At 42.6% G+C, this 72,089-nt stretch overlaps 1 protein-coding gene and 1 long non-coding RNA gene across 2 annotated transcripts in view; both read left to right on the top strand.

The window, feature by feature from the left end:
- The first annotated feature begins 22,540 nt into the window (after positions 1-22,540).
- On the top strand, positions 22,541-30,458 carry LOC140739024 (uncharacterized). The gene is made up of 3 exons (XR_012101543.1): positions 22,541-22,646; positions 22,879-23,019; positions 30,292-30,458. It is a non-coding gene; the product is annotated as an uncharacterized lncRNA (long non-coding RNA).
- Positions 30,459-70,302: 39,844 nt separating this feature from the next.
- Positions 70,303-72,089, top strand: part of LOC140739023 (C-type lectin mannose-binding isoform-like) — a 15,971-nt gene continuing 14,184 nt past the window's right edge. The window contains exon 1 of the mRNA XM_073066995.1: positions 70,303-70,341. The gene's annotated coding sequence lies outside the window, so the exon portion shown is untranslated. The remainder of the gene's footprint in view (positions 70,342-72,089) is intronic.

The raw sequence follows: 72,089 nt of genomic DNA, 5'->3' as shown, positions 1-72,089 counted from the left end.
TAAGCCATTAAAGCTCATGGACCACATGTGCCTCTCCTGGGAAATCACCATCCTTGTTTTATTTTTAAAGAACTCTTCATGCAGCAAATTCCTAATCAAGTTTATATTGCCCTTGCTAATGCACCATGAAGGATTATAGGGAGCTTGCTAAAATGGCTGATAGTCTACACTCCGCCAGGCAGCAGTGAATCATTTCTCTTCCTCCCGATTGTTATCCAGTTCCACACATCCAAGACTTTTTGGCAATTTTGCAGGAAAGTTAAGTTTTTCCAAAGTCGACTTTGTTAGGGGCCACCATCAGGTGCCTGTGTGATCAGAGGGCATTCTCAAAACAGCAGTGATAACCCTGTTTGACCTCTTTGAATTTCTGTGCATGCTGTTTGGGCTGAAAATGCAGAGTAGACTTTCCAGCGGCTGATCAACACTGTATTAAAAGACTTAGACTTTATTTTTGTTTACATGGACGATATTCTTGTAACTAGTGCATTGGAATCTGAGCATGTATCACAAATCCGCACACTTTTCCAGCGCTTAAACCATCATGGGTTGATTAATGACCCTGCTAAATGCCAGTTTGGGTTGTCAATCATTGACCTTCTCAGTCATTGCATCTCTGCAGAAGGTGAAAAACCCCTGCCATCTGCTATTAAGGATTCCCTACCACCCCGCACTACAATAAAACTACAGGAGTTTTATGGTATGGTGAATTTCTATCACCGTTTCATTCTGCAAGTTGCTGAGCTTATGCTCCCCTGTGTAGTGCACTTAAAGACAATACCCCTAATCACGTGTTTGGTCAACATACACGACAGGAGTATTTGATGTTACCAAACAAGCTCCTCCCAACACGACCCTATTGGTGCATCCGCTCCCCAGCGCACCTATATGCATTACTGATGCTGTGGGTGCTGTGCATGGACAGTCGGTCGGAGGTGTGTAGCAGCCGCTCGCCGTCTTCAGCCAGCAGCTCCGCACCCCCCCCCCCCCCACCGAAAGGAAGTAGAGCACGTTGGGCCATGAACTTTTCAGTCTCTGTCTGACCGCCCACCATTTTCATTTTCTTCTAGCGGGTCGCCATTTCACAGTGTTTGTTGACCACAAACCCCTCGTGCATGAGATGGCCAAAATATCAGATCCCTGGTCTCCATGACAGCAATGCCACCTGGCCTGCGTATCAGAGATCACACTGATATAAAGCATATTTACTGTGTGATGTCTCAACCGGTTGCTCTCACCCCACAGTTCCCACAAACTGGAGGCAGGCTGTTATTAACTCCATACATGGCCTCTCACATCCAGGCTAGAAGGCCTCAAAGAAACTGGTTACACTAGAGTTTGTGTGGCATAGTCTTAGAAAGGACATGTGTGTGATTGGACAACAGACTATGTGAAATGCTAGCGGGGAAAAATTAGCTGCCATACTCAGTCATCATTGACACCTTTTGAGGGCCCTGAGCGACCATTTGACCATGTCAATGTGGAGTCTGTTGGTCCTCTTTCACCCCCCCACCCCCCGCCGTGGATTCACGCTACTCCTTGCAATAGTGGACCATACCAAGTGGCTAGCGGTCATCCCTCTAGTGTCAACGATGTCTGCGGACGTGGCTCGGGCATTCATCAGCACCCAGGTTGCTCGGTTTGGCTCCCCAATGGTCCAGAACCTTTGCATTTGGCTACATCACACTAAGGCTTATCACCCACAGTCCAATGGACTATCACTGCTCCTTAAAATATTTTCCAAGATGGTGGCGCGACGCAGCTTGCAGCGGCCACTCCGGAGCTGATTATCTGTTATTTGTGAAGTGAGGTGCCGTGCGCAATCATAATCGATTGAAAACGGATGTGGGAGCATGGAGGAACATCGGGAAATCTCCAGAAAGACCTTCTTCATTGCTGCTGCTGCTGTGAGGTCTGGGTCTCTGCTGGGAAGAACAGGCCCCCAGTCCTCGGGGTCGCGTTGCCAATGGCCGTTGGCGGGGCTGTCTTAATACGCTCGGCAGAGGATGGTGCTCGGAGAAGCTGTGCCAGAGGGGATGGTCATCAGCTCGGAGGTTCGACGGACTCAGAGTCCGCTGCGGTCAGGTCACTTTCACTGTGTGCTGCGTCTGCGAGGCTGGGTTCAACGGAGCTTTCACTGTGTGCTGCGTCTGCGAGGCTGAGTCGGGTGGCGCCTTGGGAGTCCATACCAGGAGTATTCCCTTCTGCCGCTGGCGTGGGATGGCGAGTCTGTCGGGACCCTGGGGACTTGTGGAAACTGTGTGGTGATTTCTTTTGAACTTATAGTCCTTTAACATCTTTGGACTATTTTTACTGTGTCCATGGTCTGTTTTTTATCAATTATGCTATTGTTTGCACTATTGCAACTATATGTTGTAACTATGTGGTTTTGTGCAGGTCTTGTAGCTTTAGTTTTTGGTCTTGTTTTGTCTGGTGGGATTGGAGCTCCTTTCTGGGGAACGCGCTAAGATGGTAGCGCGATATTAATACGCAGCAGCCTCTCCGGACTCTGGATTGGGGATTGCCAAACATTATGTGGATTTTCTGGTGTTGTCTGTTTTATCATATGCTTTTGTGATATCATTCTGGAGGAACGTTGTCTCATTTTTTAACTGCATTGCATTTGTGGTTTCTAAATGACAAAAAACTGAATCTGAATCTGAATCTAAAAGCGGCTCTGAGGGCTTCCCTAATGGATGAGTGTTGGCGTGATCATCTCCTGTGGGTACTCCTGGGGCTCAGAACAGCTCCAAAAGAGGAATTGTAGTCGTCCATGGCTGAGTAAGTATATGGGCTGCCATTACAAGTGCCAAGTAAGTTATTCCTAACACCATGACTGCCTGGTCAGCCTTTCAACATCATTTCACCCTCCTCCTTAAGTTCAATTCCTTTGCACCTATTCCAATCTCCCATCATGGTGTACAACACTTTTGGGTTCCAGTTGACCTACATTCCGCCTCGTTTGTTTTCATCTTGCGTAAGCACACCAACGTTCCCTTAGGCCTCCTTATGACGGCCCCTTCTGCATTTGGGAACAGAGAGAAAAGACTTTTATCATAGATAAGAGGGGTAAACCGGAATGTATTTTGGTGGATCACCTTAAACCAGCCCACAAAGACTTGGAAGATTCTGCTACCATGTCCCTGCCGTCATGACATGAACTTAAGGGTATCAACACATCTCTGGATGATCCAGAGGCATCTGCTGTATCTCCACCCATTGAACAAAGGCCGTGAGCTCCAGACAGGCTCCTGGTACCGGTTTTAGTGAATTCTGGGAGGGGCCTCTGTAGGGGAATGTAATTGGTGAAAATATACATAATACACAAACACCAATATTGACTTGGGGTTCACTTTAAGAAGCTGGTCTGACGTGAAGTTCTGTTACCACACTTTTTGTTCTCAGTGTTTGGAGTACAATCATTGAGTTGTCACGATTTTTCTTTAACATAAAATGCTTCACATCATTTTATTTCTGAAACCTTCACACTCACAATTAGGAGGCCCCCTCAGCAGATTATAAATGCTAAGTATGTCCCCAGTCTCATGTTTTACAGTACCTGCTGTTCTAATACACAGATATAATGTATATCCTTTAAGCCTTCAAATCTCTTTTAATGGCCTGAAGCTACAAAGAACTTTAACGTGATGGCATGAATTTCAATTTTTCCTTCTGGTTAAAAATGTTTCCCTCCCCCTCCTCTTTTTTTACTATTCCCCACTCCAGCCCTTTACCTCTTCTCATCTGCCTTTCCCTTTGTCTTCTGGCCCACTCTCTTTTCCTAACCCTTCCTTCTCCAGCCCTTTACCTTTCCTACCCACCTGGCTTCACCTATCACCTTCTAGCTATCTTGTCCCCTGGCCCCAGTGTTTTATTCTGTTGTCTTCCTCCTTCCTTTCCAGTTGTAAAGAAGAGTCTTGGCACAAACTGTTGACTCTTTATTCATTTCCAGAGATGCTGCCTGACCTGTTGCGTTCCTCCAGTATTTTGTGTGTGTTCCTAAGGATTTCAGGTGTTTGATATTAGATTGTTGGCCTCTGTGCAACAGTAACAGCACACCCAGTCTTTACAACTTGAAGTTATAAATTGTTTGATTTTAGGAGGATTCATTAAAGAAAGCACACAGAATTCCAAAGGTTTTGTTGATTTCAGATGTTTTGAGAGCATCAGCAATGTAGTTTACACAGAACCGTGCAGGTTTGACTCTGTTTTGCAGCTGTCTAAAGTTGTTCATTTACAGTTGGAGAGCTTAATTTGTCATCAGCTGCACTGAACTGCTTTAATAGACAAGTGTTTTCAGGAGATCATAACTGGATTGTTAGCTGCCAGAGGTTTGATTTATGCTTGTGTCAGGTGAAGTTGGGTTAATATTTGCTGAACAAGATTTGTTTTATTCTCTGGCTAGTAAAGCAAGAAGTTGAGATAAAAACCTTTAGGTGAGATAAAAATAAAACACGAGATAAAGAAGAGACAGAGAGAGATAGAGAAAGAGAGATACAGAGATAAAAAGAGAGAGAAATAGCAAGAATCATAGACAGAAAGATGGAAAGAGAGAGAAACAGAGACAGAGAGAGGGAGGGAGACAGAGAAACAGAGATAGAAACAGAGAGAGAGGTAGACAGTGTGGGATACAAAGAGAAACAGAGAGGACAAGTGAGACAGGCGGAAAACAAAAAATCTGTTAATACATAGGATACAGGAAGGGGTTGAGAGTGGAAGCATTTTGAACTGTAAGTATTCATTATCCCAAATAAACAGTCTGTGTAACACACACTGAGTAGTGTAGGAACTCAGCAGGTCAGGCAGCATTCAGGAAGTGAATAAACAGTTGCATTTCGGGCCAAGGCCCTTCTTCAGGGCTGGAAAGGATAAAAAGGTGAGCGGAGAGGAAGGAGTGCAAACTAGAGGGTGATAGGTGGAGCCAGGTGGGTGGGGGATTGAAGTAAAAAGCTTGAAGGTGATAGGTGAAAAACGTAAGGAGCTGGAGAAGAAAGAAATTGATAGGAGAAGAGAGTGGACTTTCTAGTCCTGAAAAGGGTTTCAGTCTGATACGTTGACTGTTTATTCTCTCCCATAAATACTGAGTTCCTCCAGCAGTTTGTGTTCATTGCATTGTAATTCCAGCATCTACAGAATCTCCTGTATTCAACTTTGGACAAAGAGACCTTCTACTCCCCCTCCCATCGTTCAGACAATTTGTACAGTGACTGAAAGAGATCATTCCCAGTATGGCTGGTGCTTTCAAAACATTTTTCCAAGATTTCTTTATAAAATTTCCTGATATAGGTGGTCTCTGCAATGTCAAGACAAAGTCATGATCTTGGCTGTCAGTCCTATTCAGGACTAAGGATGTACTCATGTACTGTGAGTGCAAAGGATGCTGATCTGAGGATCCTCTGGCCAATTCAAGTGAAAATATAGATTCCAATGTAATACTTGATTATGTTTCATGGCAAGAAAATAGAGTGATCTGTACAATCATTATAACATTTTAACTGAGTAGCATGAAATATATTTGGTCACATAAAGGGAAACCTACATTCATACAGCCCAGAGATTTGAGGAATGAAGTAATATTTTCATTGTTAAAGAAAGCCTGCAAGACAGTTTAAATCAGTGTCCTATAATCTAAACCAAATATTGAGGATGCCCAATATTTTAAAAATGATATAATAATGATGTTTGTTTCTACAGCTGTTCACAACTAGACATTAATTTATTTGCAAGTGCTAGAAATCACATTTACTTCACTAAAATCTAGCATTGCTCCTGGGACAATCAATGCATATTTTACTAATTTTATTATCATCATTTATTATCTAACATCTGTTTTTCCTATTAATGTACAGTTCCATCTGGAATTACCAAAGAGAACAGAAAGTTCAGTGTCAAGGAAATGGGACTCATTGTAGGAGTCGTTGTGATATCACTTCTCTTCCTCATCTTTGCACTGGTTCTATTAATACATCATAAGAAGAGAATGGAACCGGCATCGCAGACATAGGGACATAGTCGCCATTGAACAAAATGCCAATGTGGTGAAATATCTAAATTAAGTATTTCTATGGGTGTTGATTTAAGTAATGGCAACACTTAAAATCTGAATAAAGAAGGGATGGAAAATTAGGGAAAACAATCAACCTTGTCTCCAAGGGTCCCTTGTGCCTTCATCTTGTGGATCAGCCAACCATGAAAGAGCTTGTTGAATGCTTTACTAAAGTCAATACTGACATCATCCACAGCCCTGCCATCACCAGTCACCTTCATCACCTTCTCATAATACCCAATCAAATTCATAAGGCATGACTTCCGTAACACAAATGCTGCAATTTTCCAGAAGTAAATAATTCTATCGCTAAGAATCTTCTCCAGTAATTTCCTGACCATTAATGTAAGGTTCATTGGCCTGTATCTTCCTGGTTTGTTCCTGTTGCCCTTTTTAAGCAAAGGAACACCACTGGCTGTTCTCCAGTCGTCCAGAGCCTCACCTGTGGCCCTGGCTAGGAGAAAGGGGCAAAAAGGACAGGAGAAAATCAAAAGCAACAGAACAAGAAATAACTTGTCATTGGGCAAGGCCAGAACACAAGTACAAGAAGATGAAAGTTTGAAGTAAATTTTATTATCAAAGTACATATATGTTACAATGTACAACCCTGAGATTCATTTACTTGCTGGTATATTCAATGAATCCATAATTGATTCAGCCTACAATAATGATGTCATCAGCAAAGTTGAATATGGATTTGAGCTGAGTTTAGCCATACGTGTAAAGTGAGTAGAGCAGGGGGCTAAGCACACAGCCTATGTGCACCTGTGCTGCTGGAGATCGTGAAGATGTTGTGGCCAGTTCAATCTGACTGGAGTCTGCAAGTGAGGAAATCCAGGAGCCAGCTGCACAATGTTTTGATTTTTTTTATAATCTTCATCTTTATCATTCACTTTGCCAATCCCATTATATTCCAGGGTCCGATTGCACCAGGAGGTTTTGAGGCCAAGGTCTTGAAACTTATTGATTAGTTTTGAGGGAATGATGGTATTAAATGTGGAACTGTATTCGATAAAGAGCATTCTGATGTATGCATTTTTGCTATCCAGATGTTCCAGGGTTAAATGAAGAGCCAATGAAATGGTCTGCAATGAAGTGGACCTGTTGCTCTGATAATTAGAGCAAATCCATGAGTTCAGTCAGGAGTTGACATGTTTCATCAGCAACCTTTCAAAACACTTCACTGTTGATGTAGGTGCTACTAGACAATAGCCATTGAAACAGGTTGCCAAGTTCTTCTTAAGCTTCAGTATGATTGAATCCAGCTTGAAGCAAGTGGGTACCTCAGACTGCTAAAGTGAGAAGATAATGATCTCAGTGAACACTCCAGCCATTTGATCAGCACATGGTCCTTAGTTTTTGATTGGGTACCCTGTGTGGGCCGGATGCTTTTCCTGGGTTCACCCTCCTGAAGGCTGCTGGCATGTTCATCTCAGAGACTGAAGTTACAAGATCATCAGGGGCTGTGGGAGTTTGTGATGGTTCCTCCATGCTTTATGGTCAAAACAAACATAGAAGACATTTAGCTTATCTGGAAGTGAAGTCTATGTCCCCTGATTTAACTTTAAAAGAAGGAGAGTATTTAAGCCCTGCCACAACTGTTGAGCGTCTGTCACTGATTCATGTTTAGTCTGGATTTAACACTTCATCCAATAGATCGCTTTTTGGAGATCATACCTGGAACTCTTGTAGCTCTTTCGATCACTAAACTTGAGTGCCTCTTACCTGGCTCCCAGCAGATTGCAGATCTCATTGTTCATCCAAGGCTTCCGGTTGGCAAAGACTGAATGATTTTGTGGAGACACAGTCGGCCATAACTGTTTCAGATCCATACACAAGCCCTTGAACACAGCCCAGTCCACTGGCTCAAGGCACCAGTGTTGATTGTCAGCAAGGAGGAGATGTTATTTTCAGTAACATCTCCTGGTGAAATAATAGTTGAAAGTAACAGATTGGGCACTTGTACAGAATGATCAAGGGGGTAATTTAGTGAGGATTTTACTTTAGTTTAGGATGAAGGTTAGAGAGACTGTGGGCTGCCCCAAGAACATCCTTAGGTTGTGTTAGTTGTAAACACAAGCAACACATTTCACTGTACGCTTTGATGTAAGTGTAAGAAATAAATGGCTCTGAATCTACATTGTGTTGAACAAGAACAGCTGAACTGTAGGATCTGAAGACTACCAGACTCAGTGGATTAAAGAGCATCCACTGCCCCTCTGGACTCACAGGTATCAGACACGGTCTGTGGGGTTAATTCTACCTTGCTCTTCAGCTTTAGGGAAGTTCTGATTCAGATGAAGTCCTGGAGAACTCTGATGCAACCTTGGTCCAGAAAATGCATGTCCCCTTCTCCTGTCTCTATCCACGTTCACACCAGTCAACCCTGAGCTCGACTGAACATCCCCCTTTCCCCAAATACACTTGCCAGCTTCATTCTGTTGTATCTTTCCCACTGAGATCTTTCCTTGAGCTTTGCTGACAAAGAACTCCTCACCTCCCTCGTGATCTCCATCTCCCAGGAATGTTTACTGTTACGAATTGCAGCAGCAATGAATATGACACTGAGACAGGGTTTAAAACAAATCCCGAGATTTATTAACCTCTGCTCAAAACTTAGAAAGGTAAACAAACAACTAACTTAACAGGAAGTTAACAGTTAGGTGGGAATATCTAACAAACAGTCAAATGTAGAAACTTTTCTTAACGAGTTCTCATCCAAGCACAGACTTAAAGTGATAAATTCAAAAAGTCCATGTGATTTATACAGTCAATAAGGAGAGACTTCCCCAAAACAAATTATTCCTTCAAAGTAACGACGAATCTGCTGATCCCACAGCTAGTAGATGCATTGTTCAAAGAAATCACAAGGAATTAAAAGGAACTGACCTTTTGACTGGAGGGTGGTCTGTCCATCATTCTCCAAAACGCTGAACGACATTAACCTTATCCAATCCTTTGAACTCGGATAACTCCGGTTATGCCTTCACTCTCCGATACTGGAAAAATAAACGTGCAACAAACAAAGCCGGTAGCGTTTCCACACATCCAACCGTCAACAACGTTGCACAAAAATAAAAATGAGAAACTGTGACGGGCTTTGTTTAAATACCATTTGGAACATGCCATCACGTGACATAACATCACCCCACAGTCATGAGATAATTACATCATCCCACTGTCCCATGTTCAAACTGTAAGCATGTAACACCTCCCTCCAAAAACGGGAAATTTTGGTCTATTATGAGCAAAATTTTAACAACCACTTACAAAAAAAAATATACAGGTGTATAAAACCCACAAAATATACAATAATTATTACACAGCACCTTAGAAACTAATATACAGTAGGAGTGTTACAAATATTAAAATTCCCCTCCATAAACAAAAATTGTGTAAATTCAACATCTGGACAATTACCAATCACATTACCTTTGCCTTTATATGCATTATTAAAATATCATATCACTATAAAATTAAGTTTTTTCCGAATGTTAAATTGAAGTTTCCATTTCCATTTTAACCAGGTGGAATGAAAACATCAGGAATTACCTGAATTTTTGCCACATTAAATGGAGGAACCAATTTAACTCCCTGACTAGCAATAAACAGTTCCCTAGAACCAGAAGACTGATTCTCGGACCTTAACTTTGCTATCACTGGCTCAAAATCCCTTTGTTTTTCTGCAGCTTCTAATGGACTTCGTTCCAAGTCAGCTTCTAACTGTTTCTCGAATGCTACCTGTTCCAGGTGTAACTGGATCGCTTCTTTATTTACAGGGAACCGATCTAACTCCACTTCAGCAAAATCTCCCAAATTTGTATAGTGTTCCGCAATTGTTCTCTGAATTACTGGTTTAGTCGTAACTGTCAGTATTCCTTTAAGCTTCAGGTCTTTAGCAACCTCACCCGTTACTGCATACATTAATGCCACAGGGGTTGGTGATTCCAGAAAATTATTAATATCCATCACAGTTAACCCACACACAAACCCATCAAACAAAAAAGAATTTCCCCTTTTCCAAATCAGATTGATAATTAAACAAGCAATTAAGCTCAGAATGGGTTCAAATCCCAGTCGAGACCCCACATTTGTTATGAATGCAGCAGCAATGAATACGAAACTGATACAGGGTTTAAAACAAATCCCGAGATTTATTAACCTCTGCTCAAAACTTTGAAAAGTAAACAAATGACTAACTTAGCTGGAAGTTAACATTTAGGCGGCAATATCTAACAGTCAAACTTAGAAACTGTTCTTAATGAATTCTCATCCAAGCACAGACTTAAAGTGATAAATTCAAAAGTCTATGTGATTTATACAGTCAGTAAGGAGGAACTTCCCCAAAACAAACGATTCCTTCAAAGTAATGATGAATCTGCCAATCCTACAGCTGGGAGATGCCGTGTTCGCAGAAATCACGAGGAAATAAAAGGAACTGACCTTTTGACTGGAGGGTGGTCACTGCACAAACCTTTCTGACTTTGCAGGGGTTTGTCTCAAATGTGCCTGCCACAATTTCTGAACGAAGTCACAAAGGTCTATCATTCCCCAAAACGCTGAATGACATTAACTTCATCCAATCCTTTGAACTGGGATAACTCCGGTAATGCCTTCACTCTCTAATACTGGACTGTGGGGGAAAAATAAATGTGCAACAAACAAAACCGGTGGAGTCTCCATACCCCCGACCGGCAACAACAACATTGCACAAAAATAAAAACGAGAACTGTGTCACGGTCCCAGGATTTGGTTTAAATACTGTTTGGAACATGCCATCACATGACAAAACAACACATACAAAATGCTGGTGGAACGCAGCAGGCCAGGCAGCATCTATAGGAAGAAGTACAGTCAACATCTCGGGTCGAGACCCTTCCTCAGGACTAACTGAAAGAAGAGATTTGAAAGTGGGAGGGGGAGGGAGAGATCCGAAATGATAGGAGAAGACAGGAGGGGGAGGGATGAAGCTAAGAGCTGGAACTTTCCTGGGTATTTGGAAGTATCACTGCCTGGAGGAAGAAGCTGTTACTCAGCCTGACAGTCCTTGTTCTTGTACTGCAGTAGCTTCAGCCTGATGGTGGGAGGTAAAAGAGACTGTGGAATGAGTAGCCTCTTTCTTTGATTTTCCCTCATTCCCTGACCCCACCACCAATCCCAACCCCTTCTCCCCAAACTGTGCCTAAGGAGACTATAGAACTGTGAACCTGGGTTTGTGTATTTGTCATCTAAGTTGTTCTCTAGTCCCGTGGAACACTGTACAGTTTTATGTCTCTGTCTTCAAGGAGTTTGACTAGAATTGGCCAGACTGATAATGCCCTTTGCATTCTGTGCCATGTCAAATGACGGAGGCAATCATGCCTTCTTCTGGGCAGTGCCTTTACACAATTGGTAACCCCAACCATTATCAACAGTTTTCAGAGATTGTCTACCTGGCGTAACCAGGACTTCTGATATGCACCAGCTGCTCACATGACCGCCACCTGCTCCCATGGCTTCATGTGACCCTGATCAGTGGGGAAAGGGCTGCACCTTGCCCAAGGGTGACCTGCAGGTGAACAGAGGAAAAGCACATCTTACAACTCCTTTGGTGGAGATGTATCTCTACCCTGCCACCCAGCAGATGGAGAGAGTCAACATTAACCCCTTGCTGGGACAGATATCAAGCCAGAACCCAGGGATAAATTTCCTGAGTTAAACAGTGTACTATCACTGAGGAGATGTTGTTCTATTATTTGGAGAAGGAAGTCTGAGAATCAGAACAGGAGAATCAGTGCAGTGGGAGCCATTTTGATTTTTTCTTCTTCTCATTGGGGTTAAGAAAGGCGGGACTGCGCAGGCGTGTGATGTCAGGCAGTGAAGCACGTAAGATTTAAAAGGAAAACAGCCACTTTAACAGTGGGCAGCGTCACTTGCAAGCAGTGGAGGGAGCCAGGAGCAGAGTGAAGGCTTAAGGGCTTTGGCTCAACGGGCTTAGGCGGAAACGGGCGAGGCAAGGAAGGTTTAATTTTCAATTTTTCCTGTTATTTGAGGAAAGGAGGAATTATGAGTGTGAGGGCAGCTTGTTGTTCTCGGTGTCGGATGTGGGAGGTCCTGGAGTCTCCTAGCCTCCCGGACATCCACATCTGCTGCAGCTCCTAAGGGACCGTGTTAGGGAACTGGAGCTGGAGCTCGATGACCTTCATCTGGTCAGAGAGAGTGAGGAGTTCATAGAGAGGAGTTACAGGCAGGTGGCCAGACCAGGGCCACGGGAGGCAGACAAGTGGGTCACAGTTAGGAGAGGGAAGGAGAAGAGTCAGGTACTAGGGAGTACCCCAGTGGCTGTACCCCTTGACAATAAGTACTCCTGTTTGAGTACTGTTGGGGGGGACAGCCTACCTGGGGGAAGCAACAGTGGCCGTGCCTCCAGCACAGAGTCTGGCCCTGTAGCTCAGAAGGGTAGGGAAAGGAAGAGGAAGGCAGTAGTAATAGGGGACTCAATTGTTAGGGGGTCAGATAGGTGATTCTGTGGACGCGATCAGGAGACCCAGATGGTAGTTTGCCTCCCTGGTGCCAGGGTCTGGGATGTTTCTGATCGTGTCCAAGATATCCTGAAGTGGGAGGGTGAGGAGCCAGAGGTCATGGTACATATAGGTACCAATGACATAGGTAGGAAAAGGGAAGAGGTCCTGAAAGGAGAATATAAGGAGTTAGGAAGGGAGTTGAGAAGAAGGACTGCAAAGGTAGTAATCTCAGGATTACTGCCTGTGCCACAGGACAGTGAGAGCAGGAATGGAATGAGGTGGAGGATAAATGCATGGCTGAGGGATTGGAGCAGTGGGCAGGGATTCAAGTTTCTGGATCATTGGGACCTCTTTTGGGGCAGGTGTGACCTGTACAAAAAGGACAGGTTGCACTTGAATCCTAGGGGGCCAATATCCTGGCGGGGAGATTTGCTAAGGCTACTGTGGAAACTTTAAATTAGAATGGTTGGGGGGTGGGAATCAAATTGAAGAGAGTAGGAGAGAGGAGGTTAGTTCACAAATAGAGAAAGCTAGTAGACAGTGTGTGAGGGAGGATAGGCAAGTGATAGAGAAGGGGAGCGCACAGACCGAAGATGTAGGGGAAAAGGAAGAAAAAGATAATAAACTTGTTTGCACCGTTAGGGATAAACAGAGAGTAAGAGGTGGAGAATTTCTTAAATGCATCTATTTTAATGCTAGGAGCATTGTAAGAAAGGTGGATGAGCTTAGAGCATGGATTGATACCTGGAAATATGATGGTGTAGCTATTAATGAAACATGGTTGCAGGAGGGGTGTGATTGGCAACTAAATATTCCTGGATTTCATTGCTTCAGATGTGATAGAATCGGAGGGGCAAGAGAGGGAGGTGTTGCATTGCTTGTCAGAGAAAATATTACAGCGGTGTTTTGGCAGGATAGATTAGAGGGCTCATCTAGGGAGTCTATTTGGGTGGAATTGAGGAATGGGAAAGGTGTAGTAACACTTATAGGGGTGTATTATAGACCACCTAATCGGGAGCGAAAATTGGAGGAGCAAATTTGTAAGGAGATAGCAGATATTTGTAGTAAGCACAAGGTTGTGATTGTGGGAGATTTTAATTTTCCACACATAGACTGGGAAGCCCATACTGTAAAAGGGCTGGATGGTTTGGAGTTTGTAAAATGTGTGCAGGATCATCTTTTGCAGTAATACATAGAGGTACCAACTAGAGAAGGGGCAGTGTTGGATCTCCTGTTAGGGAATGAGATAGGTCAGGTGACGGAGGTATGTGTTGGGGAGCACTTTAGGTCCAGTGATCACAATGCCATTAATTTCAATATAATTATGGAGAAGGATAGGACTGGACCCAGGGTTGAGATATTTGATTGGAGAAAGGCTAACTTTGAGGAGATGAAAAAGGATTTAGAAGGAGTGGATTGGGACAATTTTTTAAATGGGAAGGATGTAATAGAGAAATGGACATCATTTAAAGGTGAAATTTTGAGGGTACAGAATCTTTATGTTCCTGTTAGGTTGAAAGGAAAGGTTAAAGGTTTGGGAGAGGATGGTTTTCAAGGGATACTGGAAACTTGGTTCAGAAAAAGAGAGAGATCTACAATAAATATAGGCGGCATGGAGTAAATGCAGTGCTCGAGGAATATAGAAAATGTAAAAAGAATCTTAAGAAATAAATTAGAAAAGCTAAAAGAAGTTACAAGGTTGCTTTGGCAAGTAAGGTGAAAATAAATCCAAAGGGTTTCTACAGTTATATTAATAGTAAAAGGATAGTGAGGGATAAAATTGGTCCTTTAGAGAATCAGAGTGGACAGTTATGTGTGGAGCCAAAAGAGATGGGGGAGATTTTGAACAATTTATTTTCTTCGGTATTCACTAAGGAGAAGGATATTGAATTGTGTAAGGTAAGGGAAACAAGTAGGGTAGTTATAGAAACTATGATAATTAAAGAAGAGGAAGTACTGGCGCTTTTAAGGAATATAAAAGTGAATATGTCTCCGGTTCCTGACAGGTTATTCCCTAGGACCTTGAGGGAAGTTAGTGCAGAAATAGCAGGGGCTCTGACAGAAATATTTCAATTGTCGTTAGAAATGGTGATGGTGCTGGAGGATTGGCATATTGCTCATGTTGTTCCATTGTTTAAAAAGTGTTCTAAGAGTAAACCTAGTAATTATGTCCTTTAAGTTTGACATCAGTGGCGGGTAAATTAATGGGAAGTATTCTTAGAGATGGTATATATAATTATGGTATATAGTGGTTTGCCAGGTTGGAGGCCGGTGACTAGCGGTGTGCCTCAGGGATCTGTACTGGGTTCAATGTTGTTTGTCATATACATTAATGATCTGGATGATGGTGTGGTAAATTGGATTAGTGAGTATGCAGATGATACTGAGATAGGTGGTGTTGTGGATAATGAATTCGGTTTTCAAAGCTTGCAGAGAGATTTAGTCCAATTAGAAGAGTGGGCTGAAAGATGGCAGATGGAGTTTAATGCTGATAAGTGTGAGGTGCTACATTTTGGTAGGACTAATCAAAATAGGACATACATGGTAAATGGTAGGGCATTGAGGAATGCAGTAGAACAGAGTGAACTAGGAATAATGGTTCATAGTTCCCTGAACGTGAAATCTCATGTGGATAGGGTGGTGAAGAAAGCTTTTGATATGCTGGCCATTATAAATCAGAGTACTCCTCTGTACTCCTGTATTGAGTACAGGAGTTGGGATGTAATGTTAAAATTGAACAAGGCATTGGTGAGGCCAAATTTGGAGTATTGTGTACAGTTCTGGTCACTAAATTATAGGAAAGATGTCAACAAAATAGAGAGTACAGTGGAGATTTATTAGAATGTTACCTGGGTTTCAGCACCTAAGTTACAGAGAAAGGTTGAGCAAGTTAGGTCTTTATTCTTCGGAGCGTAGAGGGTTGAGGGGGAACTTGATAGAGGTATTTCAAATTATGAGGGGGATAGATAGAGTTGACGTGGATAGGCTTTTTCCATTGAGAGTAGGGGAGATTCAAACAAGAGGACATGAGTTGAGAGTTAGGGGCAAAAGTTTAGGGGTAACACGAGGGGGAACTTCTTTACTCAGAGAGTGGTAGCTGTGTAAAACGAGCTTCCAGTAGAAGTGGTAGAGGCAGGTTCAATATTATCTTTTTTTTTTAATTGGATAGTTATATGGACAGGAAAGGAATGCATGGTTATGGGCTGAGTGCAGGTCGGTGGGACTAAGTGAGAGTAAGCGTTCGGCACAAACTGGAAGGGCTGAGATGGCCTGTTTCCATGCTGTAATTGTTGTATGGTTATATGGTTATTAATAAACAAAACCTTGTCACACCCTACTGAAAGGATCTTCATTTTACCCATATTTAGATAGACTCAGTAACAAGTTTCATCTCAACATTGCTCTGACCTTGAATATTTCTGAAGAAGTTACAGATGAATCTAGAAGCTTCTGTTGTGAGGTTGCTCAGACTCAGATTTCTTTATCACATGTGCATGCACCCTACAGTCAAATGTATCATTTGCACTAACAACCAACACACCAAAGGATGTGCTGGGGGCAGCCCACAAGTGCCAACAGAGCATGCCCAGCAGAACAAAATAGAGCACAACAGGTAACAAAACAACAACAGAACAAGCCCCTTTCCTTCCTCACACCCACACACACTTCAACTTGTCCAACTCAGGGACAGGACTGGACTGGACTCTGGACCTCCAGTCTCTGGTCTCCAGGCTTCAGCCATCAGGTTTCAATTTGTGGACTTCTAATCAAACCTCAGTATCAATCCCTGGACACCAAACACCAGACTCACCAACTGACTGGCTCTCATGCCTCCTACACCCACAGACATCTACTACCAGGATCTACTGACCTGGGACAGCCTGACATTATGGATGTCCTCCAACACCCATCCACATCATTGGCCTTTGAGCATGGAGCAGAGTCCAACATTCCTGATGTCCTTCATCATCTGTTCACATCACTGGCCTTCGTGCACAGAGCACGGAGAAATTCAAACCCATAAATGCTCTGAGCAGAAAGGGGTTAGGATCTTTCAGCAGTTCCCTTTTGGCCCTCCTGCCTTCTTCCTCTCTTTCTCATAGAGAAAGTCTCCCACTGGAATCAGCACCATCTCACAATGTATAACACACCCCAATACCAGGGAACAAACAATTTAATGGGCATATTTAAAACAGAGGTGATCGGTTCTTAATCAGTAAGAGTGTTGAAGGTTACAGGGAGAAACAGGAAAAAGAGTTTGAGGGGGATATTAAATCAGACATGATGGAATGGCAGAGCAAACCTAACAGGATAAATGGCCTAATTCTGTTCTTTTGTCTCGTAGCCTTTTGGTCTTGTATCTCATTTTCACAGGTTTAAGTAAATATTTTTAATAGAGAAATGTTTTGAATGGGAAATGTACAGTAAAATCAGATGAAAAGCATCTCGTGATTTAAAGGATTATTGCAGCTGACCCTTCAGTTACACTGGAAATGCAGCCATCACTGATTTACATAACATTTTCCTGTGCAAGGGTGATAACATTTTTTTCCTTCCTTGGACAGATTTAAATTATTTTACTGTTAAAGTTATTTTTCCATTAAATCTTGTGTACTGTTGCTTTTTGCATTTTGGTATCTGGCTAGATCAGAGTTTATTTCCCATCGTTCCTCTGTGTTGTTGCTGCAGTTGTGCGCCTTCCCAGGCCAGATCTACGGGAATATGGACCAATCCTGCTAGTTTACCAGTGAAAGGGAATAGTGCTGGGAGTCCCAAACATTGACTCCCAACTCCATGAAATCTCAAGGCATCAGGTCAAACATGGACAAGGAAATCTGCTCCTGATGAGGAACTATTCTCCTCCCTCAAAGTTTGATGAGATTGTAAAAGACAAAAGAAGCACTAAGAGGGAATGGAATGTACTCTGGGAGAGGGCTTCAATGTTCATTATCAACAACAGACCAGAAACACCACCAATGACAGAGCTTGAGACCTAAAGGAAACAGCTGCCAGTGGTGTCCATCACAGGTGATGACAACTCCAACGTAGGGAGAACTCTGTGTGACTTTGTCCTCACCACCCTACCGAACGGCAGATACATGCATCCATAGCAGTGTTAGTAGGAGTGGCCATCACACAGTTCTTGTAGAGGCAAAGTCCTGTCTTCACACCAAGGACAACCCCTGTTGTGTTACTGGGGCACAATTCTGCTCGAGAGGATGGACTGAGAACAGATCTGACAGATCAGCTCTGCATCCATGAGACCCAGTGGATGATGAGAAACAGAAGTGTGGTCGACCACCACAGGTTTCCCCACAGCCGGGCATCTCCCTCACTCGGCCATTTCAGTTAAGTTGAGTGAAACCTGTATCATTGAGGAATCTCGAGACCAGTATGATTTCACAGTGTTTCTGAGAGTATTCCACAGATCGATCGAATGGAGATTGTGGAATAAATTGCAAACAGTTCCATAGAATAAAGTCAAGAAGTGAAACCTTCCTCAAGTCAACTAGTGAACGCAATCCCAACCAGACCAGTTTCCCTGAGTAGATCAAAGAGACCCAGTAAATCCATGGACAGATGAAATCTCTGAATGATAGGAATGTATGAAGCAAAACTACTTTTCAATATGTGTAAAGCAATACAGAAAATGTAAACACATGTACAGTGTGGGAGGTTGAGTCAGCAGAACACGTGGAGCTCCTGATACCTCCTTGTGATTCAGTCTAGACTCTGCATTGACCGAATATTAAAACCATCAGACCATAAAACATAGGAGCAGAATTAGGCCATTCAGCCCATTTAGCATGTTCCCTCATTCCATCATTTCTGATTCATTATCCCTCTCAACCACTTTCTCCTGCCTTCTCCCTGTAACCTTTAATGCCCTTACTTATCAAGAAACTATCGATCTCCACATTAAATATACCCCAATGACTTGGTCTCCACGGATATCAGAGGCAATGAATTCCATAAATTCACTACCCTCAAACTAAAGAAATTTCTCCTTATCTCTGTTCTAAAGCAATGTCCTTCTATTCTGAGACTGTGTCCTTTCATTCTAGTCTCTCTCACTATTAGGTATCCTTACCACAGCTACTCTAAGTAGGTCTTTTAATATTCAGTAGGATTCAAGGAGAATCCCACCCCCCACTTCTAAACTCTAGCGAGCACAGGCCCAGAGCCATCAAATGCTGCTCACATGTTAAACTTCATTTCCTGGATCTTTCTCACAAGTCTCCTCGGTGAAGGAATGTGTGTGGAGAATTTGGGAAAGACACAGTGCTCCGGATTTGCGGATTCCTGCATCAATCCCGCTGCCTTGCAATACACACCAGGAGAATATGTGGAGTTCATTGTGTGCTTCCTGCTGCTGAACCAATCCAATCAAACACAGAAACTGGAAGAAGGGCAACAACTCAGAGACCTGGAAGTTGTGGGTCACAGAAATGGAGTTGGGATCTCCACCCCAGTAACATGGTCATCACAATATTCTCTCTGATAATATTCATTGATCCCGGTACTACATATTCCCCACAGGCTGGCCAATACGTTATGAAGTCAGTTGCACCTCACGATGTCCTGTCTGACAAAGAGCTCACAAACTGTTCCCTGGTTTCTGCTCCATCCCAGTCTCAGTTGGCACTAACAGCAAATGTTTTGCATAGTTATTGGTATGGCTGAAGAGATCAAATTTCCATATTACCAATGTCTCCACCATCTGGGTTCTATGCACATATATGTATATATATCAGGCACACCTCTTCGGACAGCTCAGTGAGAGAGAGGAGGGACGGCAGCAGAATCCCTTTGGAACCTTCACTCTGATTTTGAATGTTTTGTGCTTCAAGCCGGAGGAACGGAACTCCACTGTGGAGATGATGTTGCTGCTGTTTCTGTTGCTAAGCACGTTGGCCAACAGTGACGGTGAAGGTAGGCTCGGGTGATGCTTCTCTGGTTTTCAAATATAAATAACTATTTGAATCAGACTACGGCTGTGGCATGGATGACAGAATCTGGGAATTTGTGGATGCTGCAGCAGGGAATGTCTTTTGTCTGACACTGTCTCTGAGTTATTGAATTGGAGAGTGAGATAGAGACAGTCGAGGACACAAGTCAGGTAGAGATGTCCTGACGGGGACACATCAGAGGAATCACACAGCTCCCACTGAGCTCTGAGCCCTCCCTGTCTCCTCCACTCTGTCATGACCACACCAAACTCACAACAGATCTCTTCCTCTTCTTCGTGCATGAATGGGTGTGCAACAGGAGACACCCACACAGCACAGGTGTCCACAGGGTCCACATCACAGGAGGCAACAAACGGCTGGCCCACGGGCTGAGCCCTCTTCTGCCCTTGTCATATGTGTCCCTCTGAGACAGACACAGACAGGAACACAAGAACAATGCATCTTTGACATAACACGATTCCAGATATACTATGTGTATTATCATGTCCCCCAGAATAGAAACTTGGCAAATGTTAGTGTAATTTCTAATGTCTGTAAGTTATAATGTTAGGAAATGTTGCCCTGACACCTGCCCTATATAAAGTTGCACTATATTGTGTATCGATCTTCAGAATAAAAGGCAAAGAAATACAAGACAAGATAGAGAGACAAGGCTCGAATGGAGTGAGGAAGTGCTCACTGTCACTCAGATTAAAGCACCCCACAATCTAATAGGATTAAAGAGCCACACATCTCCCGGTCCTCGTTGACTGGGAGCTTTTGAGAGATTTCTCGGGCCTGTGTCCTTGGCTGCTGAAGACACAGACACCAATATTGGAGCCATGGAGATCTGGGATGATGAGAGTAGTCGGAGAGTGTAACTCAGCTCCACAAGGTGTGAGGGAGGCAAATGACCAAACTTTGTCTGAAAGGAAAGGTGGGGAACCAGATGAAGGGGAAAGTAAGGGAAGTGTGCATTCAAATTCACATTCACCTTCCTCATGAAGGGTAGGAGGCCATTTGGTCCATTGATCCTGTGTCAGCTCTCAGAACACTTATCAGTCCCACCCTGCACCTGTTTTCCATAAGAACACAAGACCACAAGTCATTGGAGCAGAATTGGGCATTCAGCTCATTGAACCTGGTCCACCATTCAACTGTGCCTAACTTATTATCCCTCTCAATCCCATTCTCCTGCTTTCTCTCCATAATATTTGATGTTCTGCATAATCAAGAACCTATCAACCTCTGTTTTAAATATTCCCAAAAACTTGGCCTCTGCAGCTGTCTGTGGTGCTAAATTCCACAGATTCACCGCCCTCTGGCTAGAGAAATTCCTCATTATCTCTGGTCTAAAGCAGAATCTTACTATTCTGAGGCTGTGTCTCCTAGACCCAGACTCCCGCAATTTAGGAAACATCATCTCCATATCCAGTCTATCTAGAGCTTCTAATATTCCAGTCTGTACTGGCCCAGAGACATCAAACATGTGTTAACCCTTTCATTCCTGAGATAATTTTCATCAACTTCCTCTGGGCTCTCTCCAATCCCAGCACATCCTTTCTCAGAGAAAGAGCCCAAAGCTGCTCACAATACTTGAAGTGCAATCTGAATAATGCCTTCTAAAGCCCCAAACTTGCATCCTTGGTTTTATATTCTAGTCCTCTCACAATAAATGTTAACTTTGGATTTGGCTTCTTTGCCGTAGATTCAACCTGTAAGTTATTGTTTAGGGAATCCTGCATGAGGACTCCCAAGTCCCCTTGCACCTCTGACTTCTGACTTTTATCCCCATTTAGAAAATCATCTGTGCCTTTATTCCTTCTCCCAAAGTGCATGAGCATACACCGTGATGACACTCTACTTCATCTACGGCTTCTTTACGCATGTCCAAATTTGTCTAAGTCTTTCTGCCCTGATTGCTCAACATCCCTTGCTCCTTCCTCTATCCTCATATCATCCACAAACTTGACCACAAAGCCTCCAGTCTCTCTACAGTCCATCCTCTCTCTGACTCCCCTGCACCCTCCCACACTGGGGGTCATTTACTGCAGCCAGTGAGCCGGTCAACCAGGGATTACAGGGGGAATGTAAGGAGCCACAGGAAGGAGTTGTGCCCACAAGGCTCTTTCAGCTCTGTAATTTCTACAAAATTTCACCTTTGTAAACAAGGGGTGAGGAGAGAGATGCAGCCTGTGTCACCCAGCTCTGAGCACCTCTCCACAGTATAACACCCTCACACACAGACCCACGCATAATTGTCAGCAGCCCTGAGGCTGCCTTTATACTGCATGTCTCAGATCTCCACACATCTTCCCTGGACACATGGCCTCAGTGAGCTGCTCCGTCAATAAAACCAATCCAGTGCCTTGAGCTGTGTTCCCTCCTGCACCGCCCACAAACTGACTGATCTCCCTCTTTGCCCTCTCTCTGTATCACCTTTGAGCTCCTGCAGTTTTTGATTTTATTTTTGATTTCCTGCATCTGCAGTATTTTGCTTTATAATCGAACATCTCACTCTGTTGGATCCTATGGTTTTCATTATCCTGAATGTAAAGCTTTGTGGACTTTGGACAATATTTCTGAAGATCCAGTTGAAATGCAGTAATCAGCATAGCACATGGACAACTGCCTGTTCATACATTAGTCAAATACAACCTTCCTTTCACATCTCTGTGTGACTGACCTCGATTAACTACACCGCTCTAAATGACGAGTTGTGCTATCACTCAGATCATTTCCCAACACCTTGTCCACTCCCTGTGTCAGGCCGATCAGCCTGCAGATCCTCCATCTGTCCTTTTCCCCTTTTACAAGAGATGGACTGGGGGAGATCACATTAGGTCTGTATTAAACACTAGAGGGGCCACAGCTATAGCTGGTGCTCCTTCCTCCCCTCGAACACTGACTGTAAAACAGCAAAATCTGTGACTGTTTGTAACTGGTACTTTGGTTATTGTAGTTGATTTAAATTCTAATTCTCTTTGACTGAAAGGGACAAACAATTCCTTGGTTCTGAAGAGGACTCAGCAGAAACTTGAAAGCTATAGACTATCCAGAGGACCCTGTGATGAAAACTGGTTTTACTTTCCTCCTTTAAACTCCTGTTACCGGTTTTTCAGTGACAAAAGGGCATGGACGGCAGCTGAGGTAAGTCCCTGAAACCAGTGATTTCTCTGGAGTCTTTGGATTTTAGAGGAACTCCACTTCCAGGAGTTAACACAGTGTGTTTAACAACAAAGTGTTTGAAGAACAAGAACTTTGTTTCATGTAACAAGGTTGTTGAATTTCCAACATCACGTCGGATAATTTACAGAGGGATGTCAGGAAAATGAAGAATAGTGATTCTCAACAACAGGAAAATTATTTCTTTTGTTTAAAGGAATTCTGTAATCAGCTCCCACATTCTGGACATCTGGCATCCGTGTTCTCAAGCATCCATGACAACTTCATTTCTGACATGGTCAGTGCTGTGGATGAAAGCAAGCCACGGGCATGGATTGGCTTGAATGACAGATTGCAGGTAAAGTTAATGATGACGTGTTATATTGCCACCACAGACAGAATTACACCTGACATAATGCAGAGTAACAGGGGTATGGCAGTGTGGGGGTTAAGTTACTGTCTGTACCCTAATGATCCAGGAACATGAGTTTGATTCCCATCCCAGCAGCTGGGAATTTGGATCAAAGTAAATAAAATGCAATAAATCCGGAGTAAAACATTACTATCAGAAATGGTCAGAATCAGGTTTATTATCACTGGCAGGTGTCATGATTTTTGTTAACTCAGCAGCAGCAGTTCAATGCAATACATAATATAGAAGAAGAAAAATAAATAAGATAATAATAAATAAATAAGCAAATCAATTACTGTATATGTATATTAAATAAATTAAAAATCATGCACAGACAGAAATAATATATATTTAAAAAGTGAGGTAGTGTTCACAGGTTCAATCTCCATTTAAAAATTGGATAGCAGAGAGGAAGAAGCTGTTCCTGAAATGCAGAGTGTGTGCCTTCAGGCTTCTGTACCACCTACCTGATGGTAACAGTGAGAAAAGGGCATGCCCTGGGTGCTGGAGTTACTTAAAAATGGACTCTGCCCTTCTGCATCACCGCTCCTTGAAGATGTCCAGGGTTCTCTGTGGGCTAGTACCCAAGATGGAGACAACTAAATTTACAACCCTCTGCAGTTTCTTTTGGTCCCCTGCAGTAGCCCCTCCATACCAGACAGTGATGCAGCCTATCAGAATGCTCTCCACGGTACATCTACAGAAGTTTTTGAGTGTATTTATTGACATACCAAATCTCTTCAAACTCCTAATAAAGTATAGCCACTGTCTTGCCTTCTTTATAACTGCATCAATATGTTGTGACCAGGTTAGATCCTCAGAAATCTTGACATCCAGGAACTTGAAACTGCTCAATCTTTCCACTTCTGATCCCCCTGTGAGGATTGGTATGTCTAACCCTTTCTGAAGTCCACATTCAGCTCTTTCATCTTACTGATGTTGAGTGCAAGCTTGTTTCTGTAACACCACTCCACTAGTTGGCATATCTCGCTCCTGTACACCCTCTCGTCTCAATCGGAGATTCTACCAACAATGGTTGTATCATCGGCAAACTTATAGATGGTATTTGAGCTATGCCTATAGCTATGACTATGCCTATAGTCATGGGTATAGAGAGAGTAGAGCAGTGGGCCAAGGACACACCCCTGAGGTGCACCAGTGTTGATCGTCAGTAAGGAGGAGATGTTATCACCAGTCCGCATAGATGGTGGTCTTCTGGTTAGGAAGTCAAGGATCCAATTGCAGAGGGAGGTACAGAGGCCAGGTTCTATTACTTCTCAATCGGGATTGTGGGAATGATGGTATTAAATGCTGAGCTATAGTCGAAGAACAGCATCCTGACAAAGGTGTTTATGTTGTCTTGGTGGTCTAAGGTCGTTGTATGAAGAGCCATTCAGATTGAATCTGCCATTGACCTATTGTGGCAATAGGCAAATTGCAATGGGTCCAGGTCCTTGCTGAGGCAGGAGTTCAGTCTAGTCATGACCAACCTCTCAAAGCATTTCATCGCTGTAGATGTGAGTGCTACTGGGCGATAGTCATTAAGGCAGCTCACATTCTTCTTCTTAGGCATTGGTATAATTGTTGCCCCTTTTGAAGCAAGTGGGAGCTTTCACCTGTAGCAGTGAGAGGTTGAAAGTGTCCTTGAATACTCCCGCCAGTTGGTTGGCACAGGTTTTCAGAGCCTTACCAGGTACTCCATCGGTACCTTCCACCTTGCAAGGGTTCACCCTCTTTAAGGACAGCCTAACGTTGGCCTCTGAGACAGAGATTACAGGGTCATCAGGTGCAGCAGGGATCTTCACAGCTGTAGTTATATTCACCTTTTCAACACAGGCATAGAAGGCGTTGAGTTCATCTGGTAGTGAAATATCGTGCCATTCATGCTACGGGGTTTCGCTTTGTAGGAAATAATGTTTTTCAGACCCTGCCAGAGTTGCTGTGCATCCAACATCACTTCCAACCTCATTCAAAATTGCTGCTTCACCCTTGAAATAGCCCTTCGTAAATCATACCTGGATTTATGGTACAGACCTGGGTCACCAGACTTGAATGCCACAGATCTAGCCTTCAGCAGACAACGTACTTCCTGGTTCATCTATGGCTTTCGGTTTGGGAAAGTACTGTAAGTCTTTGTGGGCACACACTCATCCATACAGGTCCTCTGAATTTGATAACAACTGCAGCATACTCATCCAGGTTTGAAGATGAATCCCTGAATACAGTCCAGTCCACCGATTCAAAGCAGTCCCGTAGACGGTCCTGTGCTTCCCTTGTCCATACCTTCTTGGTCCTCACTACTGGTGCTGCAGTCTTCAGTCTCTGCCTGTACTCAGGGAGTAGAAGTACAGCCAGGTGATCAGACTTCCTGAAGTGAGGGCATGGAATAGCATGGTAGGCACTCTTGATGGTGGTGTAGCAATGATCCAGTGTGTTGTTTCCTCTGGTATTGCAAATGATCTGTTGATGTTAGTTGCTTAGTGATTTTTTCAGACTGGCCTGGTTAAAATCCCTGGTTCTAACATCCTAATATTAATTGTAGTTGTGGCTCTGTAGTTACTGTAATGAGTGATTCTGAGATTCACTGTTCTGGATGTTGGTAACTTATTTTAGAGTTAGGATGTGTTCCCAGGCTGAAGTGGCTGGGCTCACTCTGGGCTGGAACTCTCTGTGTGGACTGGGCAACATGCTTGTCCCATCAGAGATAAACTAAACCTTTCCCATTCCATGACCTCACACAATGGGGACAGAGTCCGGAATTTCTGGGGCTGGAACTTCGAAAACTGTTTTAATTCCGGAACCTGGGAATTTTACACCGGTGTGTATTCTGATATCTGTAGCATTTCACCCAGCACTTAACCACGGGATCCATGGTAATGTTCCTGCTCCTCAGGAGCCTCCCCCACCCTTCATCCAAACCCATCAACACTTCCATCTGTTCCTTTCTCTATCTATCTCTCTCTTCAATGCATCTGTGCTCTCTGTTTTAGTTACTTGTGGTCCAGAGCTCCACCTGCCCATCAAACCCAAGCCAAGAAGATTTACATCTGTTCTCTCTTTGATTTATTGGTGACTATTTTACATTTATCACCAGTAAACCTGGTTTCACACACAAGAGAAAATATCCTCTTCACATCCACCCTATTAATCCTTCATAGTGAGGATGTCCAGGGCTTCTCACCCCTCAATCTTCTCTCTTGTGGAGAAAAAGCCTCAGCCTGTTGGATTTTCCTTGTCTTCCGTGTTTTGTGATCAGTTCACTGATCCAGTGCCTCTCAGTCCTTTATGTAACAGTGAAATGGAACAGTTCACAGTACAGCAGGTCTGGTCTGACCAGCATTATAGAGGCAATGCTTGAGAGAACAATACTGCAAGGATTCAGGCTCTACAACTCAACTAGTCCATGTCGACAATGATGCCCACCCAGTTGGTCCCAATTTCCTGCCCCATTTCCTCTAAGTTTCATCCCTCCCTGTACCTGTCCAAGTTCTTCTTAAAAGACACTATCATACCTTCCTCAACTACTTCCTCTGACAGCTAGTTCCACATACTTTTGTGTGAATATGTTGTCTCTCTGCTCCCTTTTAACGTCCCATCTCCAATTCCCATTTGGTTTTGGAGTCTGAGTCCATTCATGTGCAGTCATTTTCAGCTCGACTGTCATTTGTCCCTCTGGTGTTTATGAGATCAGTCTGTGTATTTGTGCTCAATGATTCATTGTCCGAGTTGTCATTATTCCTTCTCCCTGACTTTTACTCTCAGATCCGGTTTCTTTTGTTCCAAGGATTCTGTTACTTCCATGAGATTTCCCCACCCTGACAGTCCGTCATTTAAAATCTCATTCACTGCCCTGGTTGTCCTGGTTGCTCAATCCTCTAATCCACCTCTTATTTTCTTTGAAGTCCATTTCAGACGCAGTATTGAAGAGGTCTGTCACAACAGAAGGAATGAACCAGCCCCATGCTCAGCAGAACTGGACTCATTGCCCAGTTAGAGCAGGATAAATGGGATGTAATGCAGGGACAGGGGAACAGACAGTGTATGAAGATGAAACAAAACAGACAACACTGGGAATCTGAGATAAAACCATCAATTTCACAAACATTCAGCAGGTCAGGCAGCATCTACAGAGAGAACAATAGAGTTAATATTTCACATTGAAAACACTTAGGTTCAACTCAGTGTGAGCATGCAGGTGGAGCATGTACAAGGGATGTAATATCAAGTTTGTATCGCTGCAGATAAAGAAACTCAAAGTAAAAAGTTCAAAGTAAATTTATGTCAAAATACATATATGTTACGATAAACTACCCTGAGATTCATTTGCTTGGGCATTCACAGTAAATACAAATAAAGCCAATAGCATCAATGAAAACTACCCACAAAGACAGACCAAGAACCAATGTGCAAGAGACAATGACTTGTGTAAATACAAAAGAAACAAAGAACCAAATAAAATGGGAGGTAAATTAGTAATAAATAATATTGGAACACGAATTGTAGAGTCATTGAAAGTAATTTTATGGGTTCTGGCATCAGTTCAGTGTTGGGGTGAATGAAGGTTCAGGAGCCTGATGGTTGAGGACTAATAACTTTTCCCAATAGTGCGAGGCCTAAGGCACCTGTATCTCTTTCCTGATGGCAGAAGCAAGAAGAGAGCATGACCTGGATGTCAGGAGTCAGTAATAATGGAAACTGTCTTCCTGCAACAGCACTCCTTGTAAATCTGCACAGTGGTGGAGAGAACATTATGTGTGATAGACTGGGCTGTATCCATTACCTTTTGTAGGCTTTTTCATTCAAGGGCGCTAGTGTTTCCATTCCAGACAACCAGTCAGTATGCTTTCTATTATGAACCTACAGAAATTTGTCAAAATTTTAGATAACATGCTGAATCCTCACAAACTTCTAAGAAAGTAGAGGTGTTGCCACGTAAAGGAAATATAAAACTTTTCTGAGTGAAACTGAAGCCAGGAATATAATATTCATCTTCTGCGTTCCAGAGATTCCTCATTCTGCTCCCATTTGGAGGTCCATGAAATGGTAAGGGTTCAGTTTTTCTCTGATGGGGCCAAGTTATTGTCCAGTTTACACAAAGAGTTCCAACCCAGGGTGAGCCCAGCCACTTCAAACTGGAACAATCCAAATGCCCAGTGAATATAGTGAGGTGTCAGGTTTTAGCAACACACTCTGACTGCACATAGACCACAACAGGAAGTAGCTTGCACATTACAGCCTACATGCACTGAACTTCCTCTGTAACTGGAATTGGTTTATCAAGATACACTGAAAAGTTTGTCTCGTACTGCTGTTCATATCAATCAAATCATTACACACTGCATTGAAGAGGAACGAAGTAAAACAGTAACAATGCAGAATAAAGTGTAAAAGCTACAGAGAAAGTGCAGTGTCAGTAAACAATAAAGTGAAAGTTCATAACAAAGTAGATGTGAGTTCAGGAATACAAGAGGTCCATTCAGGAGTCTGATAACAGTGGGATAGAAACTGACCTTGAACCTGGTGGTCTGTGCTTTCAGGCTTTTATATCTTCTGCCAAACAGGAGAGGAGAGAAGAGTTGTGTGGGACGGGTGAGGTCTTTGATTATGCTCACTCTTTACTGAGGCTGCAAGTAGTGTAGACAGAGTCCACAGAGGGGAGGCTGGTTTCTGTGATGTACTGAGCTGTGTACACAACTCTCTCCAGTTCCTTGTGGACACATACAGAGCAGTTACCAATATGCATCCTGATAGAATGCTTTTGGTAAAAATTGGTGAGGGTTGTTGGAGACATGTCAAAAATGTGTCTCCAAAGGAAGTAGAGGCAATAGTGAGCTTTATTGTCCGTGACATCAACGTGTTTGGACCAGGATAGGTTAATGATGATGTTCACTCACAGGAACATAAAGCTCACAACCCTCTCAATCTCAACACCGGTGATGTGGACAGGAGCATGTGCACTGCCCACCTCTTCAAATCAATGACCAGCTCTTCTGTTTTGCTGACATTGGGGAAAGGTTGTTGTCATGACAACATGTCACTGAGCTTTCTATCTCCTTCCCACACCCCGAAGCATTGTTACTTGAGATACAGCACACTACAGTGGGATTATCAGTGAACATCTAGATGGAGTTGGTGCAGAATCTGGTAACGCTCGTCATGAGTGTAAAGAGAGGAGTGTAGGGGACTGAGGACTCAAACTTCCTTGGGTGCCTGTGTTTAGAATCATTTTGATGGAGTTGTTGCTGCTATCCTTACTCATAAAACCACATTACATAAGAGCAAAATTAGGCCATTCAGCCCATTGAGCCTGTGCTGCCATTAGAACATAGAACTATTGCACATTACAGGCCCTTCAGCCCACAATGTCGTGCTGCCCATGTAACCTACTCTAGAAACTGCCTCAAATTTTCCATCATGCCTGATTTATTATATCTCTCAACACCATTCTCCTGCTTTCTTCCTGTAACCTTTGACACCCTGACTAATCAAGAACCTATCAATCTCCACTTTAAATATACCTGCTGACTTGACCTCCATAGCCATCTGTGGCAATGAATTGCACTGACTCACTACCCACTGGCTGAATAAATTCCTCCTCTTCTCTGTTCTAACTGGATGCCCCTCTATTCTGAGTCTGTATGTTCTGGTCCTAGACTTTTCCACCATAGGAAACATCTTCACATCTACTCTATCTTGGCCTTTCAAAACTTAAGAGGTTTTAATGAGATCCCCCTCATTCTTCTAAACTCCAGTGAGTACAGACATAGATCTATCAAACACTTTTCATATGCTAACCTTTCATTCCCAAAATCATTCTCCCACAACGGACCCTCCTCAATGCCAGCATATCTGTTCTTAGATAAGGGCCCAAAACTGCTCAACGATCCTAGCACTCTCCCCTGTGGCACGCCCATAGTCACCAGCAGCCAACCAGAAAAGGCTCATTTTATTCAAATATTCATGGCCTACAGACACTGACTCAAAAAGAGAAAACATTTAGATTAAACAAAAAACAGAAAATGCTAGAAATGCTCATCAGATCAAGTAGCATCTGTGGAGAGAGAATTAATGTTTCCTTGCATGACCTTCCTGTTTCTCTCTCTTCACATGCTGCCTGACCTCCTGAGTGTTTCCAGAATTATTTTCAGATTTTCAGCATCTGCACATTATGCTTGTGGATGAACAGGTCAATGTTAGATTCTTTTTCTCTACTTCAAGGTGAGAAACGTTGGAATGATAAGCGCTGTGAAGAACACACAAATTTTGTTTGTGCCTACAAACTACACTGTATTTAGAAGACTCCAGAACCGTCCACTCATTATTTCCAGTGATTGATTCAGTACCTCGATTCCTTCGTTGCCACTGCCTATGGTGACTGTACTCTCTCAGTTTCTCAGCCAATAATAAAGAGAATTGCATCTTGAGCTGTGTGTGTTGTTGTTGTGTGAGTCCAGTTTCCAGCAGCCTTCCTGTCCCACTGTTGCTTCCTCCCCACCTCGACACTCAGTGCTGAACTGAGGAGAAGGCAGCACAGACTTTGCAAAATTAACTCTTTCCCTTCATCCGCACTTGGTGTGTTGGGTCCAGGTCACTGCACACGGAAGGTTCTGAAGAAGACACAGAGGGGATTTACTGGAATAGTTGCAGGGAATGAGATTTTACAACACATTGACTGGGCTGCAGAAGATGAAATGGGCCCATAAATACCTTTGCACAATTGCATGAAAACCTCTGTTGTCTGTTTAAAAATCAGCCAACTGTTTGTCAATTTTGCAAATAATTCCTGGTCTTTCGTATTTGTCTAGATACAGTAAAATCTGATAGAACACAGATCTGTCTAGAAACAGTAAAATCTGATAGAACACAGATCTTGTCCAAGTGTCTCATCAGTCTGATGAGGATGGCATCAGAGAGGTGAGGAATTGACTAAACTGACAATGAGAGTGAGAGAGACAGTGGGAATAACTCAACATTAAACCCCTCTAACCCACATAGTTCCTATTTAGTTACTGAACTGACATTCAGCCCTTTAAAGTCAGTCAGTTAGCTACATGCCACTGTCTTCTACATACTGACTCCAGGTCAAGTTTATTGTCAGATGCATAAGTACGGTGAATTACAGATTCACAGGCATCAAACTTGCAGCAGCATCACAGGCATGTAGATTCACACAACACACAGAATGTATATTATTCATAACTCATGTAGAAATTAGAAATAAACTAAACCTCAATTATACAAAACAGTGAAGAGGCTGTGCAAGACAAGATATTAGTGAAACAATCACAATTAGAAACAGGTCCATAGTGCCATCGTGTCCCATTGCTGAGGTCGTATTAGGGTAGTGGAGACTAGTTCCAGACTCTGATGGTTGTAGGACAGTAGCTGTTCTGGAACATGGTGGTGTGGCATTTCAGACTTTTGCATCTCCTGCTTGACTTTACCAGCAAACAGAGGGGATGGCCCAGATGGTGAGGATATTTAAGGATAGATGCTGCTTTCCTGAAGCAGTGCCTCATGTAGATGCTCTTGATGATAAGGACAGCCGTGTCCATGGTGGACTGGGCTGTGTCCACTGCTCTCTGCAGTGAGTTGTGGACATAGCTCAGCACATCAGGGAAACCAACCTCCTCTCCACGGAGCCTGTCTACACTTTTCACTGCCTCAGTAAAGCAGCCAGCGTAATCAAAGCCACCACCCACCTCACACATTCTCTCTTCTTCCTTCTTCCATTGAGCAGAAGATACCCAGCCTGAAACACGTCCCACCAGGATCAAGGACAGCTTCTACTCCACTGTTATAGTATTATCAAATGTTTCCCTGAGTACAATATGCTGGAATCTGGAGCTGACAATCTACCTTGTTATGATCTTGCACTGTATTGTTTATCTGTTCTGACCTTCCACTGGAGCCATTACACGTTATTCTGCATTCTGTTATTTAGAAATACAGACACAGCACAATCTACCTCATTGTAGCCTTGCACCTTATGGCCTGTCTGCACTGAACTTTCTTTATAACTGGAATTGGTTTATCAAGATACACTGAAAAGTTTGTCTCGTACTGCTGTTCATATCAATCAAATCATTACACACTGCATTGAGGAGGAACGAAGTAAAACAGTAACAATGCAGAATAAAGTGTAAAAGCTACAGAGAAAGTGCAGTGTCAGTAAACAATAAAGTGAAAGTTCATAACAAAGTATATGCGAGTTCAGGAATACAAGATGTCCATTCAGGAGATTGATAACAGTGGGATAGAAACTGTCCTTGAGCCTGGTGGTATGTGCTTTCAGGCTTTTATATCTTCTGCCAAATAGGAGAGGAGAGAAGAGAGAATGTGTGGGACGGGTGGGGTCTTTGATCCTCACAGTTGCACACACACTGTGTCTTCTTGTACACCAACTGCCCCATCCTTAGCCCTATCACTCCAGTTTTGATCATCCTGCCAAATCAGTTTAAACCCTCTCCAGCAGCTCTAGCAAACCTGTCTGCAAGGATATCATTCCTGTTTGGTTCAGGTGCAACCTCTTCTTTTTGTACAAGTCATATCTTCTGCAGAAGATATTCCAATGATCCAGAAATTTGAAACATTTCCCTCTGCACTAGTTCCTGAGCCACACACTCATCTGTCAAATCACCCTTTTCTTAGCTCACTGGCATGTGACTCCAGTTCTATCTGATTCACCCAAGACATCCCTGACACTGGCAACTAGGAGGCAAAATCAGAGATGTCCTCCTTCCAAGAAACAGGTTTCCCTTCCTCCACCATTGATGCTGCCCTCACCAGCACCTCCTCCATTTCCAAACATCCGTGCTCACCCCATCTTCCCACTGCCTTAACAGTGACAAGAGTTCCTCTCGTCCTTACCAACGACCCAATGAACCTCCGCATCCAGCACATCATTATCTGAAACTTCTGCCACCTCCAAAGGGTTCCTACCACCAAACATAAATTTACCTGCTCACTTCTCTCCACTTTCTGCAGGGATCATTCCTTCCATGATTCCCTTGTTGATTGTCCCTCCAAAATTCTACATCTGACCATTCACCTCCTCCCTCACTTCCCTTCAGGGCCACAGGCAGACCTTTCAGGTGAGGATCACTTTACCTGCAAATCTGCTGGGATTGTCTATTGCCTCTGGTGCTGCCAGTGCAGCCTCCACTACAATGGAGAGACACGTCATAAATTGGGGGAACACTTCCTCAAGCGGAACTTCCTTGTGGCCAAATATTTTTGTTCTGATTCCGATTCCCATTCCAACATGTTGGTCCATGGCCTCCTCTTGTGCTACAATGAGGCCACCTTCAGGGTGGAGGAGTAACAACTTATATTCCATCTGGGTGGCCTTCAACCTGATGGCATGAATATCGATTTCTACTTCCGATTTAAAAAATCCCTCTTTCTCCCCTCTTCTTCTACTCCTTATTCTGACCTCTTACCTCTTCTCACCTGCCTATCACACCCCCTCCCCCGGTGCCCTGCTTCTTCCCTTTCTCCTGTGATCCACCCTCTCCAGACTTCTACCATTCCTACTCACCTGGCTCATCTATCAACTTCTAGCTATCCTCCTCCTCCTCCCCACGCCCATTTATTCTGGAATCTTCCCCCTTCCATTCCAGTCCTGATGAAGGATATCGGCCCAAAATGTCAACTTCTTATTCATTTCCATGGAGGCTGCCTGACCTGCTGAGTTCCTCCACCATTTTGTGTATTTGCTTTGGATTTCCAGTTTCTGCAGAATTTCTTGTGTTTATGATGCCACTACATTGCCTGGCATCACCACTGCTTGAACTGTGCAATAAGAAAGGAAGAAGGAATTTTTTTAAAAACTTTTGTACAGTATTCACCATGTCTCGCCAAAATGGTTATGAGCTCTCTCCCCATTCTAACACTAGCCCACTCACACTATGGTGCTCACATGATGGCCACTCTGCTTTATCCTATATTCTTTTTATTGGCCTTTGCCAAGAGCCTAATTATGCACAATCCAATGCCACCTTGAAAGTGTGATGCAGAATGTCCTGACTGCCCCCACCCGCTTCTTTTGAACTCTCTTTCCAGCTCAGTAAGGGAAGGATCAAACAAAAAGGTTTAAGTCAAAATAACAGGTATGATGCGTTGGATGGTTTGAAATGTGTACATTTTAATGCTAGGAGCATTATGGGTAAGGTGTCATGCTGTGCTCTCAAAGAACTGGACCCAGGTGCAAATGAACGGCAGGATCCCCAGGAACAGACAAAATCACAAAGTCATACATTGGAATCAGAGCCATGGAGGGACAAATGAGCAACACCAGGCAAATTCATCCTCTGCAACACAATGACCCCACTCTCACTAACTGAGAGTCCTCTTTAAATACTCATAGAATGTGGGCAGGATGTGACAGCCAGAATTAACTTAACAAGATTAAACTGAAAGCACAAGGGCTTAACAACTCCAGTTCAGATATTGATTAGTAAATACAGGTGCTCAAAGACCCTGGAATCTCAGCACTCCACAGCAAGCCACAGGGCTCTTGACATCAGGGTGATGAACTCAGAGCATGGATCAGTACATGGAACTATGATGCTGTAGCCATTACTTAAACTTCGTTAGGAGAGGGGCAGGAATGGGTGATTAATGTTCCAGGTTTTTGAAGCTTCAGAAAAGATAGAGGAGGAGGTAAAGGGTGGGGTAGGGAGATGCACTGATAATCAGGGACAATATCACAGCCGCACTCAGAGGAGACATAATGGAGGTGCCAGACACTGAGTCCATTTGGGTGGAGCTCAGGAACAGGAACAGTGTGATCACACTGATAGGATTGTACTAGGGACCTTGATCTGTATCTTTGTGTCCTCTCTAGCCATAGGTGAGATCCCGGATAAATGGTGAGTGGCTAATATTGTACATCTAGTTAAAAAGAGAACAAGGGAAAATCCTGGTAAATATCGACTAGTGAGTCACACGTCAGTTGCAGGGAAATTGTTGGAGAAATTTCTTTGGGATGGGATATCTGAGCATTTGGAAACCCATGGCCTAATTAAGGAGAGCCAGCATAGCTTTGTGCTTGGCAGATGGTGTCTTACCAACTTGATTCTGTTTTTTGACATAGTGACATGAGAGTTTGATGAGGTTAGGGCAGTGGATGTTTTCTACGTAGATTTTAGGAAGGCACTTGACGAAGTCCCTCACAGAAGGCTAACCAGAAAATTAAGATGCATGGGATCCAGAGTGAATTGGCTGTATGGATTCAAAAATGGTTTACACATAGAAGACAGAGTAATGGTTGAAAGGGCTTATTTGAGCTGGAGGTCTGTAATTAATGGTGTTTCACAGAAATCTGTACTGGGACCTCTGCTGTTTGTGATGTGTGTAAATGACTTGGATGAAAATATGGATGGGTGGGTCAGTAAATTTGCAGATAACCAAGATTGGTGGAGTTGAGGATAGTGTAGAAGACTGGCAAAGAATACAGCACAATATAGACTAATTGCAGATATGGACTGAGAAATGGAAGAAGGAGTTTAACCCAGACAAATATGAGGTGTTGCACCTCGGTGGGGCAAAAGCAAGGAAACAGTGCATTGTTAAGGGCAAGGTTGCTAAGAAGAGAGATCTTGGGATCCAAGTCCATAGCTCCTTGGAAGAGGTGACATGGGTCAATAAGGTGATTAAGAAGGCTTATGGAATGCTTTTATTAGTCAAAAGGTTATGTTGCAACTTTATAAAACTTTGGTTAGGTCACATCTGGAGTATTGCGTACAGTTCTAGTCACCCCAATACAGGAAGTATATCGAGGCTTTGGGGAGGATGCAAAAGAGGTTTACCAAGGTGCTGCCTGGTTTAGAGGGCATAAGCTATCATGAGAGGCTTGATAAATGGTTTTTTTTCTCAGAAGCATCAGGGCTGAGGGGAGATCTAATAGAGGTTTATAGGATTATGAGAGGCATAGACAGAGTGAATATAGAGTAAGGTTGAAATATCTAACACCAGGGATCCTACACTGAAAGTGAGAAGAGGTAGGTTCAAGGGGGATGTGAGGGGGTAGTTTTTTTACTCAGAGAGTCATGAACGCCTGGAATGTGCTGTCTGGTTTGGTGGTAGAGGCAAATGCGTCAGAGGCTTTTAAAAGAATTAGGATAGGCACATAGATATACAGAGAATGGAGGGATATGGACAGGGTGTAGGTTAGAGGGATTACTATTTGGGTGTTTTTGGTTTGCTTTTTATCTGGTTAGGCAACACATTGTGGGCTGAATGGCCTGTTCCTATGCTGTACTCTTCTATGTTACGTGTTCTATGGGGCCCAAAACTGCTCATAATACTCCGTGAAACCTCACCAGTGCTTTATAAAGCCTCAGCATTACATCCTTGCTTTTATATTCTAGTTTTTACAAAATGCATTTGCCTTCCTAACAACTCAATCTGCAAGATAACCTTGAGGGAATCCTGCAAGAGGACATCTCTGACGCTGGCACGAAGGGGGCAATGTATCACCCAGGAATTTCACTATTGTCCACAAAGTCTCCTGGCTGTCCCCTGTCAGTGCTGCTCGCTTCTTCTCCCCACTTCCCTCTGAGCCACAGGGCTGGACTAATGCCAGAGACCTGACTGCTGTGGCTTTCCTGTGTGTCTAACGTCAGACACGCTACAGGCTGCGGTCACTCAGTTCACCAAGGCTGCAAGGGCTTTCGGGTTAATGGTCGGTCTGAAGAAAACAATGATCCTCCATCAGAAACCCTCTCATGATGTTTACAACCCACCTCAGATCACATTGACGACCACCCTCTCACCATGGTGAGCAGTTCACCTACCTGGGCAGCGTCATCTCCAATGACGCTATGGTAGTAAGGGACGTTGCCAATCGATTCACCAGAGCCAGCAGTGACTTTGGGCGCCTCCAGAAACGAGTGTGGAAGAACCACCAGCTGTGTTTGTCCGCAAAACTCCAGGTGTATAGGGTACCGTCGTCACAACATTGCTATATGGCTCTGAAACCTGGGTCTGGTACCACAAGCAAATCTAGTTATTAAAGCTCTTCCACCAGCGCTGTCACTGCTCCATCATGGGTATCATCTGGCAGGATCGTGTCTCCAACAACGAGGTCCCGGAGAAGGCTCAACTTCCAAGTACTGAAGCCACTTTGCTGATCGGGCAGCTCCGCTGGTCAGGCCACGTGTCCCGCATGGACAACTCCAGGTTGCCGAAAGCAGGACTCTACGGAGAACTCTCTCAGGGCCAGAGAGATTGTGGTGTTCCACGCAAGAGGTACAAAGACCAACAAGCAGCAGCTCTCTCAGCTGACTATCAAGATCGACAAGAGGCAGTAGCTGATGTGTCAGAGACCGCTGGAGAATGCTGATCCACGGAGCAGCCAACAATTCTGAGGAATCTAGAAGAGCGACTGCTGTGGAAGGGTACTACAACATCAGCGCCTGCATCCCAGCTGTACTGGTGTTCCTACTGCTCCAGAGTCTGCAGATCCAGAATTGGTCTCTGCAGTCACTAACGATTGTGCTGTCGCTCCTGAGGACTCTCTTTCTCTCCTGATCTTCGCAATCACAGAACGAGCCATCAATGTCAGGTGGGATGGTGTTGGAGAGCTCTAGTGGATGGAGTGTGAAAGCGCCACCTCACAAAATCCATATTGGACACAAGAGGCTCCCGCACTATTCTCAACACATCCAAATTGTCACCTAGCAACTAGAAAACTGAGGCAATTGTTAGTTATCGTTAGTGGATTCACTGGACATACTCAAAAGGACAGTATCAGTGTTCCTCTGCCTTTCATATCAAGTGTTTTGAAATGGTACCAGCCTGTTGTTTCATCAATTTGTACCCAGGAGCAGAGCATATTTTGGGTGCTGACTTGATGCAGATGTTTTCCCTTTGTTTATGCTCTGTGAGGAAAGAAATTATAGGCTAGTTGACCTGACCTCCTTTCGTCACGCTCTGGCTAAAGAAATTCCACCTCATCTCTGTTCTAAATGGATGTCCTTCTGTTTTGCCATAGGGAGAATGTTAAACCAGGCAACTACAGTTCACAGTCTGATAATTGTGATGGGGAAATGTTTATAAACAGTTCTGAGGAACAGAACAAGTTGATATTTAGAGTTTGGCAGGTTCTTCTATGATAAGATGTTTTGTTAAAAGATTGTTGTATCTGATAAGGAATTAAATTTTTGGGGGCTCTAATCAAGTATCAGTGAGGTTAGAGGGTTTGATGTGACAAACATGGATTTTAACACATTTGTTCAAGTAGATCCCAGAGAAACAACTTTATGAAACATTTTGTTTAGTCAACACCAGTTCAGATGTCCATATTATTGCACAGGAGAGGGTTCAGAGGAGATTCACCAGAACATTGTCCAAGGTGGAGTGTTTCAGATATAAGAAGGGACTAGATAGACTTGGTTTGTATCCCTGGAGTAGAGGAGGCTGAATGAAGATCGATAATATAATGAGGGGCATAGATTGTGAGAAAATATTCCCCAGTACAGAGACTTCCAAAACCAGAGGACATGGTTTAAGGTGAGGTGTAAGAAATTCAGAGGGGATTTGAGGATTTTTACATCTAAAGTGTTTTTCCAACCTGGGATGCACATCCTGAGATAGTGGGAGATGTGGGTACTCTCACAGCACTTGGAAGCATTGGAGAAGCACCTGAATCACAATGGCATGATGGACGACTACAGGCCAAGTGCAGGTAAAGGGGATGAGGTCGATTGTACTTGATGGTTGGCATGGATATGGTGTCAAAGGGATTTTTTTGTATGATTCACTTGACTCTAAAGTGAAATTAAAGATTAGTTCATAGAGGAAAACAAAAGGAAAAGATCAACAAGATTTGTTGGTACTGGAAGGATGTGCGATACAAGACAGCACCTCTAATTTCTTAGAATTTTGTGTAGATTTGGCATGTCATCTAAGATTTCAACAAAATTTTATACATAGGACATCAAACATAGAAACCTACAGCACAGGCCCTTCGGCCCACAATGTTTTGCTGACCATGTAACCTACTCTAGTCAATGTCTAGAATTTCTCTAATGCACAGCCCTCTATTTTTCTAACCTCTATGTACCTATCTAAGAGTCTCTAAAAAGACTCTGTTTTATCTGCCTCTACCAGTGCTGTCGGCAGTGCATTTCACTCACCCACCGCTCTCTGTGTGAAAACATACCTCTGACATCCCCCACTGTACCTACTTCCAAGCATCTTAAAACTATGCTCTCTCGTGTTAGCCATTTCAGTCCTGGGGAAAAAACCTCTAGCTATCTACACAATCAATGACTCTCATCATCTTATACACCTCTATTAGGTCACCTCTCATTCTTCATCGCTCCAAGGAGAAAAGGCCAAGTTCACTCAACCTATTTTCATAAGGTACACCCTTCAATCCAGGCAACATCTTTGTATATTTCCTCTGCACTCTCTATATAGTATCCACATCCTTCCTGCAGTGAAGTGAGCAGAACTGAACACGGTACTGCAAATGGGGTAACTAACTAATATCTTATATAGTTTTAACATTGCTTCACAGCTGTTAAACTCAATACCACGGTTGATGAAGGCTATCACACCATACACCCTAACATCGCTGTCAACCTGTGTAGCAGCTTTGACTGTCCAATGGGCATGGACCCCAAGATCTCTCTGATCTTCTACACTGCCAAGCATCTTACCATTAATATTATATATTGTCTTTCAATTTGACGTACCAAAATGAACCTCTTCACACTTATCTGGTTTAAACTGCATCTGCCACTTCACAGCCCAGTTCTGCATCCTATTGATGTTCTGCTGTATCCTTTGACAATCCACCCGACTATCCACAACACCCCCAACTTTTGTGTCATCAGAAAACTTACTAACCCACCCTTCTACTTCCTCATCCAGGTCATTTCTAAAAATTACAAAGAGTAGGGGTCCCAGAACAGATTCCTGTGGAACACCACTGGTCAACAACCTCCATGCAGATGACAAAACATCTACAAACACCCTTTGCCTTCTGTGGGCAAACCAATTCTGGATCCAGAAAGCAAAGCCTCCTTGGATCTCATGCCTCATTACTTTCTGAATGAGCCTTGCAGTGGGAACCTTATCAAATGCCTTACACTATATACACGACATCCACTGCTCTACCTTCATCAATGTGTTTTGTTACATCCTCAAAGAATTCAATTGGGCTCATAAAGCATGACCTGCCCTTGACAAAGCCATGCTGACTATCCCTAAGCAGATTATGTCTCCCCAAATGCTCACAAACCCTGCCTGTCAGGATCTTCTCCAACAGATTGCCCACCACTGGTCTATACTTTCCTGGGTTATCTCTACTCACTTTCTTGATCAAGGAAACAACATCTGCAACCCTCCAATCCTCTGGTACTTCTCCCATTCCTATTGATGATGCAAAGATCATTGCCAGAGTATCATAAATCTCCTTCCTCACTTCCCACAGTAGCCTGAGGTATACCTCGTCTGGTCTTGGTGACTTATCAAACTTAATGCTTTTCCAAAGCTCCAGCACATCCTCTTTCTTAATGTCTATATGGTCAAGCATTTCAGTCTGCTTTAAGCCATCCCCACAATTGCCAAGGTCCTTTACTCTAGTAAATTCTGAAGCAAAATATTCATTAAGTACATCCGCTACCTCCTAACAAACTCCAGTCCATCCAAAACCATTTGCTCTAAGAAGATGCCGGTCAATATTAGGAAAGTTAAAATCACCCATCACCACAGCCTTGTTATTGCACTGTTCCAGAATCTGCTCCTCAATGTCTCTGTTACCATTGGGGGGTTCAAAAAAAAACAGTAGAGTTATTGTCCCTATAGCTGTCCCTAAGTACTAGCCTAGTCAACCTGTTCCTGTAACTCAAGTCCTCCCGAAGTACAACACCTCATACTTGGCTGCATTACATTCCATCTGCCATTTTTGAGTCTAGGCTCTCAGCTGGTTAAGATCACAATGCAAGCTTTGATTGCCTTCCTTACCGTCAAAGATTCAAAGGCTCATTTATTATTGAAGGATACAACTCTGAAATTCTTCTTCTCCGAGTAGCTATGAACCCAGAAAGAAAAGAAAGGCAGCACGATCATCAACCCCCTATCCCCCTCTACCCACACAAAAAAACAAACAAAAACAGAGCAGACACATCAACCCCAAAATCCCTCCTCCTGCACAAAAAAATGAAAAAGATTAGGTGAGTATAAAAGAAACTGAGTCTGAAAAATATCAAAAGTCCGAGTCCATATCCAAAACGCAGAAAACCTGGGTAACGTTCTCCAGGCAGAGCCATAGGCTCCTCCCTCTTCAGTGGCAGAGTGATTTCCCCAGCAACCAATCGGCAGGCTGCTGGCGCTCACCTTCTGCATTCACCTCAATGTTCCAATCACCCTCCTCACTTTAATCGATGCACAATGGCAGCTTTAATTGGCGAAATGGAGTTAAACACCAGCTCGCACCCCATCCGTAACCTGGCCACCATGAGGTTTGTGCACACTGCCACTGCCTCCCAGAATCCTCTCAGAGACTGCAGAGCGCTGGAACACCCAAGCAATCTCCAAACAGCAAATCACAGGCTCCAACAGTTCCAGAAACACATCCGAGATGAAAAACAAACATAAAAGGCATAAAAAGAGTGAAATATATTGTTTCATGATCCATCCAGAAGATGTCAACCAAAAGAGTGTTGTATGGAGGCACCTTCTTGACCAAAGTCCCTTTCCCCTTCCCCACTCTTGGTGCCATCTACAAATTTTCTGGTCCAATTTACCACATTATAATTTAAATCATTAATGTACAGTTGGTAATGAACAACGATGGACCTATCACTGGGGCCTTTGTGCCCAGGCTTGTGGACAATACAAAGATAGGTGGAGGGGCAAGTGATTTTGAGAAAGTAGAGACTTTTACAGATTAGGAGAATGGGCAAAGAAGTGGCAGATGGAATACAGAGTGGAAGGGTGTGGTATGGTAGAAGAAATAAAAGTGTGGGCTATTTTCTGAATGCAGAGAAAATTCAAAAATCTGAGGTACAGAAGGACTTGGGCATCCTTGTGCAGGATTCCACGGTGATTCATTTGAGTGTTAAGTCATTGGTGATTAAGGCAAGTGTAATGTTAGAATTCACTTCAAGAGGACTAGAATGGGTAGCAAGGATGTAAATATTGAGTTTTAATAAAGCACTGGTGGGGCCTCACTTGTAGTATTGTGAGCCGTTTTGGTTTCCTTATCTAGGATAGGATGTGCTGGCATTGGAGAGGGTTCAAAGGTTGTTCACAGACATGATTCCAGGATTGAAAGGGTTGTTGTGGGACTGTGTGAAACAAAATGGAAAGGGAGTGGATATTTGCATTCTGATGAATAAAAACTGATCTATTCAGGTGATAATGAACAGGAATATGGTATGGAAATAACAGCAAATGCTGAAAGAAGCAAAATCCTGATGGGATACTGGGCATTATGGGACAGATTACTTCTGGTGAAACTCTGAGGGCAACAAGTGAACATTTCAGTAATGGTAGGATATGCTCTGACAGTGATAATAGTGAAAAAGATATAGAGAAGTTTTAATGATATCTTGCAAGATGCAAAGGACCACACGGAAATGCAAATAGCAAAAAAATTACTCCTTGATTTTTGATTCTCGATAACCAAGTTTCCCTAAACCTATTAGCTTTGGCTTTCCTTTTCACAAGAACATACAAATTAGGTACACTCAATATTTCACTTCTGAAGGACTCCCACTTGACAATCATCTCTTTGCTGGAAAATAATCTATTCCAATCTACACCTGCCAGATCCATCAGAATTAGCCTTCCTTCAATTTAGAAATTCACCCGAGAATCAGCCCTATTCTTCTTCAAACTATCTTGAAACTAATGAAATCATGATCACTCAATCTAAATTGCTTCCCTACACTCACTTCTGTCACCTGTCCTGTCTCATTCCTGAAGAGGAGATCCAGTATCCCACTCTGTCTAGTTGGGACATCTACATATTGATTAAATGCTACATCTGAAACATTTTCATATTTTAGGAAGATGTTGTGTGTCAATTAAGTTATTAAATCAGGCACAACTACGAACTATCTATTTCCCTCCTCATTCCAGGACTACCTCACATCCCACTATTGTGTTCTTTATACGTACCGTGGGTTACTCATAAAGACGCGTATTCTGGAAGAACATAACTAGAACTTTCATTTAACAGCAAACAGCAACCACCTCTTAATATACAAGCTTCTCGATCATTCTGTCATTTCTGCTCATGCTCCAAATTCTGTCACGTGACACATGCTATCACTACATCTTCCTTTCCTTAAAAAGAAAAACAATTAGCAACATTAATCAAAACAAATGCATAATTTAACATGTCTCTATCAGTCTCTCTGGGGGTTTACGAACACGAGTAGACCTTCTAAGTGATTCACACAGGTCTTGTGATTCGTTGTTATTTTCATGTTTGGTCTGGTCTGCATCAGTTAATGGAAATTCTGAAATTGGCTCTTTCTTGAGGTCTTATGCGATTTCTTCTTAACACTACTCTTCATGTTCATTTTCAAGCACTGCATTTATGTGTTTTATTTCCTTTCTACTTCTGCAACAGCGTGAAAAATGATTACTGTTACCACAGTTGTCGCACATTTTCTGATACACTACAATTCCAGGTTGGTGCTGCTGCCCACAGTGATCACAAAGTTTTTTTTCTTTCAGATGACGTCTTGTTCTGTGCCTTTTTATTATTTTTTTAATATGTTCGCGCACAGCGTGTATGTTGCAGTTCTCAATAAAAAGCTCTTTAGCCTGCAACATCACGGTCTCAGATGCTTTGCAAAGCATCACAGCTTTTTCCAGGTCTAAGTCCTGTTCTCTGAACAGTCTTTCTCTCAAACCATTATCCTGAATACCACAAATAATTCTGTCCTTAATGAGAGAGTCTATCAGCTCTGCAAACTCGCATCTTTTACTGTGGTTTCTCAACTCCGTAACAAATTGATCAATCGTTTGACCAGGTCTCTGCTAACATTTGAAAAAATTGTAGCACTCATATGTCACATTACACTTCAGTATACAAACTGCTTCAAACTTGTCGATTATCACTTTTAGATTCAAATTATCTCCATTTTCAAAAGTAAAATGGTTATATACTTCAATTGCATCATCCCCTAATACGTGGAGTAGGATTGCTACTTTCATTTCTTCCATTTTATTTTCTGCTCCGATCGCTGATAAATAAATTTCAAAACGCTGTTTAAATCTTCTCCATTTTCCAGCTATGTTCGCAGTCAGCTAAAGTGTTTTTGGAGGTTGCAAAACTTCCATTCTTAAAGCTGTTAGCAAACAAAGAAAAAGTTCACGCCTTTTTTTCGATTATCTTCCCTTCTCCCATGTTAGCGAAACAAATTATTCTTCTAGACCAACTTCTGACACCATGCACGAGGAAATCTGCAGATGCTGGAAATTCAAACAACACACACAAAATGCTGGTGGAACACAGCAGGCCAGGCAGCATCTATAGGGAGAAGCGCTGTCAACGTTTTGGGCCGAGACCCTTCGTCAGGACTAACCGAAAGGAAAGATAGTAAGAGATTTGAAACTAGTGGGGGGAGGGGGAAATGCAAAATGATAGGAATCCTAACATTTCGCATTTCCCCCTCCCCCCACTACTTTCAAATCTCTTACTATCTTTCCTTCCGGTTAGTCCTGACGAAGGGTCTCGGCCCAAAACGTCAACAGCACTTCTGACTCCATGTTGTGTTCTTTATACTTACCATGGGTTTCTCATAAAGACACATATTCTGGAAGAACATAACTAGAACCTTCATTTAACAGCAAACAGCAACCATGTCTTAACATACAAGCTTCTCGATCATTCTGTCATTTCTGCGCATGCTCCAAATTCTGTCACGTGACCAATGAAATCACCACACCCACAGTGCAATTGCCAGCACTGTGGATATCCTCCCTCATACTCACTGACATGGGTACAAGCACAGTGCACCCAGTGCATTGGAGCAGTGCCTATAGAGCCTCCTTCTCTGTATCCCCTGGGTTCCTGACAGAATATCACATCTGACTCTTCCTGCAGCTTTGTTTTCCTATAAAGCATCACTTTGGATAAATCTCTGTCGCCTGATCTGTAGGAGAGTCTCTGGCTCATCTTATATCACAATAGCTCAAAGATGAATATTCCAAACAGGAAACATTTCCTACCACACTCTGACCAGACCCAATGCTCAAAAATTCTCATCTCCCTCAGTCCGAACACAAGGCCTGTACAATCATCATCACAGCAATATGTTTCTAAAGCTCCTGGAATCAATGGCCACATCACTGCCAAACAGTGCAGTCACCCCCAGAACCCACACCAGCATCATGCATCTTCTCTCAAACCTGAAACACAAGAAAACAAAACACCATTCATGTCAAAATTTGCCATGTAGTTATGGCTATCCTGCTGCGATTCCCACCTCTCTCTCTCTCCCTGTTGTCTGTGCCAATGAGGTTCCTAGTGTTTTGCATCCCTATATACGTGTAGATCTTAGATCTTGGAGATCACTGAAATTTAACCCTACTGGACGAGGCAATCATCGACAGAAGAATAAGATTAGATTATTAGATTTGATTTCAACAAGATGAACAGGAAACCACAGAAACAATATGTGAGCTCCAATTATGCCTGTAGAATGCTGCTCTGTAACTGAGCACTGAGAAATGAAGGCTGCAGAAAGCACTTATGATCCCATGAAGTGTTTGTGATATTGAAACGCAATGAATATTATCAACATGAACAATTAGGATATAATATTCAGTTGTTCAAAAACAACAAGGTATTTACCCAAAAAACCTCACTCACTTATATATTTGCTCTAGTCTGCTTTTTCTCCATTTTTCCCACTTTGGAGGAAAGTGTTTCTCCGTCTCTGAGTCTGGAAAGTTTGTAATCCATTTGTAAGGTTCAGGTTCAATTTAGATTGGACAGGCTTCTTCCGATAAGATGGCAGCACCTATACATGCAACTGTCTCTTGGGATCCAATCGAAGGTGCTTTTTTTCTTTGTTAAATGTGTTTTTCTACATAGCAAAATTACTCTTTATTCCAATAACTACCTGTACAGCAGGTCATTCACATCAGTGAACTGCTCATTGTTCAGAGTAGTCGGCTGAGGTGTCGTACGAGCAGGCTGGCAGTTTGGAGAAGGTGAATCGGCCAGTTGGGTCAGGGACATTGAATCGGGCCATCGGGCTGGGAATGTTGAATCAAGCCATCGGCCCGTGGGTTTCGGGCTGGGCTGTTGGGCCACAGGAGAAGCTGGATTGGGTTTGAAAGAGCTGACCTGGGTGGACTCCGTGCTGCTGTGTGCTACTCGGAGGCACTGGAGTTGGTACCTTGGAATTGGTGTGAAGGCAGCCTGCAGTGAAACCATGAGTGACTGTCTTGGATGTTTCTTTTGCGATCGCAGGACCCTGTTGGACATTGCTTGCCACTGGCATGCATCCCTTGTTTGATGGCGAGACAGGTGGCAAGGCAGCAGGGCCGGATTATGCTAGTGCGGGGCCTGTAGCATATGTTATAAAGGGGCCTTAAATTTTAAAAATGCACATAAGTATTAAAACATAAATTATTTACTTACATAGTAAAATAATTCAATTTTTTCATTTGCTATACAGCCAGATAATACGATAAATGTCTGACACTTCAGTAATAGTATTACTTACATGTTGGTATCAATTTCAAATGTCAAAAGTAACAAAACTACAATTTAAAAGTTACATTTTCTAGATTTAGCATGAGCAAATTTGTTGATGATAATGGAAATATCTATTTCACGCAGAAGTTCATGTTCAATGCTCATTAGAGTGAGATTGTTCAATCTGTTTTGACCCATGGTGCTCCTTAGTTCATTTTTAATCCTTTTCAGTTTTGAAAATGAGCGTTCTCCACTGCACTTGGTAACCATGAGTGTCAAATAGATGTGCAAGGGATTTTCTACATTTGGAAAACATGACTCCAAAGAATTCTCAGTTAGCAAATGGTACAACTGTAACTCTAGAAGGTCTTGCTTGGCGCCAATATGAGAAGCAAGACCAGTTTTCAACAGTTCAGTAAACTGCACAAATTCTTTGTAAAGACTTTCTTCCAGATCTTCCAGATATGGTTTAATAAGATTTGACGACCTCTTTACGATCTCTTCATGTGTAAACAACTGTAACTGATGAAGGAATCCAAGAACACCATTCACCTTTAGATAAGCTTTCTGACTTTTTGACAGGGCAGAAAGCAAGCTGTCAGTAATGGCAAGAAATGTTCGGCTTTTAAACTTCTGAGAAGGCGTTTGAGATTCAACAAGTGGATCAAGAGTGCTGGAACCACTGAAATCATCATATGTATGATTTTGCTTGTGTTTTCTTCGAATTTGCTGTTGATAATCTTCAATCTTAGTCAGATCCTTGGCTTTTTGCTCAATGTCTGAAAAAGTAGACCACACAGTTTGAATATGTCCATGCAAGGATTCATGGAGTGTACAAGCTGCTGGTCAGAAGATTGCTAAGAAGCAATGGTCATTTGAAAATGCTGTAATACTTGATCCCACAATATGACCATTATTCCTGTTTCCAACTTCATCATGGTTGAAAGTAGTCCACGAGCCTGTTGTCAACACTCTGCCTTGTGATCACTGTTATTTGAAATGTCATCCAAGACTTGTTTTATTGCAGAAAAGCTGTGTAAAAGTGCTTCTGTTGCATCTGCACGAGCTGACCACCTGATATCTGACATTCTTTTCACAATGGGCAAATGAGCACCACCATCAGATAATGCAGCAGAAAGGAGATCCCACCGATAAGTAGAAGCAGAAAAAGAAGTGTACAGGCTTTCTACAGATTGAAAGAAAGTTAATGCTTCTTGACAACATTCAGCAGCAAATTTTCCAACCAAATTTAGTGAATGTGGAAAACATGGAATGTAATCCGCAAACTCATTCAGCTCTTTAATTCGTGTTTGTAAGCCACTATACTTGCCACTCATGTTGCTAACATTGTCATAACTTTGAACACGGTAGTCTTTTATATCAATGTAATTTTCCTTTAAAAAGTCAAGTAAACTTTAAGCGAGCTGTTCAGCGCTATGAACTTCCATATGCAAAAACTTCACAAATCTTTCAACTGGTCAAGACGGCAAAACATAGCACACAGTCAAAGTCAGCTGGTCCACATTAGATATATCTGGAGTAGAATCCAGTGAAACAGAATAATACTTGTACTTCTTCACTTCACCGATAATGTAATCCAGGATGCTGGATCCAATCAGATTGATGAATTCCTCACATGTTTTAGATAGGTATGATTTATGTCCCCTTCCTTTGTTTGCATGAGCATTTCTAAGCTCTGCCAGAAAAGGGTCAAACTTGGCCAGTAATTCTAACAACCCCATTATGAGCAGAGCCAACAGTTTCATCACTACCACAAAATGAAAGGCCTTGTTCTGCTAAGAACTTTACAACTTCAATTATTCACTCTAGAAGTGTGTGCCAATGCTTTTGTTCAGTCTCCATTTCTTTCACAAGGTGGGAATCGACACATTTAGCTTTGCTTTTGCGCATCGACAGTGAAATTAAAGCTTGTCTATGTGAGGAACTTTCTTCATGTCGACATAATAGATTGTTTTGCATTTTTCCAGTCATTAAACCCTCTTCACTAAACTTTGATGAACATCCTGAAGTCGTAACCTTGCATGGGAAACAGAAAAGGCTTCCTTTGCTTTCTGAATAGCATAACTAATTTCTTGCATGTTGCTTGTTTGTAGGTTTATGAACATATGTAAAATAAGACTTCTGACAGTGCCAAGGTTTCCTTTCATTGTCACACAATCACATGGATGAAGAGAAGTCATTCCTCAGCGTGCTGACGTTCATCACTTCCCTTGGCTATCCAATATTCACGATCACAATCATCTAGATTGTTTGGCCATTCACCAATGCAAATGAAATATGCATTTAAAGTAAATAGTTTATGTTACAAAAGCTAAGTAGCGGTATCAACAAAGACTAGTGAACAATAACAAATTTATGTGACTGTTGTGGCTATGAGCATGTGTGGATCACATGCACTCAACAACCAACTGGGAATAATGTTCTGAAAATTATCTGCTTATTGAAACTCATTTCAATTGGGAAATACAGATTGAAACTCACAGTCTAATCCAATCTTGTATGTTCCTGAGCTGGATTGGACTACCTAAAATCAGGAAGAAATGAGGGATCATGAACTGGGTCACATAAAACTGTTGAGTCGCACATCCTTGTCGCAGGCTCACCATGGCCGCACCCTCCAGCAGCGTAACAGCGTACACTGCAGTGGCTTGGGAGTGTGGGAGATAGCACGAAGGTCGCCAAGACACAGCAAGGATCCAACACACATACCACGCAGCATGCAGCTCTCCCGACATGAAAACAACCGCGTTGCCAGATCCGGTGATACGGTGAGGGGCCGATTTCACCAGACTGCAGCTTGCAAGCATTTAGTGTGGGGCCTTCGAAAATGCGGGGCACGTAGCATATACTACCTTTGCTACTAGGTTAATCCGGCACTGCAAGGTTAATCTGGCACTGGGTCACCTTGTTTGTAGCTAGGACCAGGCCTCAATCCTTAGGCTTGCATTGGGTGTGTGGCATCTGGGCTCAGTTGGGGGAAGCCTCTCCCATCCATGCTGCCCTCCAGTGATAGATCAGTGGAATTACAGGCAGGAACCATCAATTTGAGGAACTTGTCACTCAGGAACTTGCTTTAAAAATTTGTTTTCTTACATGACCTTGTTCTTTTTTTTTATCTTTCTTGTTATTTTGAATGAACGTGTATGTTTTTACACCTTGGCCACAGAGGAACACTGTCTGATTCAGCTGTATCCATGTATAGTTTGAATGGCAATTACACTTGATTTGATTTATGGTGACTGTCCAACTGGAGTTGGAGTGTATTTCTGCTCAGAAAGAACATGGAGCCTTGTGGAGATAATGGACTACTTGATGCCTGATGCTTTTCCAGGCCTGATGGAGATCTATTATGTATAATTTCAAATCTTCCATGTCAGTATGTCAATGTATAATTCGTTTTGTTGTTTCTGATTTGATATGCAATTTACATCCATTTGCTAATAGATAGGGTGATTATGGTATGCCAATGCTTCATCAGATGTTGAAGTAATGTCACAGGTATTGGGTGTAGTTTATATTTGTGATGAAATTTGATTAGCCATGAGTGTGGGATGGCTGCTGTCAGCCCAACTGGTTTCTAGTTCCTGATTTCTCTCTCTTTTCTCCATGGAAACATGTTGGCAAAGACAGTGAAAAATGAATAAAAGCCAACACGGAACCTACTGTGAAAAATAAGCAAACTGATAACATTGATTTGATAACATTTCATGGAAAAATGTTTTGCAGTTTTTGCACATACCAAGTTATCTCAGTGAACCTGAAAGATTGTGCTGTAGTGTAAAAATAAATGAAGTCAAAAAATTGAGGATATGGACAATGTGTTTGCCTGTAGGATGTGAAGTGACTGGGGAATAAAAGAAGATCCAGAGAGAGAAAGGGCCAATTGGCCCATCAGTCCAAATCCACTGGAGGGTGACAACTTGCTTCCCACATCAGGTTAGTACAGGGATCTCCTTGAGCCGCCCCTGGAAAAGCATCAGGCATCAAGTAGTCCATTATCTCCACAAAGCTCCATGTTCTTTCTGAGCAGAAATTCACTCCAACTCCTGATGGACAGTCAGCATAAATCAAATCAAGTGTAATTGTCATTCAAACCATACATGGATACAGCCAAATCAGACAGTGTTCCTCTGTGGCCAAGGTGTAAAAACATACACGTGCATTCAAAATAACAAGAAAGATAAAAAAAGAACAAGGTCATGTAAGAAAACAAATTTTTAAAGCAAGTTCCTGAGTGACAAGTTCCACAAATTGATGGTTCCTGCCTGTAATTCCACTGATCCATCACTGGAGGGCAGCGTGGATGGGAGAGGCCTCCCCCAACTGAGCCCAGATGCCACACACCCAATGCAAGCCCGAGGACTGAGGCCTAGTTCTAGCTGCAACCAAGGCGACACTTCTACCTTGCCACCTGTCTCACCATCAAACAAGAGATGCATGCCTGTGGCAAGCAATGTCCAAACAGGGTCTTGCGATTGTAAAAGAAACGTCCAAGACAGTCACTCATGGTTTCACTGCAGGCTGCCTTCACACCAATTCACAGGTACCAAATCCAGTGCCTCCGAGTAGCACACAGCAGCACGGAGGCCACCCAGGTCAGCTCTTTTGAACCCAATCCAGCTTCTCCTGTGGCCCAACAGCCCACCTTGAATCTGATGGCCTGATTTGACATTCTCAGCCCAATGGCCCAATTCAACACCCCTGGCCCAAAGAGGCAACTCACCTTCTCTAAACTGCCAGCCGGCTCCTACAACACCTCAGCAATTATTCTGAACAATGAGCAGTTCACTGATGTGAATGACCTGCTGTACAGGTAGTTACTGGAGTAAAGAATTAACTTACTATGTAGATAAAGACATTTAACAAGGAAAAAAGCACCTTTGATTGGCCTCCAAGAGACAGTTACGTGTAAAGCCACTGCCACCTTACCGGAAGAAGCCTGTCCAACCTAAATTGAACCTGAACCTTACAAATGGATTACAAACTTTCCAGACTCAGAGACAGAGAAACACTTTCCTCCAAAGTGGGAAATGGAGAAAAAGCAGACTAAAGCAAATATGTGAGTGAGTGAGGTGATCTGTGAATAAATACTCTGTTGTTTTTGAAAGATTCAACCAAATATTACATCCTAATTGTTCATGTTGACAATATTCATTGAGCTCCAATATCACGAATGGGATCATAAATGCTTTCAGCAGCCTTCATTTCTCAGTGCTCAGTTACAGAGCAGCATTCTACAGGCATAGTTGGAGCTCACATATTGTTTCTGTGGTTTCCTGTTCATCTTATTGATATCAAATCTAATAATCTAATCTTGTTCTTCTGTCAGTTGGTAATTGGTTGGCAAGAAACATTTACGACGATTGCCCTGTCCAATTGGGTTAAATTTCAGTGATCTCCAAGATCTAAGATCTACACATATATAGGGATGCAAAACACTAGAAACCTCATTGGCACAGACAACAGGGAGAGAGAGAGAGAGGTGGGAATCACAGCAGGATAGCCATAACTACATGGCAAATTTTGACATGAATGTTGTTTTGTTTTCTTGTGTTTCAGGTCTGAGGGAAGAAACATGATGCTGGTGTGGGTTTTGGTGGTGACCGCACTGCTTGTCACTGTTCCATTGCTTCCAGAAGCTTTAGAAACACATTGCTGTGAGGAATATGTGTTGGGACTGTGGGACATGAGAATTTGTGGGCATTGTGTCAGTCGGGGTGTGGTAGGAAATGTCTCTTGTTCGGGACATTCGTCTCTGAACTATTGTGATGTGAAATGAGTCAGGGACTCTACTATGGATCAGAAGACAGAGATCTCTCCACAGTGATGCTTTACAGGAAAACAAATTTGCAGGAAGAGGGAGATGTGATATTCTGTCAGGAGCCCAGGGGATATGGAGAAAGTGATTCTATAGGCACTGCTCCAATGCACTGGATGCAGTGTACTTGTACTCATGTCAGTGAGGCATGAGGGAGGATATCCACAGTGCTGGCAATGGTACAGTGGAAAGTGAGGCAGTCCTGGAGCGGGGAGGGAAATAGGGAAGTTGTAGTTGTGCCTGATTTGATCATTTAATTAACACACGACATCTTTTCAAAATATGAAAATGTTACAGATTTAGCATTTAATCAATATGTAGATGTCCCAACTAGATAGAGTGGGATACTGGATCTTCTCTTCAGGGATGAGACAGGACAGGTACCTGAAGTGAGTATAAGGGAGCACTTTGGATCGAGTGATCATGATTTCATTAGTTTCTGAATGTTACGAAGAAGAATAGGGTTGGTCCTCGGATGAATTTCTAAACTGAAGGAAGGCTAATTTTGGTGGATCTTCCAGGTGTAGATTTGAATCCGCAAACATGAGTACATCTACAGATGCTGGAAATTCAAGCAACACACACAAAATGCTGGTGGAACACAGCAGGCCAGGCCACATCTATAGGAAGAAGTACAGTCAACGTTTTGGGCCGAGGCCCTTCGTCGGGATGAACTGAAAGAAGAGATAGTAAGAGATTTGAAAGTGGGAGGGGGGTAGATTTGAATCGATTGTTTTCCAGCAAAGAGATGCTTGTCAAGTGGGAGTCCTTCAGAAGTGAAATATTGAGTGTACCTAATCTGTATGTTTCTGTGAAAAGGAAAGGCAAGGCTAACAGGTTTAGGGAACCTTGGTTATCGACAATCAAAGATCAAGGACAATTTTGTTTTTGCTATTTGCATTTCTGTGTGATTTACAGTGGTCCTTTGTTTCTTGCAAGATATCATTAAAACTTCTCTATATCTTTTTCACTACTATCACTGTTGGAGCATATCCTACCATTAGTGAAATGTTCACTTGTTGCTCTCAGAGTTTCACCAGAAGTAATCTGTCCCATAATGCCCAGTATCCCATCAGGATTTTGCTTCTTTCAGCATTTGGTGTTATTTCCACACCACGTTCCTGTTTATTATCTCCTGAATAGATCAGTTTTTATTCATCAAATATCCACTCCCTTTCCATTTTGTTTCACACAGTCCCACAACAAACCTTTCAATCCTGGAATCATGTTTGTGAACCACTTTTAGAACATAGAACATAGAATAGTACAGCACATTACAGGCCCTTTGGCCCACAATGTTGTGCCGACCCTCAAACCCTGCCTCCCATATTACCCCCCACCTTAAATTCTTCCATATACCTGTCTAGTAGTCTCTTAAATTTCACTAGTGTATCTGCCTCCACCACTGACTCAGGCAGTGCATTCCACGCACCAACCACTCACTAAGTGAAAAAAACCTTCCTCTAATATCCCCCTTGAACTTCCCTCCCCTTACCTTAAAGCCATGTCCTCTTGTATGGAGCAGTGGTGCCTGGGGAAGAGGCACTGGCTGCCCACTCTGTGTATTCCTCTTAATATCTTGTACACCTCTATCATGTCTCCTCTCATCCTCCTTCTCTCCAAAGAGTAAAGCCCTAGCTCCCTTAATCTCTGATCATAATCCATACTCTCTAAACCAGGCAGCATCCTGGTAAATCTCCTCTGTACCCTTTCCAATGCTTCCACATCCTTCCTATAGTGAGGCGACCAGAACTGGACACAGTACTCCAAGTGTGGCCTAACTAGAGTTTGATAGAGCTGCATCATTACCTCGCGTCTCTTAAACTCTATCCCTCGACTTATGAAAGCTAACACCCCATAAGCTTTCTTAACTACCCTATCTACCTGTGAGGCAACTTTCAGGGATCTGTGGACATGTACCCCCAGATCCCTCTGCTCCTCCACACTACCAAGTATCCTGCCATTTACTTTGTACTCTGCCTTGGAGTTTGTCCTTCCAAAGTGTACCACCTCACGCTTCTCCGGGTTGAACTCCATCTGCCACTTCTCAGCCCACTTCTGCATCCTATCAATGTCTCTCTGTAATCTTCAACAATCCTCTACACTATCTACAACACCACCAACCTTTGTGTCATCTGCAAACTTGCCAACCCACCCTTCTACCCCCACATCCAGGTCGTTAATAAAAATCACAAAAAGTAGAGGTCCCAGAACAGATCCTTGTGGGACACCAGTAGTCACAACCCTCCAATCTGAATGTACTCCCTCCACCACGACCCTCTGCCTTCTGCAGGCAAGCCAATTCTGAATCCACCTGGCCAAACTTCCCTGGATCCCATGCCTTCTGACTTTCTGAATAAGCCTACCGATTTGAACCCTCTCTGATGCCAGCACATCCTTTCTTAGATAAGGAAACCAAAACTGCTCACAATACTCCAAGTGAGGCCTCACCAGTGCTTTATAAAGACTCAACATTTAAATCCTTGCTACACATTCTAGTCCTCTTGAAATGAATGCTAACATCACACTTGCCTTCCTCATCACTGACTTAACATTCAAATGAATCTTGATGGAATCCTGCATGAGGATGACCAAGTCCTTCTGCACACTGATTTTTGAATTTTCTCTGCGTTTAGAAAATAGCCTACAGTTTTATTTCTTCTACCATAACATACACTTCCAACACTGTATTCCATCTGCCATTTCTTTGCCCATTCTCCTAATCTGTAAAATTTATTCTGTAGACTCTCTACTTCATCAAAATTACTTGCCCCTCCACCTATCTTTGTATTGCCCACAAACCTGGGCACAAAGGCCCCAGTGATAGGTCCGTCATTGTTTATTACTAACTGTACATTAATGATTTAAATGATTATGTGGTAAATTGGACCAGAAAATTTGTAGATGGCACCAAGATTGGGGAAGGGGAAAGGGACTTTGACACTAGACAGTAGAATACTACAGCACAGTACAGGCCCTTTGGCCCTTTATGTTGTGCCGACCCAACTTCCTTAAAAAAGTTCTAAACCCACACTATACCCCATAACCCTCTATTTTTCTTTCATCCATGTGCCTGTCCCAGAGGCTCTTAAATACCCCTAATGTTTTAGCCTCCACCACCATCCCTGGCAAGTCATTCCAGGCACCCACAACCCTCTGTGTAAAAAAACTTACCCCTGATGTCTCCCCTAAACTCCCTCCCTTAACTTTGTACATATGCCCTCTGGTGTTTGCTATTCGTACCCTGATCAAGAAGGTCCCTCCATACAACACTGCTTTGGTCGACATCTTCTGGATGGATCATGAAACAATATATTTCACTTCTTTTATGTCTTTTATGTTTGTTTTTCATCTTGGATGTGTTTCTGGAACTGTTGGAGCCTGTGATTTGCTGTTTGGAGATCACGTGGGTGTTCCAGCCCTCTGCAGTCTCTGAGAGGATTCTGGGAGGCAGAGGCAGAGGCAGCGTGCACAAACCTCATGGTGGCCAGGTTACGGGACGGGGCGTAAGCCGAAGTTCGATTCCATTTTGCCGATTACAGCTTCAGTTGGTCGCCGATTAAAGTGATGAGGGAGATTGAATGCACCTCTATGTTTCCTGTAATTCACTTCCCTCTGTGTACACTGAGCATTCAGTTTGTTTTTTTATTCACAGTAAGTTCCGTGTTGGCTTTTATTCATGTTTCATCTTCTTTGTCAGCATGTGTCCATGGAGAAAAAAGGGAGAAATATCAGGAACTATAAACCAGTTGGGTTGACAGGAGCTGTCCAGTAAACAATGGAATCCACCAATGAGGAAATGGGTGCCAGGTGGATGGAAAATCAGGACATGATGAGGGAGAACCAACATGGATTTGTGAAGAGAAATCCATGTTTGATCATCCAGACAAGTATGTCACACTCTGTCTCTACTGAGTCTGTATTTTAGATCACTGAAGTGAAAATTCACAGTTGAGGGGTAGTAACTGTTCTTGAACCTGGTTGTGCGAGTCCTGAGGCATCTCTACCTTCTACCTGATGACAGCAGTGAGAAAAGAGCATGGCCTGGGTGGTGATGATCTTTGATGATGGATGCTGCTTTTCTACAGCAACATTTAATGTGGATGTACTCAATAATTGGGAGGATTTTATCGGAATCCACTGAATTTTGTAGGATTTTCCACTCAAAGGCATTTGTGTTCCCATACCAGGCCATAATGCAGCCAGTCAGCACACTTTCCACCACACATAGAACATAGAATAGTACAGCACATTACAGGATCTATAGAAGTTTGGCAAGAACATGCCAAATCTTTGCATTCTAAGGAAGAAGAGGCATTATTGTGCTTTCTTCACAATAATATTTATATGATAGGTCCAGAACAGGTCCTCTGAGAGAGTGACACCCAAGAATTTAAAGTTAATGACCCTCTCCACCTCTGATGATTACTGTCTCATGGTCCTCTAATTTCCCTCTCCTGAAGTCTACAAACAGTTCCTTGGTCTTATTGAAACTGAGTGAGAGGATGTTGTTATTACACCATTCGGCTGAATTTTCAGTCTCCCTCCTGTATACTGATTTGTCACCACCTTTGAAATGGCCCACAACAGTGGTATCATCAGTAAACTTGTGTTGGAGCTGTAACTAGCCACACAGTCATAGATGTAAAGCAAATAGAGCAGGGGGCTAAGTACACATCCTGCGCTGATGGAGATTGTGGAGTAGGTGATTTTGCTAATCTAAACTGACTGGGTGCACAAGTGCGGAAACCCAGGATCCAATTGCACAAGGTGTTATTAAGGCCCAGGTCTTGGAGTTTACTTATTAGTTCAGAGGAGATAATGGTATTAAATACTGCACTATAATCAATAAAGAGCATCTTGGTGTATGCATCTTTGCTGTCTCGATGTTCCAGGGTTGAGTGAAGAGACAACAAGATAACATCTGCTGTAGATCCATTGCTTTGGTAGGCAAATTGGAGTTCATGCAAGTCATCACTCAGGCAGGAGCCAATATACTTCAACACCAGCCTCTCAAAACACTTCATCACTGTGGTTGTAAGTGCCATAGGGCAATAGTAATTTAGAAGTTACCACATTCTTCTTGGGCACCAATATGATTGAAGCCAGCTTGAAGCAGGTGGGTACCACACACTGCTGGAGTGAGAGGCTGAAGATACCTATGAATACAGCAGCCAATTGGTTGGCACAGGTCTTCAGTACTCGACCAGGCACTCCATCCGGACTAGATGGTTTCCTTGGATTGACTCTCTTGAAGGCAGCCTGCGTGTCATCTTCAGATACCGAGACCAAAGAATCATCAAGAGACATGGGGGTACACAATGGTTCCTCCCTGTTCTGGTGGTCAAATCAAGTAGAGAAGGCAATGAGTTCATTTGGACGCAAAGTTCTGCTGTACTCTATGTCTCAAGATTTAACTTTGTAGGAAGTTTTAGCATTCAAACCTTGCCACAAGGGTCAAGCATACCTCATTGATTCTAGTCTAGTCTGGAATCTCCACTTCACCTGAGGGATGGGCTTCCAGAGATCATACCCACATCTCTTATAGCATTCTTGATCTCCAGACATCAATGCCTCTGATCTGGCTCTGAGCAGGTTCTGGATTTCATTGTTCATCCAGGGCTTCTGATTAGAGAAAACCCTGAATGATTTTGTCAGAGCACACTCAATCTACATTACCATACAGAGGTTGGACAGGTAGGTTTAGTCGCTTGGCATTCAAGATGAGGTCATAAATTGGATTAGGCATTGGCTTTGTGGAAGACAACGGAGTGGTAGTTGATGTCCAGATTATCAGATTGTCATTGCAGATTGGAAGACCACTTCGCCGAGCACCTATGTTCCATCTGCCAGAAAAAGCAGAATCTCCCAGTGGCCACCCTTTTTAATTCCACTTCCCATTCTCATTCCAACGTGTTAGTCCATGGACGTCTCTACTGTTGCGATGAGGCCACACTCAGGAGGAGCAATGCCTTATATTCTGTGTGGGTAGCGTCCAACCTGACGGCATGAGCATTGATTTCTCAAACTTCCGGTAATGCGCCCTCTCCTTCACCTTTCCCTACTCCCATTTCCCTCTCTAACCGTCTCTCCTTACCCGCCCATCGCCTCCCTCTGGTGCTCCCGCCTTTCCTTTCTCCCATGACCTTCTGTCCTCTCCTAATCAGATTCCCCCTCCTCCGGCCCTGTATCTCTGTTACCAATCAACTTCCCGGCTTTTCACTTCACCCCTCATCCTCCTCCTTGTATTTCTTCCTCCCCTCCCCCAACTTTCTTACTCTGACACCTCATCTTTTCTTTCAGTCCTGATGAAGGGTCTTGGCCCAAAACTTCGAATGTACTCTTTTCTATAGATGCAGCCTGGGCCGCTGAGTTCCTCCAGCATTGTGTGTGTTGCTTGGATTTCCAGCACCTTCAGATTTTCTCTTGTTTGTGGTAGCAGATGGCTGCCTCTCTGACTGAAGTCCTGTGACTAGTGGTGTGCCACGGGGATCAGTGCTGGGTCCATTGTTGTTTGTCATCTATATCAATGATCTGGATGATAATGTGGTAAACCTAATCAGAAAATTTGCGGATGACACCATATTTGGGGGGGGGGGGGGGGATAGTGGACAACAAGAAAGACTATCAGAGCTGTCAGTGAGATCTGGACCAGATGGAAAAATGGGTTGAAATACAGAAGGTGGACCTTAATGCAGATGAGTGCAAGGTGTTGTACTTCACTAGGACCAACCAGGGTGGGTCTTACACAGTGAATGGTAGGGCTCTGAGGTGTGCTGTAGAACAAAGAGATCTGGGAATACAGGTCCATAGTTCATTGAAAGTGCCTTCACAGTGAGATAGGGGTGTAAAGAAAGCTTTTGGGACATTGGCCTTCAGAAGTCAAAGTTTTGAGCACAGGAGCTGAAGTAGTATAAGACACTGGTGAGGCCAAATTTGGAGTATTGTGTTGTTTATACAATGACTGCTAGGAATGGGTTACCAGGGTAGTAATGGAATCAGGCAGTTTGGTGGTGTTTTAAGAGGCTTTTAGCTGGACTCATGAATATGGAGTGAATGGAGGAAGATAGATGATACGCTGTGGGAGAGGATTTAGTAAAAATTGGCATATTGCTGTGTAGGCCTAATTGTGTAATGCTTTTGTGTAGTAACTTTGGGGTGGTAACAGTTGTCGATGTTACTATGGGACAATGTACACCCTGTTCATATTCCATAGTTTTTCAACTTCCTCTTTTAATTCAGCATATTTCTGGTGTGTTTCACTTATTGATTTCTGTGAGTAATGTGTGTTTGGAATGGCTATATCTATTAAGTAAGTTGTTCTTGTCTGTTTATCTTGTATTATTATATCCAAAGATAAGTCAAATTTATTATCAGAGTACATACATGTCACCATATACAACCCTGAAATTCTTTTTCCTGCGGTAACATACTTAGCAAATGTATAGAACAGTAACTGTAAACAGGATCAATGAACAACAAACTGTGCAAATGCAAATATAAATAAATAGCAATAAATAACAAGAGCATGGGATAACAGGATAAAGAGTCTTTAAAGTGAGACCATCAGTTGTGGGAACACCAGAAATAGAACGAGTGTAGTTGTCCCATTCTGTTCAAGAGCCTGAGGGTTGAGGAGTAGTAACTGTTCTTCAACTTGGTGGTGCAAGTCCTGAGACTCGTGTACCTTCTACCTTATGGCAGCAGTGAGAAAAGAGCATGGCCTGGGTGGTGAGGATCTATATTCTGGATTGTCCTATCTGTAATAACAGATCAATTGTAATATAATTTGTAAGACTCTGACTCTAAAACTGGATCAGGCTTGCGTTTATAGTAAGGTATGGCTTCTTTTATGAATTTATATTTTAAAACAAGATTTTGGTGAATGATATTTGCCACTTGATTGTGCCTGTGTAATTAATCAGGTTAAATTAAACTGCTGCAAGATCCTGTGATGTGTTTTTGGTTCTTCTTGGCACTTTCTGCATTTACCATCTTGAATTTGTTATTCTTTTAATATGTATTTTTGATATTTTTGTGATAACTACCTGGTCCTGTATTGTCAAAAGGAACCTGTCTGTTTCTAGGAAGAGATCTCCAACTCTGAGCCAGGCATGCGATGCTTCCTTGTCAACATCTAGTCTGCTCCTATAGGGTGAAAACATCCGTGATAGTTACACTCTTCCATTCATTAGCTTTTTCTTCTAGAGAGATAATTTGTTCACTTTTCTGAGTTTGTGCACTCATTTAAGTTTAGCGGTGTGTATTTATAAGAAATGCACATACTTGCATAGTGTGCTGAATCCTGTTTTTGTTGCTGAAAATATTTCCTTAAAGCTTTATCTGACACTTGTATAAACTTCTTACATCTGTTACTCCTCTCCTCCCTCTGCCCTAGGGAGTGTTCATCTAAACACATTTGAGTATACATAGTGTTTCTATAATTTGTTATTTCAGTTCTTATTTTTGTTTGTAAAACTTCCAGATGGGTTTCAGACCAAGATGTTATGCCAAAAGATTACGTTAATATGGGTATAGCGAAAGTGTTCCTTGACTTTGCTATAGTTTTAGTATTGAGCTCTGTTTGATAGATTTTCTTCAGGCTTGAAGTCAATTCTGCTGAAAAATTTCCCTTTATTACACTACATCCATTTTCTTTGCTTGTTGGTATCCCAGATATCTCAATGTTTCAAATTCGTCTATCGATTGTATTGTATCCTGCTGCTCAATTTTGTATTCGATTAGCTCTATTGCACTTTTCTTTATGTTTAGCCTTCTGCACTTATCCAGTCCAAAGTTCACGTTTATATCTTCTGAAAATAGTTCTACTATTTGAATTAATTGCTTTAGCTTTGCTGATGAAGGAGTGGATAATTTCAATCATCCATGGAAAGTTGTATCAAGCTATAATTCATGTTGTTTTCTCTGATTTAATACCCAAATTTTCATCTGATTCAGTAAATTAGAGAGCAGGTTTAAAGTTAGACAAAACCATGGTGGGCTTAGAGAGTCACTCTGGAAAATGTCACAGTTTATTTTGACAATGGTGGTTGTCCGTTATTGGTTGTTAATAGATAGGGTGATTATAGTACGCCAAATCATCATCAGATGTTAAAAAAATTTCACAAGTATTGGGTGTACTTAATATACCTTAAGAACTTCTATTAACCATAAGTGTGGGACAGAATCAAATGCTTTTTGGTCGTCAATATAACACGATGAAAGATTTCTGCTTTCCCACTGGGCTTGACTTAGAATCACAGAATCTATTATCAGTTGTTCTTTGCATCCTCTCATACCCTTATGGCTTCCTTTCTGCTCTTCTGTACGTATATTGTGGTTACCTAAGTGGAGTGGTGATTAGACGCAAGGTTCATGAAATAACATTTTTAAATATAGTTTGTGAACAAGTAATAGGACAAAATATTAATGGATCATTTGTGAAATTTGTGATTTTAGGTAAGAGATATGTTTCACCATTGTCAAAAATTCAGGCACTTTTTCAGGAGTTTTAAGGAAATTGTTGATATTCATTAATCAGTACAGATAAAGCCAAGTTAATTTTTTATACCAGTAATTATCAATATTATCACTGCCAGAAATGCAGTTGTGGGTCTTTTATACAACCTCTTTTAGCATATCTATTGTAACTTCAGGTGTTTGCATTTCTTCAATCGTGTGTGTGTGTTCTTTTTCCTTCCTAATCCAGCTTGCTTCTTGATTGTGCGTCACCTTGTTTGACCAAATATTAAACCAAAAGTTCATTTTCTCTGCGTTTGTTGGCAATTCTCTGCTAGGATTGGTGACACTTTGGCAGGTCAAATTTAGTTTCAATGTTATGTATATTCTTTTTTCATTATTTTTGAATTGATCATTTTTTCTTCGTCTGGTGCATTTCATGTATCGATTTAGTCTGGGTTTGGATGCACAAAGCTTTTGATATAACGTCTCTACAAATTCTACAGTGCTTTTGTTCGGTTGATCAAACCTTGTATGGACCTTATGTTTCCCTAGTATTTTCTTAGCTTACCTCTAGCTTTGCTCGGGTTATCTATACTCCCTCAGGCAGGCTATTTCTGCTCCTAAGGTTTCAATTTTGTTTCATAAACTCTTCCGCAATTTCACTGTTAACATTTCACTACTCAGTTTTGAGTTTCTACTAATGAGTGCCTCTATTTTGGAGCTATTGCACTGCAAATTTTGATGATGTATTTTGTTTTGGCACATGGGGTCATTTTGTCACCTGATGACACACCCAATGGGGGACAGAAAAACCCCCCATGGATTACTACGAGGGGTGATTGATAAGTTCATGGCCTAAGGTAGAAGGAGTCAATTTTAGAAAACCTAGCACATTTATTTTTCAACATAGTCCCCTCCTACATTTACACACTTAGTCCAGCAGTCATGGAGCATACGGATCTTGGACCTCCAGAAAGTGTCCACAGCAGGGGTGATTGATAAGTTCGTGGCCTAAGGCAGAAGGAGATGAGTTATACAACTCTCGTTACATGCACATGAAGTACAACTCTTTGAGTGATTATGCAGAAAGTTTGAAGTTAATAACTCATTGGGGTGATTGATAAGTTTGTGGTAGATAAGTTTGATAAGGTAGAAGGAGATGAGTTAATAAAATAACTGTGCTAGGTTTTCTAAAATAGACTTCTTCTACCTTAGGCCACAAACTTATCAATCACCCCTCGCATAATTTTTTCTCAACTCAAGTTTGTAAAACCTGAGGTGCAGGCATAGCCAAGAATACTCATTCCTCAATTGCTCGGAGATATCAGACTATTAGAGTGGTGATTAGTATTGTGGCTTTCTGAACATTTACATAGGTATTATTTGTAGGCTGATTTGTTTAATACTATTGTGTAGTGACCTTGTGATGATACCGGTTGTAGATATTAGGGTAATAGATACTCCTTTCATATTCCATAGTCTTTCAATTTCTTCTTTTAATTCAGCATATTTCTGGTGTTTTACATTTATTGATTTCTGTAAGTTATGTGTGTTTGGAATGGCTCTATCTATTACATAAGTTGTTCTTGCTTGGCTATCCAGTAATATTATATCCAGACAGTTATTATGGATTGTCCCATTTGTGATAACTGATCGGTCATAATATAATCTGTAGTATTCTGACTCTAAAACTGGATAATGCTTGTATTTATAGCAATATGTGATTTTATTTTTTTCAGTTTGTATTTTAAACCAAGCTTTTGATGAATGGTGTTTGTCACTCGATTGTGCCCCCGTGTAGGTAATCAGATTGAGTTAAACTGCTACAGGATACTATAATGTGTTGGATTATTTTTGTTTTTACTTGGCATTTTCTACACTTATCATCTTAAATTTGTTCATCTTTTATTATGTATTTTTCATTTTTTTTGTGTTAACCACCTGGTCCTGTAATGCAACAAGGAGCAATTATTATTATTATTATAGTATTTGCACAGTTTGTTGTCTTTTGTACATTACTTGCTTGCCTGTCCTGTTGGGTACAATCTTTCATCGATTCTATTGTGTTTCTTGTATTTACTGTGATTGTCTGCAAAAGAAAAAAAAATGAATCTCAGGATTGAATATGGTGACATATATGAACTTAAATAATAAACTTACTTTGAGCTTTTTAAATGCATCATGTCCTGAGTTTCCATCCAACTGACACCCATTTCCTCATTGGTGGATTCCAGTGTTTACTGGACAGCTCCTATCAACCCAACTGATTTATAGTTCCTGATTTCTCTCTCTTTTCTCCATGGAAACATGCTGGCAAAAGAATGAAACATTATTAAGAGCCAACATGGAACTTACTGTGAAAAATAAATAATTTGATAACATTTTATTCACAGAGGGAGGTAAGTAACATGGAAAAATGATTTATAGTTTTGAACATACCAAGTTATCTCAGTGAACCTGAAAGATTGTGCTGAAGTGGGGTCTGGACTGCACAAATAAATGAAGTCAAGAAATTGATTCACTTTGTATTTCTTTATTAAGCTGAATGCAGCTTTCTTCATAAATCTTTTAATCTAATACCTAATTGTGCTTATTGTGGTCACCTAGAAACATAGAAAACCTACAGAACAATACAGGCCCTTCAGCCCACAATGCTGTGCCGAACGTACTTATTTTGGAAATTACCTAGGGTTACACATAGCCCTCTATTTTTCTAAGCTCCACGTACCTATCCAAGTGTTTCTTAAACATATCTGTCTCCACCACTGTCAACGGCAGCCCATTCCTCGCACTCACCACTCTCTGCGTAAAAAAAAACTTACCCTTGACATCTCCTCTGTACCTACTTCCAAGTACCTTAAAACTATACTCTCTCATGCTAGCCCTGGGAAAAAAACTGACTATCCACATGATCAATGCCTCTGATCATCTTACACACCTCTGTCAGGTCTCCTCTCATCTTCTGTCACTCCAAGGAGAAAAAGGCCAAGTTCACTCAACCTATTCTCATAAGGCATGCTCTCCAATCCAGGCAACATCCTTGTAAATCTCCTCTGCACCCTTTCTATAGTTTCCACATCCTTCCTGTAGTGAGGTGACCAGAACTGACCACAGTACTCCAAGTGGGTTCCAACCAGGGTCCTATATACCTGTCACAGGCTTACCTCCAGAATTCAATGACATTGAATGCAATCTGTTAAATTTTTCACCTGAAGGGTATGGTAGGAAAATGGGAAGTTGTGCTCTTTGAAGGAAGAATTAGCAGAACAGAACATTTTACATGGTGATACACGTTGGTGTGTAGAGGAGTCCTGGTGCACTGGTTCGAAACTTAATCCACAGGTGAAACACACAATTAAAAAGTCAAATAGCACAGTTTCTGTTAGTGTTTGGAGAACAAAAACAAGGATGTCTCGATAGTTTACAATGTTATAGTGAGCTCTCATTTGTCATTCAAGGGTAGTTTAGATCTCAATAACCATGACAGGAAATACTGGCCTTGGAGTTAGTGCAGAATTGATTCACTACACGGATTTTTGGAATGATAGTAGTGTTTATTGAAAAGAGATTGAGAAAAACTACACTAATCTTACTGAAATTTAGAAAAAGAAGTGCCAGTGATCTCACCAAACATTCCAGGATTCTAAGTGGGAGCAATGGAGGACATTAGGACACTGCTTTTTCAATCTGTAGAGTCCAGAACTAAGGAGGTGTCAACATTTATGGATTTAGAAGAGGAGAAATTTCCTTGTTGGGTACCTTTTCAATATTCTGTCTCAGAGGCTCCCAGGTGACTAAAATGTACAGACACTGACTATTACATGATGGGGTCATCTCAATAAATGATACTGACAGTCTGCATAAGCACTGAACATCTCAGTGAAGCCTCTTTGGATGGGAACCTTCTGGTCACCCTCTTTCCAGACACATGTGACTCCAAACCGTGACAAGGATCTTCACCCTTCATTGAATGTTCTCAAAAATTACCAATAAAGACACAGTGATATCTCAAAACTTAGGAACACCACCATCTTTCAGTAACATATTTTTGTGATAAATTCACTAACCTTAATGCCCATTTCTTCTCTGTATTGACGAAAGAGAATATCATGGATGCCGAAAATTGGAGTAATAATTAGTGAGGATTTGAATCAAATGCACGTTAGGAAGGATGTATTTGCAGCTTTGAAGCATATTATGGTAGGGACCAACCAAGTGCACCCTTACAAAACCAGGAAAGAAACTGCGTAAGCCCTTGTGGAGATATTTGCTTCGTCATTGACCATTGGGGAACTTCTGCAGACTAGATAGCAGCTAATGTAATTCCATTGTTCACAAAGGATAACAAGGACAGGCCAGGGAACTGCAGGTCGGTGAGCCTCACTTCAGATTTCATGGAATTACCAGAGGGAATTCTGAGGACAAGAGCTACAACACTTGGATAGTCATAGCTTGATTGGGAATAATCAGCATGATTTTTTGTATGTGTGGGCTGGTCACGACAGATGAATTCTTTGATGTTTTTGAAAGAAGTAATTAAAAGGAGAGATGAAGTTTAGGCAATGGAACTCATTATGCCCTGAGTGTGCATGCTTGGGTTGGTGATGACTGATGAGTAGCCACCAAAAGCATCGAATCATTGAGGAAAAGAAATGCAGAGAGATTAGGGAGCGGTGCAAAAACAATAGGGTTGCTTTGGATAACTTCAAATTCCCCAATGTTAACTGGGATCTCCTTACTGCAGCAGGTTTAGACAGAGCAGAATCTGTTAGATGCGTCTAGCAGCAGGTTCTTAAATCAATATGTAGACAGTCCCCTGATTTGAAAGGAGAAAACTTTGGAAACATGATCACCACTCCACAACTTTTAGATAGTTATGGAAGGAAATATATGGACCTTGCAGAGGAAATTAAGTTGTAACAAGGCCAAGTATGAAAGCATTAGGCAGGAACTAGAGAGAGTAAATTGTGAATAGCTATTGTTGATCAAGTGCACGTCTGACGTATCGAGGGTGTTTAAAGACCAAATGCACAGGCAGGCAAGTTCCAGTAAGAAGGAAGGTCAAAGATGGAATGAGAAGGAGTCTGTGGATTTCAAGAGAGGTGTATTTGTTTAAGAAGTAAAGCAAGTGGAGGAATTTCTTTCTGGTGAATCTGTGGATTTCATTGCGGAGCCATGCCACTGGGTATATTTAAGGTAGGAGTTGATAAATTCTTGCTTACTCATGGTATGAAGGAATACATGGTGAATTGGGGGCAAGAACGAAAATGCATCGGCCATGTTGAAATGGTAGAACAGACTCAATGGGCCAAAGGCCTAATTTTGCTCCTATACCACATGGTCTTGTGATCTTATTTTCTCACATACCTTCTTCTTCCTTCTGAGCAGATTTCACTCCAACTCCAGTTCAACTGAATTCAACCTGATTCTTACAAATGGATTTTTACAAACTTTCCAGAGTAGAGACAGAAAAAGACTTCCTTCCAAAGTGGGAAATGGAAAGAAAGCAGACCAAGGCAAGTGTATGAGTGAGCGAGGTAATCTGTGTAAATACTTGTTTGTATTTGAAGGATTCGACTGAATATTACATCCTAATGGTTCATGTTGATACGATTCATTGAGCTCTAATATCACAAACACATCATGGAATGGCAAGTGCTTTCTGCAGCCTCCATTTCTCAGTATTCAGTTACACTCTAGTAACACTTGAAGCTCACAAGACATTCCTGTTTCTTCCTGCTCATCTTATTCAAATGAAATCAAATAATCTAATACTGTTCATCTGTCACTCAATGATTGGTTGGCAAGAAACTATTATGATGGTTTCCCCTTCCAATTGGGTTAAATTCCAATGGTTTCTAAGATCTACACACATATATAGGGATGCAAAACACTGGAAACTTCATTGACACAGAGAGAGAGAGAGAGAGAGAGAGAGTGTGAGTGAGTGAGTGAGTGAGTGAGTGAGTGAGTGAGTGAGTGAGTGAGTGAGTGAGTGAGTGAGTGAGTGAGTGAGTGAGTGAGTGAGTGAGTGAGTGAGTGAGTGAGTGAGTGAGTGAGTGAGTGAGTGAGTGAGTGAGTGAGTGAGTGAGTGAGTGCTGACCCAACCAGGGGTCGTTTCAAAAAATATCTTTTCATTTAGTGAACTACTGTGTTTTCTCAGTGTCACCTGGTGGGCATGGTTGTTCCTTGCGTTGCTTTTATGCCTAATGGTTTGTCTTTGGACTCGCTCTGATTTTTCACTTTTTGTTTTGCAGGCGTCTCATTTGGAATCATGGGGAATTTTAAGCTCTCTTTGTATTAACCACTTTGATTCAATTTGGGATAATTTAATTAGCTCGGTATTTTCGACTTTTTGTGTTGTAGTGGTTGGCTTTGAGGATCATTGCTTCGTCGGGACACCCATGCTTTCTGATTGGAGCTGAATTCCTGCGTGCTCCAGAGTATATTTCGGGGGACATACCAACCCCTCGTTGTTGGGGTCGTTGTGTTTCCCCGTTCGGTGAAACTCAGACCGGCTTTTGTGTGATTTCAGCTCGTGTGGATTCTGCATAGTTCGCCCGAGCTCTTGCTAGTGTTTCTAGTTGAGGTCTGTAATAAATCTTTCGCTTTGTTTGGACTGCCAAAGTCTCTGTGATTCCTACACTTGAGTTGGCTAGTGACAGTGATGGTACGACCCAGCCGAGAAAAATGAAGTCAGCAGGACTCAACGCGCGATCTGATTTGGCAAAGCAGAACGACACTGTCAGCAGACACGCACGTCTCTCTCTGTCATTGAGTTAAATCCAAAAGCCCAGGAATCAGGTGTGTAACGATCTCTGAGGGAGAGCGCCGATTGCTTCCGAAATCTGCCTACTCCGGAGCGCTTTGCCGGAGTCCGGAGTCGTGTCACGGGTTTACAGCCCATTGTTCTCTGCTGTTCCAACTGAAGCCATACTCAAGTTTCCTACCAAACGAAGTAAAGGGGCTTACATTTTTTCCCTCCTCTACGATAAAGCTCTGGAATGGGCAGCAACTAATAAGGAGAGAGGGGGCCCCGAATGCCCCTTTTATCGGCGCCCTAAGGAGGTTGTTTAATTGCCCCATGGGTGGGCAGCAGGCGGATGCGAGACTCCCTCACACGAGACAGGGATCGAGGATCGCGCCGGACTATTCAATCAAATTCAGAACTTTGGCTCCTGAGAGTGGGTGGAACCGACGAGATCTGGCGGTCTTGCTGTACAAATGGTTTATCCACCATCTTAAAAATGAACTGGCAGCTCGCGATCGATTAATGGACTAATCGATTTGGCCGTTCGTATAGACATCCGTCTGTTAGAGCGGCTTCAGCAGTTCCTCCGTTTCTATCCTACCTGCCCTCGCCCTCCTCCAACTTTACAATTTCCTCCTACAGATCCTTCGCCGTCCTACTCGCCGAATGCCTTGGAACACGAGCATTGGGGCAGGACACATCTCTCGGTTGCCGAATGCGATAGTTTATATAGAGACGTTGCTTGTACAAACATTGGTACCCAAGAATAAGAGAATCAAATGGAACTTTAATATCTCATGACGATTCGCTATCCGAAAGCCCAACGGTCCGGAAATGTGACAAACTTTACCCGGCTCAAGAGGTCTACTACCAACCAGCAGTGGCGTAATGGCGGTAAGAAGATGATCAAGCTTAGCGATAGAGAACCCCATTTGTCGTGGCACCCCTAAATCTGAAAAAATACCCACTGAACCCGAGTCAACAAATGTTGGGCGGGAAACTCCAGTTTAATCAATAGCAAACAGAAGTTTCCCGACCCCTTGAGCATTATCTGGCCATGTGTCTCAAGAGGTCGGGAAACACTGGGGAGCCGCCCCCTCGCCTGTGATCTGTGAATGGGACTCGGGGACTCGGTGTTCTGTTCTGGGTGCCAGATGTGGGATGTCCTGGAGACTCTCAGCCTCCCCGATGGCCACATCTGCGCCGGGTGCATCGAGATGCAGCTCCTTAGAGACCGTGTTAGGGAATTGGAGCTGCAGCTCGATGACCTTCAGCTTGTTAGGGAAAGTGAAGCAGTGATAGACAGGAGCTACAAGGAGGTAGTCACTCCAAGGCTACAGGAGACAGATAAATGGGTGACTGTCAGGAAGGGAGAAGGTCAGATAATGGAGAGCACCCCGATGGCCGTCCCTCTCAACAATTAGTACTCCAGTTTGAGTACTGTTGGGGGGACGACCTACCTAGAGGAAGAGACAGCGGCCGTGCTTCGGGCACTGAGTCTGTCCCTGTGGCTCGGAAGGATAAGGAACTGAAGAGGTCGGCAGCAGTAATGGGACTCTGTAGTTAGGGAAATCTTGCCTGATAAATGTGGTAGAATTCTTCGAGTCATTTACTTGAATTTTCAGAAGGAATTTGATAAGGTGCCACCAAGAGGATGCTTAAGATAAAATCCTGTGGTGTTACAGAAAAGATACTGGTATAGATAGCGGAATGGCTGATGGGCAGGAGGCAGGAAGTGGGAATAAAAGGGGCCTTTTGCAGTTAGCTGCTGGCAAGTAGTGATGTTGAGTGGGACTGCTACTTTTCACATTGTTTGTCAAGGATTTAGATAATGGAATTGATGGCTTTATAGCAAATTGGCGGAGGATACAAAGATAGGTGGAGGGGTAAGTAGTGTTGAGGAAGCAATGCATTTGCAGCAGGACCTCGACAAGTTGTAAGAATGAGCAAAAAAGTGGCAGTTGGAATAGTGCTGGGAAATGTTTGATAGTGCATTTCAGTAAAAGGAACAATATTGCAGCCTGTTGTCTAAATGGAGAGAAGGTTCAAACGTCAGAGGTGCAGAGGGACTTGACAGTCCTCCTACAAGACACCCAATAGGTTAATTTACAAGTTGAGTTTGTGGTAAAGAAAGCAAATGCAATGTTGGCATTTATTTCAAGGGGAATAGAATATAAAAGCAAAAACAATGCTGAGCCTTTATCAGACAATGGTCAGGATGCACTTGGAACATTGTCAACAGTTTTGGGCTCCATATCTCAGAAAGCATGTTTTGTCATTGGAGAGAGTCCAGAGGAGGTTCACGAGGATGACTCCGGGATGAAGGGGTTAAGATGTGAGGAGCATTTGGCAGTTTTGGGTCTGTACTCACTGGAATTTAGAAGAATGGGTGGTGGTTCTCATTGAAACCTACCAAATGTTGAAATGACTAGCTAGGGAGGATGTGGAGAGGATGTTTCCTATGAGGGTGGGGGGGGCGGGGGGGATCCTGAACTAAAGAGCACAGCCTCAAAAATTGCCTGGCAACCCTTTAGAACAGAGGTGAGGAGAATTATTTTTCAGCCAAAGAGTAGCAAATCTTAGGAATGCTCTGCCACAGACTGCAGTGGTGGTCATGTCCGTGACTATATTTAAGGCGGAAGTTGATAGTTTCCTAATTGGTCAGGGCATCAAAAGATTTGGTGAGACGGCAGGTGTATGGAGTTGAGTGGGATCTGGGATCAGCCATAATAGAATGGCAGAGCAGACTTGATGGGATGAACGGCTTAATTCTGCTCCTATGTCTTGTGGTCTTATGGGGAGTTACTACTAGTTGTTCCCCTAAATACCAGAATGTTTGTTTTTCATTAGTTTCTCAGAATCCGCGAGTTTGTGAGGTCAAAATGAAGTGCACTGAACTTGTGTCCGACCTTCCAGAGTTAAAGTTACTAATGCGTTGAAGAGAATCCCTCCTGAATACTCAGAACTCCTAGCAGATTTTAGCAAGAAAAGACTACCTTGTTGCCAGCCCATCATAATTATGATGCACCATTGATCTGGTCTGGAAAGACAGGCTATGGACGTTTACCTCAGAGGCGTTGACAGCAGTGTTTATCAGACCCTCGACATCCCCTGCAGGGGCATGGGTTTTCTTTGTCGCAAGGAAGGACAGCAGCCTGAGACCCTGTATTGATAAGCGGGATTTCAAAAAGATTACTATTAAACTCGTTATCCCCTAATATTAATGAAATCAGCCTTTGACTTGCTGCAAGAGGTTCACATTTTTATTACATCGGATTTCAAGA

This window comes from Hemitrygon akajei, chromosome 14, assembly GCF_048418815.1.
Source record: "Hemitrygon akajei chromosome 14, sHemAka1.3, whole genome shotgun sequence".
In the NCBI taxonomy this organism is placed as follows: Eukaryota; Metazoa; Chordata; class Chondrichthyes; order Myliobatiformes; family Dasyatidae; genus Hemitrygon; species Hemitrygon akajei.
This window is presented reverse-complemented; position numbering and strand designations above follow the sequence as displayed.